The 57,053-nt window shown below is 41.3% G+C and overlaps 2 protein-coding genes across 3 annotated transcripts; both read right to left on the bottom strand.

Moving 5' to 3' along the window:
- Positions 1-2,515: 2,515 nt before the first annotated feature.
- XG (Xg glycoprotein (Xg blood group)) lies at positions 2,516-14,789 on the bottom strand. The gene is made up of 9 exons (XM_056329091.1): positions 14,726-14,789; positions 12,596-12,637; positions 12,192-12,248; positions 8,377-8,412; positions 6,541-6,606; positions 5,575-5,631; positions 4,879-4,917; positions 4,474-4,593; positions 2,516-3,276 (listed from the first exon to the last, which is right to left on the bottom strand). Exons 1-9 carry the CDS (start codon positions 14,787-14,789, stop codon positions 3,260-3,262), a joined length of 498 nt encoding a protein of 165 aa, XP_056185066.1. The 3' UTR covers positions 2,516-3,259.
- A 13,536-nt stretch (positions 14,790-28,325) lies between these two features.
- CD99 (CD99 molecule (Xg blood group)) lies at positions 28,326-56,418 on the bottom strand. 2 transcript variants are annotated; one of them, XM_056328965.1, is made up of 11 exons: positions 56,221-56,418; positions 39,186-39,221; positions 38,738-38,824; positions 38,258-38,290; positions 36,722-36,763; positions 36,534-36,575; positions 34,988-35,059; positions 33,623-33,664; positions 32,996-33,106; positions 32,132-32,188; positions 28,326-30,201 (listed from the first exon to the last, which is right to left on the bottom strand). In XM_056328965.1, the coding sequence occupies exons 1-11, from the start codon at positions 56,279-56,281 to the stop codon at positions 30,176-30,178; spliced, it is 609 nt and encodes a 202-aa protein (XP_056184940.1). In that variant the 5' UTR covers positions 56,282-56,418; the 3' UTR covers positions 28,326-30,175. The 2 variants fall into 2 exon arrangements, with proteins under 2 accessions (XP_056184940.1, XP_056184941.1); XM_056328966.1 differs by having other exon boundaries at positions 32,132-32,185.
- Positions 56,419-57,053: the final 635 nt, after the last annotated feature.

Below are 57,053 nucleotides of genomic sequence, written 5' to 3'. Positions count from 1 at the left end.
TTGGGATTGACCGTGGGTTAGGGGGGTCCACCCCTTACCTCCTCCGGAGCCCTCGTAACCGCTGCAGACACACGCAGTCTGATACTTGTGATCCAGATAAATCAATGTTTTCAGAGAGCCTATGCTACTTGGAGGGCTAAATGTGTTTCCACAGCCGCATGTGTCGGTGCACAGGCGCTCACCAGCGTGGTTTTGCCACTACCTTGGAAGCGACTGTACACGGCATTCAGCCGCGCAGTGTCTCTGTGGGGCACGCCTGGGCTGACCTCGCTCGGCCGAGGCATTTTTGCATCAGGCTGCCCTGTGAACCTCAGGAATTACTTAGCAGAGGACAACAATTTAAGGCAGTGTGCCACCAAACAGAATGCACATACCACTCAACCATTTCAGCCTTTATTTCCAACAACTTGCAAGTGATCGGTGTTGCCACTCCAAGCTGCAGCATTTGTCCTCTCACACACTGGGAAAAGCCTAGAGCTCTGCTGGAGAAGAGGATGCCTTTGCTCTGGCAGTGGCGAGGTATTTAAGGAGGGAAGGACATAAACGCACAGGAAATCAAACTTTACTTGTCCCGCAGAAACAAAATTCTCAGGACATGTGTTAGTCATCTGCTTATATAGACAGATCAACTGAACAATATGCTTATGAGTAGGAAGATCCCTGTTGCAGATAATTTCACACTAGCAGATCTATTTCAGTTGGGGGACTCTATAATCAACAAAAGCATTTGGTTGGTAATAAAAGTGACATCTACATTTAATAATTTTCTGTTTTACTTGTGTGCCAGCAACTTTTTTAGGGTATAGAATAGATTTCAAATGTCAGAGCCAATAATACAAGCTAGATTTCTGATGGTCTAACATCCAGTTTATTTTCCTTCATTCCTGTCCAGATTTAAATACCTTAGAGCTTCCCTACATAATCCCTCAGTTATCTGAAATAATAATAAAAAATATTCTTAGAGTAATTAAAAAAATATTATTGTCATTATCCTAGTTAAAAGGGAAATTAATACTGAAAAGTGTGCCTGCACTCATATGTTGATGTAATTAGACCAAAGATCTTCAGAAGGTTAAACACTTGGGTGGGTAGGGTTTAGTAGTTCAGGTTAATGGATTTTGTTCAAATTCACCATAAAAACATCTGCTTTTTGGCTAGTAATTTTAACACAAGAAATATTTTTGAAAATACCATGAACAAATATAAATAAATTGTAGTAATATTTCAAAAGCAAAAATGTTAATAATGCACATAGATCCTTCTCTGGACAATGCTCCTGAAAAAAAATAATTCTTAAGCTGTTTTCTTTTTTTCCCCTGAAGTCTTTAATTTGAAGCATTTCTTTCTCTTCCCTAGTGGGACATAGATGAATTTGTATATAAAAGTTGTCAGTCAGCATATGTCCCAGAAAGTAACAAACAAAACAAACAAAACTCAGATCACCTTAGATAAAACACAGCATGAGTTTATTGAAACTTGTCAAGAGAAAGAAACAAAATACATATTTTCATTGTAAAACAAAAAAATGAAGTGGTAACTACAAAACACTTAACATTTCATTAGTCGAAACTTTATGTCTACCTGGCAAAATATATCTCAATCTGTTTTAACTGTTAACATGGCAAATTAGTATTTTCTAAGAAGTATCAAATGTCCTTGAAAACTATTTTAAAAATATGTTCTCATTCATAAGTTGCAAGTGATAACCACAAAGGTGCTTGTTCATTTGTGTGTTATCAAGATGTTAAGATATTTCCATATTTAAATTGTTGTACGTTGTCATTGCTTATTTTCAGGATCAAAATAAAGATTGTGGTAATCTCCTCAGCAACCATTGTATATCCATTTAAAGCATAATTTAGATAGAATAGTGTTTTATTTTATGAAAAGAGTACTTGTTCAGATTCCGTCTTTCTCTCAACAATTTAATAAACACAAAGTCATGTTTGCCTCCATCTACATGGAATTTCAGTAAGGAAAAGCATGCTTCACATATAAGATGAAGATAAAACACAGATTTCCTCTATGCTTTAAAGAGTTAGCTAAAATGTCTGTGTTGCAGGATTATGTCAGTAAACTACTAGTTCTGCCAGCTTTTGGCTGCATTTCATTAGTTTGCTAATATTTTGGTTCAGTTAGCTATATGAAGACACAGACTGGAGAAGTGTTAGGTTTTGTTGATAGATCTGTCTACATAAGGACATTTGTTTGTATGGCAAGGTTGATCAGGAACAAGGGAAAAAAGTGAAACAGCCTTGCTAGCAAAACTATCAACCATACCTCCATATATGTATGAAGTTTAAAAGTTGGTGTCACATAGATTTTATAGAACAAAGTGTCATGGACTCATTCTAAAACATTCAGAAAACTTTGTACCTATTTCCCCTTTACAGAAATTATGAATGATACATTTCTTAAAAAAAAAAAAAAAAAAAAAAGCCTGCCAGATTATTGCCTTTAAAGGCTTCTAAAGCAGGGCCTAAGTTCAAGAAGACGAGCAAAATTTATGTGAAATTCCAGTTCCTGAGAAAAGCCAAACACATTTCAGTAATAAATAAATAAATAAATAAACCAGCATGTGTTCCTCTAATTTTTATTTTTTTTTAAACAGTGGTTTGTCAATGTACGTATTCTTTTCATGCTATATTTTCAAATTAAGAATTGATTTTCCATCTATAGCTCCTTTCACTTTGCTAGAATTCAGACATAAATACAAAGCAAAGGCATTAAAACTTTTAATCCTTTATACAACTTCAAATTTTCCTTAACCATTATAAACAATACAGAAATATACTTAAGAAACCCAATACGTATGAATGGAAACAGCGATTTCTTTACTCCTATTTTATCAGAAGTATTAAGTATTTTGGCTAATTTTGAAAGCAGGAAAAAAATTGTGCAGTGACACAAATGCTCACAAACCAAAATTTTTCAAATTTTAGCTTATATTAAACTTGATTTTTTTGTTGCTTAAAATAACTTCTGAATCAAAATGTGTTTCTAGCCTTTATGAATGCAGGTTGGATAGTTCAATAAAATCCCTTGACCTTTTAAGCACATCTTCAATGACATAAAGCTCAAGGTGCAAGGGTGACATCAGGTAAAAGAGAGCAGAATTTCAGTGTCTCAACATAACGTTCTTTAGAGGGAGATTTTCTTTTGTCAGAATGATAAAATAGAACAAAATTGTTGGGTCTGTGGGCTGAATGTCACCAACAAAAGGAGTCTGTCATCAGAAGGCCACTCTTCTTTCAGTGGTTTATACTGTATCCCCACCTGAAAAATGAAGATCGAACATTCAGTATTTTCACCACAGATGCCCTTTGCCAGCTTTCCTGGTTTTTTTTTGCTCCAGTCCTTTTGAGGCAGCAGATGGGAACCTCTCACCCCCAGAGACATACAGACAGAATTCCCTGTTTGTCTCACTCTCCATTTCCAAAGGGCTATAGGATCCCTGACCTGATGCTTTGGCTACACTCCAGCCATAGAAACAGAGAAAAGTAAGTGATTGTCAGGACCCTGAGGGCACACACAGCCTTGGCAGCCCTGACCAGCCTCCCCTAGAGCATCCTGGGCTGTGCTCTGGCTGCATCTCTCCAGTGTCGCTCTGCCCAAGCCTTCCCCCGGCGTCCGGGCAGCAACAGCTGCCCTGGAGCCCACCATGGCACCCCCAGACTGAGGCTCTCTGCAGTGCCAGGGGATCCCAGATGTCTCAGAAATGCCTGTGAAGATTCTCCACACTCCTGTGTTTCGCTCGTGTCTTAGTCGTTATTCCCATTATGGAACAAATAATGCAAATTAAAGTTTTAAATTGACCTCTATGGCAGCAAAGAGCCAGGGCCAGGCTGTTCCCAAAGAGCCGAGAGCCAAGGGCAGCCGCATGGGAGCCTGAGCTGTTGCCTCCCCAGTGGTGGGAAGGTGATGGCAAATGGGCCCCATGGATGGGCCAGCCATCACCAAATGAAGGCAAGCCAACTAGCCCAGCCCACGGGTAAGCCAGGAAACAGCCATCCCTCCAGGCTCACAGCCGGGGCAGGCGTGTGGGGATGCATGTGGGAATGTGGCGCAGGCTGGGGCAGGAGGCCCACCTAGGCCAGAACTGAAATGGCGGCCCTGGCCAGAGGGTACTTGGGGTGCCCCAGGCGAGGCTGACCTGGGCCATGCAGGCTGGTTTCCAGGCACAGAGCCACAACAATCAGTCACCTCTGTGGTGGCAGAGTCCTCATGTTGTGTAATTTCCTTCGTAAAGTGACATACATCCATCTTCTGGGCATGTTATGTCTTCCTATACTTGTCCTTGATGAAGAATATTAATTACCACTACCTCTTACAGACCAGTGAGGTTGTTCAGGATGAGATTTTCAAATGCCCTCATCCCTGACCTATTTCTTCCCTGACTGAAATTGTTTGTAAAATTCCCATCTACTTCAGCACTAAATCAGCTTGGAAAGTGGGAAATTGATTTGGTCTTACCTTGTGGTTTGAAACAAAGTCTCTTGTTCTTGTAAGCAGAGTAGGCCGCTATCGATCCCACAACTAATATTACAAAGGCAGAAATTATAGGAGATGTAACTCCAGCTATTAATCCTGAATCTGTGAAAAAAGAGAGAGGTTTTCTTTAGGGACACCAAAAGGGTTTGACTTAAGCATATTCTCTAATAAGGGGTGCTTTTGCCAAACTGTGAGAATTGTTTGGTGAAACACTGGAAATTCATTAAGAAGAATTAAGCAGAAGACTAGAAATTATTACATTACAGCTAGTGTGAAAATGGTGTCTTAAAGCCTCATTTAGTATATGTACTACTTTTATAAGGCTAACATTTTCTTACTATTCTATGATGATCAGAAACTAATTACAAAATAGTTTGTTTACTATACCCGTGTTTCCGCCATGATTGAAATGATGCTCCTCTTCTCCTGGAATAGAGAGTGAACTTTAATCAAGAAGTGTTTTTCATCTTGTTTTGAGAACAAAGTCTTTTACTCAGCAAAGTGTGACAGAGGGTGAAAGGGGGTGGCTTGGCAGGACTGTGATGGAGGAGCTCCCCTCCCAGTCCCCACTGACAGCTGTGCTGGCCCAAGGAATAACCATCCATCCTCTCAACGACTTGTTTTTGGAGAAGAATATTATCTTCTAAAAAAAGGATAATGCTTAGCAGTCTACATCAAGCTGATATCACAGGGAATGGGAGGCCAGTATAATCTGGCTGTTCTCTATTGCCAGACAAACAGATGATTTATCAATAATTCAAGTCAAGATCATAGGCCCAGTACATCTACTTTCAGATCTCAGCAGAAGCCCCTTGCTTTGGGACTGTCCTAATGGAATTCAAAGCAATAAATCCTGCAGGGTTCGGGCATATGCCAGAATGCTACAAAGTGGTTGGGAATATGTTTCACATTTGAGCTTCAGGCTCAAAGCCATGGTTTGTGGAGAAGGATATGTAATCTAAATAAAAATAGCAGAGTCTTGTCCTATACCTTCAGTGACAAACATTACTGCTAAAGCAAAACCAGCCAGCTCCAAGTTACAAATATTAGGAAGAAGCTGCAAGGAGAACTGGCAAATACTACCTGTTATGTGTGGTGGTAAAGGCTTCCCATCGAGGAGATCTGAGTCGTCAAAACCTCCTGCAAGATAAATATTAGGATTTATGTGGCAAAATTATCTGAACAATGGTAACCCCTTCAGCTCCCTTGTCCAGTTTTTTGTAATGTTCTAGGGAAGGGTGAGAGACCTTTGAAATCCCAGCTTCGATGTGGTGGATGGGTCAGGTGTCTTGCACTGAGCAGTCACCTATTCAAATTCAGCTGGAAGCTGGAGTACTAAAACTGTTGGAGTCTACCTGTTCTGCATCTGTATTGGCACCTGTGGGATGTGTGGGCTTGGGCTTTCAGTAGCACAAATCCTTATATAATATGAACACCTCAAACCCCAGCAGTTCCTAGAGCAGGAAGCCAGTGGGTCCATTCCGGGAAAGACTCCAGAAGGACTTGCCCACAGCTTACCGCTACAATCACACCAGAAGTAAATATGGGATACGTGGTGGCAGCTGGGATAGATGTGCCATTTGCAATTTATTTCAGTGGGTGTCTGGGACCACATCCAAAAGCAGTACAGGCTTACATCTATGTCCCCTGTCCCACCTGTTATACACCCCAGGGCCATCTCAGATGCACATCTCAGTATGGATTTGAACACAGGCTTATCCATGCCCTGTGGTTAGATGTCACGTTTGAACCTTAGCATGATTCAGTGTATACATACCCAGAATGAAAAGGCAAACAAGAGGAGTGTTAGTCTCATGCCATTTAGAAGTCAACATCCCACACTGTGGGCAGACAGAAAATCTTTATGGTACCAACACTAAAACTCAGAAAATCTTTCCAGATGCTGGGTCAGGAACAGTGATTACAAAAGGGAGATGGTGGGAAGGGATGATAAAAACTATTAATAAAGAAATAAGAGAGTGAACTATTCAAAATATCTGCTCTGAACAGCTCATAGTGCTAGATATTCACAAGACAAAATATTCTTACCAGAATTACTATAGCTTCCCGGTCGTGGTGGAAGAGGTGGGTATAAAGGTTTCCTTGAGATATCACCTATTGATAATTAATATTGTTAGGTGGTTGAACAGGCAAAACTGAGAGCTGTACGTAAAGAGTATGATAACCTGAGATTTTATACCTATCTCTAATTTGTCCTCCGGTGAATTAAAAAAAGGATTGTGTGTGAGAGAAGAATTCACAAAAATGTTGAGAGGAAATATTCAATGTGTTTCTGGCAACTACTAACACTGTTTAATGCTGACAGCTGGGAAGCGCAGTGTGTTACTCTGGGTGTCAGTGGGGCAGTTATGCAGAGCCATCAGAGAAGCTGGTGTTCTGGGCTGGGCAGGTGGCAACAGGTTATTTCTGTGCCATCAGCAGGTATTAATAAGATCTGCAGATTAGTTTCGTCTGACAGAGGCTGAATTTATCTAATGCATGATGAATTTTCTGCTCTTGAACAGTGCAGAATGAACTCAGACTTCAGCTTTTTTGTTTAGGACTTTGTGCTGGTATTTGACCATAATTTTTGCCAAAGTATTAGAAATAGATGCATTGGATAGAGCCAGAGCTCTGATGACTAATAGCAGTTTCCAAACTACCCATACAGTGCTGGGAGTAGCAAGAGCTGACTCAGGTCAAAACCTGCCAAAGCTAACGTCCAGGGCTGTTGCTCTGTCTGTATGGAGTAGGCCCGCTCTTGCTGTCCTTTCTTCAACCAATTCAGTCGCAAATTTAACTCATTAAAAACTTGCAGGAATGGAACAATTAGTACAGGCAGGAAGAAATGGCAATATAAACATGGGAATTCTAAACAAAATTAGATAGTTTACAAAGTGTGAACTAACATGTCATTCAAACATAGGGGAACTGGAAATGTGGAAAGCCCTAGAAATAGGAAAGAATGATATAAAGGTGTGATTCTCTATGACTGAAACACAGGTAAACCACACCACTGAGACTGGAGTCACATTTCAGAGGTTCTATACAATGGGCTGAGAAGTATTTTTTCTTTTGTGTACCCTTGATTCAAGTGGATTTCTATGCTTTGATTCAATACTACTTGCATTTTAAATAATTTCAGTGTATAAGAACCATTCTAGAATACTTCACATCCTTGGTATGCCTCTAAACACACTAAACAATATGTGGTGCAAAAATTCCCAAAGTCAAGGATTTTATACATCTACACAGCTCAGCACAGTACTGTGCATACTTCCTAGGTCAAGTCTGGATATTATAGAAATACGTGGAAGTTACATCATGTTACAACAGCTTGGCTGCTTCAAGCTCAATCTGTATTACGTCCATCAGTGCTCATCCCTGAAACCTTCCTGCTTTCTTGATTTGTGATCAGTAGAGCTACAACAAGCTCACACCTCTCTCTACCCACTGCTACCTCTGATTCCTAATCTTAGGCAGACTTATTTTTGGTAGCTGAAGAAACTACTGCCATCACCTGTTGTTTTCAGCCTTCTGCCAGAGGCCACCACCCTGAACCATGGCAACTGAATGGGCAGTGCATCCTCTGCCCAGCCAAGCCTGTGGTAGCATGGCCTGGTAATGTAAACCACAGTTGACTTCAGCTTGCACAGGCAGGCCAGCCTGCAAGTCCTGTAGCTGGGAACCAGACACAGCCCGTCCTGCTGTCCCCACTCTGCACGATGGCCTCTGGCAAAAGGGCTGCATGTACAGGGCTTGTAATGACTCCCATTACCAAAGTTCCTCCTGCAGTCTTGAAATCTCTTTTCAAAGATTAGGTAGACTTCAGAAAAAGGCTACTGAAAAACCCCATTATATTTGAGAAAAGAAGAGAGTACTCACCCCCACCAAGAGCATCTCCTAAATGCAGATCATTGTCTGAAAATGCAAAGGAGGAAGATTAGAGAAGTGAGTTACACACAATTACTGAGGGATGATAGAAAATGTAAAACTGAATGTTTGACAAGCAACTTTTTCAGGTCAGTCCCACACATTCAAATAAGGTATTACACTTTTCTTGAAAACTCTTATAGAATGTAATATTTGCCCACAGAATAACTGACATATCATTATATGATATTTTCTACTCTGAATACAAAAGATTTTTTCCTGCTTTAAATAAGCCCAGAATAAATCTCACAGTGCAATCAAGATCAATACCTTTTCAATATAACTGTAAGTACATAAATAAAATTATCTATGTTAAAATATATCTATTTTTACAATATACTTATTTGTTAAAATTTATGCCTATGGTTAAAACTGGTATATGCATGTTTGGCATAAGTGTAATTTGTTGAACTATAAAAACTGAATACCTATTTCAAGAACAAATGCTGGGAAGTAAGAAACCTACTTGTGCAGAGAGACTGAATCAACTAATTTATGTAAGGGTCATCATGACATAAAAATTTTTGCTTCAAGCAATCATATGCGCCTGTCTGAGGTCGGGTGACAGTCTGCTTTGCTTTGGCTGAGCTATAAAGGTTTTAAAATATACTTTAATGTCTGCATGTGCATGTTACACAGTGAATCAACAAACTACAACCATTCCGCCAGCACTGTACATGTGTCTTGCTGTACCTGGTATGGAATTTTCCATTCAATAATTTGTCCATGAGCTGCAGACGCATAAACAAGAGGAACTCCATTTCTAGCATGCAGGTGTAGGTATGAGTATGTGAGTGGTATTTTAGGGTGTGTATGGAACGATGGTGAGTTCTGAAAGGTCGCTGAGTAATAGGCAGAAATACATTAGATGGATGTCTTAACTCCAAGAATCCCTTTCTTGCTCCTTATAAATGTGGAGTGCTAGAATGAATCAGAAGAAAAGGGACAGCAAATTCTACCTAAATTTTGATATCTATGCTTATTGCCACAGAAATTAGACAGATGCTCCATTACATATATGTTCTTTTCATTATAATTGTTTCAGAATTCCCAAACCCTAGGAAAATCCATCCAAATGCACCACCATACAGAACTCTGCCTTCTCATGTTCTTCATATCTAGAGGGACTGGGAAGCTGCTTTTGTACAAAATCTAGTCTTATTTGTATAACAACTCAGAAATCTTTTGATGTAACCAGGAAATATGGTATGAAAATAATCAAATTCATATTGCATGACTTGGCTTGTTCATGTCAGGTGTTGGTCCTGTTGGTGTCTGGCCAGCAGAAAGTTGCATTTCAAAAATACCTTTACCTGTCAAACACTAACACTGTAAGAAGGAATAAATTGCAAACCGGATTCAATTAATTATCAAGATGAAGAATCCAGGTAAAATGCAAGGTTCCACTCTGGAGGGCTCATGCAGAGATTTGTTGCAGAAATACTAAGGTTGGTATGAATGAAATACAAATGGAAATGCATGTGTCTGTAGGGACCAGAAAAAACAGCAGAGCAAAGGGTTAAAAGAACAGACAATAAAGCTCACCGTCCCCAGCAGTAAAGTTGAGGAATGCGTTCTTACCACCCGGCCTACACTCTGATAAGATGACAGCACAGATGACTTGTCAGCAGAGGAAAAGCAGAAGGGCGCTCTAAAGGAAAAGGTTGCAGCCTACCATCTATTCCACTACTTTTCCTGTTTGCCCACCCAGAAAATAGACTGTAGGCATAGTCTGTGTACCCCAAAAAAGCAAAAGCAGATAGTTTCTGGCAGCAACCTGACCAGAGAAGCTGAAGTAAGCAAGATTATGAGGCAAAGGACCTCTCCATAATAGCTGATGACTCCTAAAGGGCAGAAAAGGTCTGTACATAAACTAGCTTGTCATTTCTGATCAAGAAGAACCACAGAGACAGGATAAGGACTCGGTAGCTGGCATACCTTGTCCTGTGTTGCACATGATGCTCACCAGACCACCTAAGCACACACATCTTGGTGCTCCTGAGTATGTGCGTTTGAGCAGATGGCTGAATTACATCAATGGCAGGATGAATGTGAATGGGTAAAATCAACTTATTTAGAGATTTTGTAAATAAACATCACCTTCCATTAAATTTTGTGTTGAATTTTGTTAAACCAGATAGGAGGTGCCTACAGGAGAGCTTCAACTCCAGCAGAGGTGTGTGGGAAGGGATGCCCAGAGGACATGACCTGTGTAGTAGTTGACCTCAGCTGAACCAAAATCATCATCTCAGCCAACCTCATTTCTCAATGATGCTGGCTGCATAAGACATAGAGAAAACCCTGAGGTTAAGATGAAACATTAGGCACATGCTAGGACATACTCTTGTATCATCTTTCTGTACTTTCCAAATCTGGTAAATGATTTTGAATACTGCTTTTTTTAAATTAGTTTTAATTGCCTTTAAACTCCTGGGAATCCTCTGCAGTGCTGAAAGAAATTCCAAAATGGTTTGGAAAACATAGAGTTCTTAATTCTCAAAAATTAATGAAGTTGATTCAGGTAGGGCAGATAATCATCTGACAGTCATATATCTAACAGTTTTAGGAGTCTCTAAAAATCAAATTCCTTTCATCTGACTGAGGCAGCTTCGCTGTAGATATTGGCATCCCTAGGTTACCCTTAAAACATGACGCGAGAATAGAGTTTTTTAGGGCATAATTCAAGTAACCTACTTGAAATATCTATATTAGGATGAGAACAAATACACATTTAGAGTCATATGAACCATCTCCCTAGACATGCTGATTTATCTCCACTGACTTTAAAAGAATTCAGGACAGTTAGCTAAATGAGGGCAGTGGCTTAGCAGTACTTTACAACAGACACTTCTAATCTAGACCAAACACAGATTTGCTTTGCAAAATGAAGTGGGAAGGAAGAATGCAACCATTAACAGGATTTAGCAGATACCACATTCATGAAATGCTGCCCCTGTTTGTTCAAAGAGTGGGCCAGGGAATCATATGTAACTGCTTTCATGTACCTAAAGATTTATTGCGATGTTTATCCAGAAAAAGACTGAATGTTGTGTGTGCTAATGTTATCCAGCATTTCCTGATCCAAGCATTTTGTTGATGGCCAGAAATTTCTTTCAGTGTAGATTAGTTGAAAAATCTCTATGTTATTATAAAATGTTCCATCATAAATGCATGTGTGGTTTTGTTGTTGGTTGTATTTCGGGTTTTTTTCAGAAATGACCAGTGTTCGTTGGAAATCATCATTTGTCATCCTCAGGACTACAGCTAAAACCTTTTGGTTCTTTGCTGTTCAGAGCCTTTTTTTACTTTCTGACACAATCAGTACTAGATAGTATTAAATAAATATATGGGGAAAAGAAAGAATACCCAAATTCCTTGTGGTTCTTTTCCAAGTCTGTTATCAATCATCACGAATATTTATGTTAAAAGAAAAGATAATGGGGGAAAAAAAAGTAAAGAAACAGTTACCCATTTTTAGCAACAGTTACACATTGCTATACTCCCCAGGGAGTTCAGTACAGGCTAGAAAAGCGTGAAGATCTTCAGGAAATAAAATGCCATCACTGGCCAGTCATGCTCAAAAGCCTTACTGAAAGTGGTAAAGACATGTAACTGTTAATTGTCCAAAGAACACTTTACATACAGAAGACAACTAGTATTCACACAAATGATCTCATCTACGGTACATTAGCGAGTATGATCAAGAATCCCATGGGAGACAGTTTCTACATGTCTAAAGTCAGTTACGACCTGTTTTCATTACTCACTCAGTACAGGCCTTGTCGGTCTTCTGATCACTGTAGGCTTCCTGGTAATTATGTCATCTGTGGGAACCAACGGCACACCAATAAACAATAACAGCTTAAATGTTTTCAACTTAACAGAAGAAGATATCTGCAAATCTAAAGAGCTGCATTCAGTAAGTCTTTATGTATCAACAGCAGAAGCTAAAAATGAAGTGATATATTTTCAAAGCCTTTTTTTTTTGTTTGTTTGTTTTTAGAAAAGTTTTAAGTTTATGACAGAAACACTGAAATCTAGCATTTCCAAGTTCTGTATATCTTTAAATTAAGTGATAGCCACTTCCTATGCTAGTCCTCGAGGAAAAGGATTTAAGATGTATTATTGTGTCTAAATGCCATGGTAAACTAAGGATAGGAGATTTACTTACCTGGGTGATCAAGAGCATCAGCTAAATCAAAATCATGTTGACCTAGAAGGAAGGTGACAGAAGGAAAGATACTAAATCAGTGGGCAGGTTTCCATGACCTCTAGGTCTGAGGGCTCTGGACAAAGCCAGAACACCAGTAAGAGGCAAAAGTAAAATCCATCCAAACAGGAGCAGGCACAGAGCAAGCTGTCAGCTGTTATCCCTGTGTCATGCAGTCCTGAATGACCATGCAAGATAGGCTCACCTAATTCAAAGAAGCTATTCATTCAAGTAGCGCAAAGCAATACCTGTGCTCTCATGTTATCCATAGCCAGCCGCTATGCAAATATGCCTTTGAAGACCACAGGTTGCCTGTTATAGGACACAGGGCTATTGCTGGGAGACGGCTGAAGGTAGCCTTCAGCACAGTACTTGCAAAAGAGAATTGTTAGGTGAGAATTTTCAATATCTTTTTTTATTGTTCTACTAGCTCAGCTTCAGAGAGCAGTTTTACTGACAAATCTGCCTTGTGATCAGTTGTAACATGAAACAACCTTGGTTTTTTTAATTCTTCCTGTACATGTGCCAACGGTAAAATATATAAAGATGTGTTTACCTAATTTAGTTTCCGCTGTACCTTAAAAAATCTGAAAAGGGAGAAAAGAACCCTTTCTGTTCTGTGTTAGGTGACAATGATGTCATTAAATGCCACGGCAGGGCTATTAGTATCCCGACCTTTGAAGTCAGCAGGTAAATAAAACTGGAAAATTTTTAAAATGTATAAATTGAAGCATACAACTTTGAACTGAGCACACAGTTATTCATGTGAGTTTTACTTTCCACTTTCTACAGTCTGCCACTTCCTGTTTAATACACAGCCTTCGTGAAACAGCTCTTTGCAAAGTACGTATCCATTAGTTTTCATCCAGACTGAAACTTCACCGCACTTGTGTTTGCACACCAAATACAAGATCAGCCTGCAGAAGCCCACAAAAAGTCATGAAGTGCCATGGCTCCCCTAAGCAGAAATGTTTTACTATGCTCTGTCGAGTAACCCTCTTGATCTGCATCTGTTTATTATCCCATCTAAAATGTTTAATACCTAACTTTTTGATGAAGTGTTTTTCTTGGTATGTCTTGTACACCTCACAATAAGAAAGGTGTCATTGTTTAAGTGGGGAAACTGAGGAATAGACAGAGGCCATCTGAGGTTCTCCAGTGTGACAGTGCTTTGGGTTCAGCTCAGCCCTCTCATCTTGGCAGGTGCTGTCTGTCTTCATGGCATTCTCCACATTAATCACTGCTCCTGAATAATAGCTCTCGCCTGTTGAAGAGCTCCGGGAAAGATTAATTATCAGTGATGAAACACTGTGTGAACCTCAAATAACAATCAGTGCAGGAGCATTAAGTAGAAATGTTTTGATCCCTGTGAGGATTTTCACATAAGTCTGTGAACTTAGTTACAGCTGATGTCTGACAGAAAAGATAAACCAAGGCTGGAATGCAGAATAGTGAATGGCTTCTAAAGCAAAACTGTCCCTATATAAAATTATGACAAAGCTGTGTTTGGAAAGGCAAAGCAGATAACAGCATTAAGACTTCCCTGGTAATGTTATTAGAGTAGCATTTTATCTTATCATTGATCTATCACCTTTTGATCATATCAACTGATCTTGGAGTGTCATCTCGTCTGACCACCTCTCCTTCCCCTGCCCTGGCCGCTCAGCCAACCTTGCCAAGCCCAGTAACGTTTGGACTGGGTCCTTAGGTGGATAATATTCTAAGACCCTGACAGGTTCTCTCTTTTATATGAATTCATTAAATACATAAATTTAACTCATGGCTTCCTCAGCAGATATTCCTTGCCGGAGCTCTGAGGGCACCACCAGCCCTTGCTGAGCCTGAGCCCCAGCCTGTGGGGGCCCACAGCCGTGCTCCTGCCCAGACATGGGGCCATTTGATCCTGATGCAGACCCCTACCCGCAGGCTGACAGCCTGGCATTGCCTCCAATGGTCAAATTGTGTTTTTCTGAAGCATTTCTTTGGTGCCAGCAATATGAGCAACTTAAATTCGACTGTCCTTTGATTTTATTCTCTGGATAAATCTTCATTCTTGATCATAATCCTGAGTGCTGAGGGAGGCTGTCTGACCTGAACCCTGCTGCTGCAGGATACCGCCAGCAGGCCTCAAACCATTTCTTGTCGAGTGAGTCATCAGGAATAATTCTGTAACACCAAGAGCTGTTGGCCAAACCAGCCCCTTTGTTACAGGTCCCAACACGCAGGAACTAATGATACAAAATCAGCTGCCGAGGTCCTAATGCTGTAAAGAGAATGTGACAAAATTGTCTTGTGAAGGAAGACTCTGGAAAGGTTCCAGGTACAACGTTTCTTTGAAGTTAGGAAAAAGAGAAAAATAGAAGGAGGAATCTAATCAAAAGAGATTATGGAATTCAAGCAAGATGATGCAGATGTTTCCAATTGCATGAGACCCAAAGCAAAACAGCAGACTGAAACAGTTACTGACATCTGCCCTTCTGGACAATACCAACGTTTCCCTCTCCTGTGGTACACCTACTCGGTTATCCAAAAGGTGGGAAAAGACAAAAGGTGTTTGGAGACTGCATGGGAGAAATAGAAGACAACTACAGAAATTTTAAGGACAGAAAAAAGCAGCCTGAAAATCTCCTGCAGAAATTAGTTAAATTGATTTCTGTTTTAGTTATTTCTGATGATAAACCAAGTAGTGAAAAGAAACAGACACCAACACAGAATGACTGATTGGGAGCAAGACAGGAACTCTTTGGCTGTGTAAATATAAACCTTGACAGATGGGAAAATTGTATGTGAACATCTGTGCGGCGTGGTAAATGATATTCCAATAAACCAAAAGATTGCTTGGACTTCCATCCCTACTTCCTCCGATAATAACATCAAATGACCGCAAGGAGTAAGATTTTGTGGAGCAGAATTTTAAATGCTCATTACCATTTCTGAGACTGCACCTAGACATTTAAAGAATCTAATTTGGGAGGATAACAGATGGATAACTAGCTGAACAGCCCAGATTTCATCGGCAAAATGGCGGGTCTAAAACCAAAAACACGTTAGAGACTCAGAGAATATTTAGCTCAATAGGAACTGCAGTTACTTCAAAGAACTCTGAAGATAAATGACAATGGAAATAAATTAGTCAAGGTTCTTCACAGAACAAACAGACTGAAAGAAATTAATTTTCCACATACAAAAAAGGCCTTTTTTTTGGACAAGCTTCCGTAATAGAAACAGCTGGAAATATATTGATGAAAATGAGAAAGAAATTCTAGTAGGGAGAATACAGCTTTGTTCCTTTGGGGCTCTTTGTTTGGTTGGGATTTTTGTGTGTGTGTGTGTGTGGTTTTTTGTTTGTTTGGTTTTTGATTTTTTTAGCTTGGATAAAGTTATGAAGAGATTTAGCTATGCAGGAGGTATTACCTCAGAGTTATCTCTGTTATTACTGCTTTGGGCTAGTACACTATTTCTTGGCATCACTTCTAGCCTTTCATCTGGGAGTATCCCTGTTTTTGAAAAGACATAAAATTATTGTAATAGTGGTTTTTGTTGGGTAGTCCACAACAATTCATAACAGAATTTGAGAAAATGCTTATAAACTCCTGCCTTACACCACAGAACAGTCCTTATCTGCAAATGAGAAAATGCTACGCTAAGCAAGCAAGCCTTCCACACGGATATATGGTTTGCATCGCAAAAGGACCTGTTTTAATAATGTTTATATTAGCTGCTCAAACACAATGAACGAGAGTAACAGCAGGACTTTTGCTGGCACTGCCACACTTATTTGGGATGTAATTCCCTCATCCCCACCCAACACATGTAGCTGTGCCAGTAAAAATCTGAAGTGTAGACCTGGCCTACATAGCTAACGGTAGACTTCTCTGTAGCAGCGAGACAGGGGAGAATAAACTCTGTAAAGCCAAGCATCAAAACATGGCAGCTTAAATTTCAAAGTTACCAGATTTATTTTTACAAGCATGATTCTCCTGGGTAGGACATTTGCTTTCACTAAAGCCCATGCTTTCTTTGAGCCTTTTTAATATCAAGTGTGGAAGGCTGGTGATACAAAATCCTTGTTAGTCCACTTGCTCTACTGTGGAGACTGTTATGGTTGCTGTTTGCCACAGAGATACTAAGCCTTTTTTTAAGATTTTAAGAAACTTTACTAAGTTTTCTTGAATACAAGACACATCCCTCTGAAGCACCACTGAGCTGAGGTCATCTTACCCGATCAAGGCAGTTGCCTGCGAAGTCGTATCCTCAGGCACATGGACACTTAATGTTCACAAACTTTTGCCCATGTTAGTTTTCAGAAAATGTGACCCAGATAATGAGTCACTAAAATGCAGACAGCAGCATCTTTTCCCTATGGTTTAATTTGTGACCTAAACATTAAATGAATCCAGCACCCTTTAACTGTGTAGCTGATTGATCACAAGGGTCTGAGATCCCACAGATTTTAAGGAAGGTTTACAAGAATGAGGCTGGATCTGCAAGTGGATGTTACCTCATTGTCATTACAACTGTAGTCAGAAGTTTTCTGACAAAAGGCTTCCGTGGCATGACTTTGCAATTTTTGATCTCCATAAGTAGGCTCAGCCCTGCACTGGATACATATGAACACAGCTTGTGGCCATTAAGATGATGCACATGTAAAAAAGACAGCATGAATATGGCTAAATAGGAGCCAGGTTATGTGACAAATGAAAATAATTTCTCAGACACTTAACATGCATAGTCTAGTATTAAAAATGCAGCTAAGATCCATGAGAAAATGTGTTTATATGTGTATATACATGTGTTGTGGGCATAAATCTTAAATGTATGCATGCATGTATGTGTTAGATAAATCCTTTTGGCATTAATATGATTAATTTAAATGGGCTTTGAGTTACATTGCTAGTAGTCATGTGATTCGGATGAGATTACCTGTGTTACAAATAAATTAGAAGCAACTAACTTAGAAATGTGAGCTAAATAGAAAGGGAAAATAAGTTGATTTTTCATTATTTAAAAACAAGAACAAAAAATATTTCTTCATTGTAATTAAATAAAAATTGTTTTGTGAATACAATGAGCTTAAAACATCATGAAGCCAGCAGAGACTGAGGAAGAAGTGGGTGACTCACAAATTACAACAATATTTTTCTGAAAAGGAACAGTATGTTACTAAAATAGCTCATGAGACCCATTTTATGTTCTTTTTAGCTGAAATGGTAAGTTATTCTTTGCACATATCATTTCTGATTATTATACAATCATGAGATATTTCAGCTGTAATGAGAAAATGGGATGTATTCTCCCAGGTATGTGACTCAGAACATACCCTTTCACTGGTCCAACTTTATTCAGGAAGCAATTATGTTTGTTTAAAGGAAATTACTCATGTAGGAAAAGTTATGGGAGAACGTAAAGGTTTACACCACAGAGTGAAAACTTTGGACAAAATCTCAATGAGCAGATACTATTTCTTTGATGTAATACCCTTATGATCCATATTTCCTGATGAGGTTACCATAGCTTTTTTTTCCATCATGGCCCTTTCATTCCATAAACAATGATTGTTGTTACAAGCTCTTGATGCTGGGGTGGAAAAATTAGTATGCGTTAAAATCTGTAATTAAGATCTAAGTTTCAATCTATAGACCACAGCATGTGGACCTGATTATTGGCTTCATGTTTTTTCCTAGGCCACTTCTGTTTATAGTTTGAATTAAAGGGAAATGAAAAGGTCTCTCACTTATTCATACAAGAACATATTTAAATAATTACCAGCAAATAAGAGGCACTAATAAAGCAAGAGTGGCAGTACTGCTTTAGGTCTGTGCAGCATGGTCTCATCAAACATGAAAGAAATTCTTCGAGTTCTACAGTGTTTGCTTTGCTGTGGACAAACAACAGCTGTTCAAAGGTAGCTGCCATTATTTATGATGTGATATGCCCTGCATAAATAAAATAAAACATATATAATTTTCTATATTTTATTTCAGAGAGTGCAGAAGAAGCTGGTGTGTGCTGTAAAATTACAGGCAGAGCAAAAGAGTTGGGACCTCCCAGGAAGCAGCACCATACGTCTGCACATCTTCCTTCCATCACTACTACATTTTCAGCTTTGTGTCACAAGAAAGCAGAGCTTAGGTCATTGCATGGGCTGTTCCATCAAAGCTTCTCTCTGTCCCTGTGTGGTTCGTAAATCTGCCAGCCCTTTTCAACTCTTTGGTCTGAGAGTGTCAGGCTTCATGACAGTCACATTACATGAGAACTGTACAGATAGGCTCAAACAAGAGACCTATATGAGTGTTCCTACTGAAACCCTATAGTGTGGCACAAGCAACAGCTGTGTTGGGGTCTGAGTGACCACTCACTGCCTAAGTACCGGCTGGCTAATCCACACCTTCCCCAGCTGGCAGTTTAGAGACAACAGCAGGAACTGAAGATAATGCGGGGGAGGTCAGGGAGATGCCAGGCTTTGCTATTTCTGATGCTTGTGTCTTTTAATGTTCCTCCTCCAACCTTCATCCCAAGTTCAGTGGTAAAATAAGTGCAGAATACTTTTAGCTCTTCAATATCAGTAGCACAGATCTCAGTAGTACTATTCTGTAATTTAACATCAAGTTAAATTTGTTTCAGAAATTCTCTTATGTTCTATAAACTAATCCTGTGACCCCTGGACCCACAGTAGCCCACCGGCATAATTACTGTATTGCTTCCAAGAGGGTTAGTAATACTGCCAAGTTGAAGTGAATGATCAGGGCATTCCATACACATTCTTCGTGCGTTTAAGATGTAAGACAGCAAAGAAGGAAGGCTTGCATCTTCTCTCTTTCATGCAACTAAGAACATGTTTTCTACAGAAGAATAATGCTAGAAAGAGTTGCTGGATGTCAGTAAGCAGGTCTGTTCAGCAACAAAGTCTCCATGGAGTCTCAGGACTCATCTCATTTGGACTAAATGAGAAAAAGAATCAGGCTCTCTTCGCAGAGCTGAAGAAGCCTCTGGATGAGCCACTAGAATGCAGAGAGAAGCCTTTCTGAATGACACTGGGCAGAGGGTGGTGGAGCATCAGTTGGTATCTGAACTTCAAAAGCAGGGGGCTCAGAAGAGGATCTGGTGGCTTAGCCTTCAGAGGGAACAGAAATCAAGAGTCTCGGCATGCAGAATGCTCTGCAAATCTGGGTTGGATTTCTGAACAAAGAGCCAGCCTTCTTTTTGTTACCATTATGCTCAGGAAACAAAATGATCTGTACAATCTTTGTGAATAGAAATGTGTGGCTCATATCTCGATTTCTGCTCCTTGCAGATGGTAACCTGCAAGACAGAGTTGCCGTTTTGATACAATATAGATTGTGATCTGGGAGGCTTTGTTGCTGCTAACTTAGGGGTTTTCCCAATGTGGAGTGTATGCTCCTGGTTCCTCCATCACTAATGTTATAAGACCTGGGGTATAAGGAAGGACTTTGCTTTATTTTGTCTGCTAATCTTAGTGCCTACTCTGGGCTTTGTTTTAATTTAATCTGGAACATTGTTGCCCTTTGAAAATATATTGCTGTGATTTAGTATCTTAAATAAATTCCTCAGGAACTAAAAAATGCATTGATGACAGGCAAAGCTTGTAAGTGGGACTGTTATATTTCTGTAATCTGTTCAAGCCCTTTCTTTCAACTGGGATGGCCTATTTGTCTTCATGAGATGTACTACAGATCAGATTTTTGATAGTGTTTTCCCATAACATTCATAGATATCAGCCTCCCTGTGGAAACAAAGGCAGACTTTGATCAAAACAATCTGAACCCCTCTGCTCCTAACCACGAGGCAAAATGCCACAGATTTTTATTGATTTTTTAATAATGAGAGAATTATGACATTTATTTGTTTATTTATTACCCTCAGTAGGATGGAAAGGGATTGACAGTCACTGATACAAATGAGTGAAAAACACATACTACAAACAGGCAGTCTGGGCACCGCTACCAGATTTGCAATATGGCAGCAATGTCTCGAAAGTGAGCGGGAGAAGCTGAGGAACCTCACCGGCTGTTAGCTCTTCCCAAGCTCTGACATTGCAACAGTTCTGCTGTTGTTAGCATTTCAACCAGTTCAGCTATGTATTTATCAAACTGCAATCATTTTTTTGCACTGACATGACTATAGATGATAGCAGCTCTGGTATTGGGAATGAAATAGTTTGGGCACCCAGCAACAAGAGAATTCATGTTCTGATATATCCCTGCTGATACTGTGGGTGCTTCGGCACGTACACAGGGACCTCACAGAGTGACAGTGGGGACTGGAGCTTGACATAACAGTGTAAGAAAAACAGGACTGTGTTTTTCATCTCTCCCATTATGTCTTTTAACTCCAGTAACTACATTATTCATAAAACTTAGTAACACAGAGTCTCAAATCCAAAAGGTCTGTAATTTTCTCCCCATGAAGTGCCTAGCTAATTAACTGAGAATACAATTAATTTTGAGTCAACATTTTTGTAAGCCTTAGCTGGGCAATGGTACATGGTTTACTGGCTAGCGATAAATGCTGTTCCCTTGACCTGCGTAGCACACAATACCTGATGGAGTAAGCTTAATGCGTCTTAAACATGATCAACCTTTGCATGGTCTTTGTTACTACTAAACGTGATTTATCAGTTGACCCTAAAGACCATGGATATATAGACTAGATCTATATTGAGAAGCTGATGAGCATTTCTGAGCTGTCAGGGCAGAGTGAGAGTCTCAGCTGCTTTCCAGCTCCTTATAGGAGAAGAGCCCTCAGGTTGCACTGCTTCCCCGCTGCCAGGACACCCACAGCTATACGGCCCAAATGAGACCTACAATATGTCTCAGACAGGTGCATGATCTCAGTTACTGGGGGACTAGGACCTACATCGTGTCTTACCACACCCTGAGCGGGCAATGTAGACACAGCCAAGGCTGAATTACCACAGGTCAGCTGAGCTGCAGTAACTGACGTGGCTGTTAGCGTGAACTTCAGTGGAAGATGTTCCTGTGAAGTTTCTTTCATTTGAGTTGGGGTAAAAGCCACTCAGACAATTAGTTGTTGCAGCTCAACTTATATGGGAGACCTCATTTAACCTGCCTAAGCTTGGAAATAACAAAAGCCAAAGAGTATAGATAGAAGTATGGAAGACTGCAGTGAGCGTGTAAGTTTCTGAACTGTATCAGGTCCCGCTTTCCTCATGCAATGTGGTCCTTGGTTATACCATGTCTCTGTTGAGATGTACCCATCAAGGCAGTCCAGCCAACTAAACGAAGACAGCCAGACACAAATGAAATGGTAGATGGTAAGAGAAGTGATGTGATCTGGCCTGGCTGTGGTGGCACGGTCGTTTCTGGAAGTTATCACAAATGGTTACGGTTTAGATAAGAATTAAGAACGCATATAAAAATGTTAATTATGCCATAGACATTCCTATCTTAATGACTTAGACCACCCTTTCACCAGCATGGTCAAGCTTTTCTCATATCGTGCCTTGGTTAGGGCTCAGAAGTGGTTCTGTAAATGTCCCCTGAAATAAGGTAAATACTTTGATGATAAAATTCAGTGGCTGTTGCCATAGACTTAAAATAATTCATTTTGCTTTTGAAAATGGATTGAATAGTTGCCACAGCTGTAAGACTGTGCCCAAAGCCCACAGCAGCTTTCAGCAATGACTCCTTCCCCAAAGCAGGGCCTTGGACTGGCTCTGAATTACCACATGTATAAAGCAAGAATGGTTGAGCTGACTATCCTTGTAATTAAAGTGATAGAGTATATGGAAATTGGCCTGCCCATGCTCAGATTGTTTGAACAGAAATATTCAACATCAGAGAGTCTTCCAGAACAAGAAAGTCTGCATGCCAGTGATGAGAGACAATGTGAATCATCACTGTTCACAACATAACTACAGGGCAGGCCAGCACAGCCTTACCGCTCTGCTGTTTCTGTGCCACGTTACGTGCTGAAGACCTCTAAATAATTCCTCATTTGTTAAAACAGAACCGTGGCACTAGTTTAAGGCCTGTTTTGTTCACTGCCCATCACTGCAAGATCTCCTAGGGACTACATTTAAATCAAAGGTGGTGGGAGAATGAGCAGCAGCAGCTATTTTGGAACTAGTGGTTAATGATTGATTTCTTCCTGCAGTCAAACACTGCGCTACAAGTTTTTGAAGTAATGCTAATATACAAAAAAGAAAAGATTACTATTACACTACATGGCAGATGCACACAAAGATGATCCTATTTGGTTTGACATCAAAAAAAGTTTTACAGAATGTTTTGCTGAGGGAAAATTGTATTTGAATACAGAAAAATAAGTCAATGTGAAAGGACTAAGTTTTCCCAACCGCTATTCATTTGTCAAAAAATATTCTCAAATTGTATTCAATTCTTCATTAATCCTGTGTGAAAAAATAAAGTATGCTTGTGTGTGGACTTTATATATTCAGGAATATTTTGGATAAGGTTAATAAATAATTAATTTATAATTATTAAACCATGAGCACCAATATGAAAGTATAAGCATATTTAAACTGAATCAGAATTTGTTTTTACAATATAACTAATAAGTTTCAGAATATTAATAACCAAAAAAAGCTCTAAAACCATGAAGTTAGTATTTGGCTAAGGATCTCTTTGGAAACTTTAAGTTCCCATGGAAGCTTTCATTTAACAGCTTCCATTTAAAAAGTTTATACTTCAGTCCAAGCTTGTGAATAATTTTAGGGGAGCAACACTAAAGACAAAATTAGAAATTACAACAAACAAACTCTAACTATCATGTCTATCATAAGAGATCATCCAAAAGATATATATCTCTTTAGAAACTGCAAAAGTATTTCTCTAAACACTCTTGAATGCTTCTCATGAAACAGTAGCAACAAAAATAATGCCAGCAAGCATTTCTAAATAAACAAGCCCTAGAAATAAGCCAAGGCAAAGGTCACTTACCTCTTACATGGACTAGAAGAAAGCCGAAGCACAAAAGTAGGATGCTTCTGAATTTCCCCATGATCTTCCGTGCAGTGCCTTGATTGCTGTGGTTGTTTCTTAACAATTGACGATGGTAGATGTTTCAACTGCAGCGCCAAGGTTTGAGGGAGACGCTTGGAATCAGCAGCTCTGTCCAAAGAGTTCTCTCACCATCACACACAAGCACCGTGGAAGAGAGAAGAGTCTCTAGAAACCTCTTCTAGTACAAGACAAGTAACAAAAGCAAACAACCACTACAGCCAAGCTGTGAGCAGCACCATAGGTGCCACCCACCCTCTAAGAAATCTATTTATCGCCCAGGCAGGGAGTGTGGAGAGCTGGGGAGCCAGTGGGAGCACCCAATGAGGAGGGAGCCAGCAGGCTCTGAATCCACCTCCTTCCCGGAGGGAAAGCGAACCTGTTTGACATCCTCGCCTTCAAAGCAGGGTGTGGTGCTATGGGAGCTCAAGTAGCCTGTGAGGAGACCAGCCTTCTCTGATGCATACTTGAAAAAAAAATCTCTCAGGTAGACTCTGTCCTCAGAGTGCTGTTGCCCTGCTCAGTTTTTGGCTGAGCAATAACTGCTGTAAAGGCAACCCCGTCAGAGTCCTAACCGCTAACTGGAACTGCTGCGTTAGGGAAGCAGAGGCCAAGAATCAGAGACTTGGGAATTGTCTACAGAGAGATGACAAAAAAAAATAAATAATTGTAAACTCAAAATGTGATATTGGACTACTGAACTGAAGCATGCTCAGCTCCCCGGCGGATGCTTATCATCACAAGGTAAACGTTGTCATGATTTTTTTCATTGATCTAGATATATTTTAAAATATAAATATCCATGCATATCCTACATGGAGAGAGATCTCAGATAGTGACATGCATGAGAACACAAAGCTTTGGAAAATGAACAAAAATCATGTGTGCATCCATCCATGAACTTACTCTAAAATCACTGATGTGATTTAAATCCAGTTTTGTCATAGACTCTCTCCAGCAAACCTGTGTGCCAGCACACTTGTCTTTTGAACTGGACCGCCACCATCACACTGGCACCCGGCACTAGCAAGGAGAGTGGCGTGCGCCCTCCCTTTTGCTGGGGGGTAAGCTGCAGGGGGGTTGTCAGCGCTGGTTTGACTAGGGCAGCAAATATGCTCAAGACTCTGCTACCATGAATGGCCAGTCTGTAGGGTCCTGGTGTCGCTGGGTGAATCAGTTGGATGTGAGGCACAGGCTGGCCCCAATTGCATTTCTGTCGAGTTACCTAGAACATACAATACAGCGTGTGCACTGAATACGTGCTGTTATGCCAACTACAAAAAACTGACGCAACATAAACTGGACTGATAGAACCTGGTGATATTGGATCTTCAAGATACCTGATGTTCAAGTAGATTAGCTACACACACCCCATGCCAATGTGAACATGGTTTATAAAGGCCTGGCTTATGGTATCACATAGCTTAACTGTTTTTAAGGTAGTAATAGGAGTTCTAAAGCTTAATTCATGTATCATCACTCTCCTTGTCAGGGACAATTGCTCAGTCTCAGAAGAGTTAAGGACATTTAGGTTTAAGAGATGACTTTGTCAGCCACTTAGAAAAAAAAATTACACTACAATACAAGCAATTCTGTAAGTCCACTGTTTATTTTTTTCCAGCATAACAGAAGCAGGCACACACGTGCTAATCTTCATATCAGTGATGAATTTGCCTGAAGGGAACAGGAATGTTAACAAGGCTATGTACTGGTCCTAGGCAAGTCTGAACAAATGTTCAGTAGCTTTACTTCAAAACAGCTGTAAATGGAGTCTTCACAAAATGCATTATCTCACCTGTCTGCTGATACTAGGTCAGTTGGGATATTGAACATTCTCAGATTAAGTTTGGAGCTGATGCGCCCCTTGTTTAGTTCTTCAGAAGCCAGCTACTGCTCTCTGTAGCTAAATAAAAACTATGAAGAAGGCACAGGAAGGAGTGGACCTAGCCCTGAAGCAGGGATGTCTCGAATATTTATCCCACTTCTGTTCTTGGCATTGCAGGAACTTCTTAATCTCAGCTGTCTCTGTCAAAGACATGCAACTGCTTGCCCAACATATTAGGTAAACAACATTATATATTAAAAACAAATGTAAGGCCTTATGTCTGACCATAAATTGCAGTTTTATCACTTTGAGAAATCATTGAGCCATTTTTTTTCTATTTAAAGGGAAAACGAAGTTCTGCCTAATATGCACCTGACAATGTGGATGAATTGCCTATTTTTTTTGACTTGTTCTTTCAAGAAAAAAAATCTATTTAAGAAATAGCAAATGGGTGGAGAAACAGAGCCAGTGTGTCTGTCTGTTCTCTACACCATACACTTTTAGCCCATCAGGCCTCTTTTAGATGAGACAAGCTAAAAGAGGACAGTCACAACTCACCACGGTGGCAGCCCCATCCTTCCTGTGGGCAAAGGTTAGACATTGCTGTCTTTGGCAGGGATGACCTACTGTATGAGTCTATCCAAGATGAAAGAACCAAATTATACACTAGATCTACTGGGGAAAGCCATTAATACCCTACAGTATTTATCTTTTGTCATAAAAATGGAAGTATTTTAATTAAAATATTAAAACATCTACTAATATTAGACATTCATTTAAATATAAGCCAAAGACACAAGTGAATCAGTGATAAAATTTCTTGGAATAGAAGAATACAATTCTTACACGCTAGCTAAAACTTCAGTGGTTTTTCATAAGCAGATGGAGGAACATGCATGTATTTTATTCCGGTGGTTCCTAAAGTACTCCAAATGCAGGAGTTTTAAAAAACTGTATTTTTGCTTCATGCAAGTCCTTATCCTATTCCAAATAATCTCTTCACTTTCTTTCAAATGTGTCTTTTATATCTGTGTAACAGAAAACAGCAAAAAGAAATAATCTTTTCAGTTTATGAAAAGGTTAAGGTTTGTTTCATAATCTTGTCAAGTGAAAAACACACAGAGAATAGTACAGTTTAGATAGTGGCCTAAAATAATTAGCCAGAAAAACACCGAAATGCACCATTGGGAGTGTAATTCAGCCCAAGGTACACTGAAAGCTGAGTGCACTAAAAAGTTTTCCTTAGCATTCAAAATTTGGCACAGATATTGGAATGAGCATGAATAGGCGCTACAGTAAAAACCTGCCAAATTTTATGCTTAAGAATTGCCTGCTTTCATTTCCACAGCCCGATGAATTCATTTGGATAAGCCTGGATATTTGAAATGGACGTCAGGTTTGAAAACCATCAAAACATTTTTCACGCCATCCTTCTCACCTAAAACTGAAAGTTCTAAAAAGCTAAACTGCCACCTCAGCTCCCTTGTAGAAGAAGCTAAAGTGACATGATAACCGACCAGAAGATCCTGCTTTGCTTTTTTTCCTCCCGTTACTGAAAGTCACTTCTCCTCCTCAAAGGAGGTAGACTGGAAAAACAGCAGAACTGAAGAGGGTGCACCACAGGAACAGGACAAAACTCTGTTGCCATCCATTTAAACTTAGATTAATGGTGAGGGTACCTCACCAGGAATAAACTTGCAGTTTGGGCCTGGAAAGGACAGTATTTTTTCATCCCACTGCACAGTCTGATCAATACCTGTGTGGAAAGTAGAATGTCAATTCCCAGACTGGAATCTGAAAATCACTGGCAGCCCACATGGCCATGGTGGGCAGCAGCTGACCTGAGGGAGATGATCATGAAAACGCTTCAGCAGGGTGATGAGTAATTGTGAAGGGATAATGTTCCTTGACCCAATGAACGTAAGAAATACTGAACGAGGATGTTTAGTTACACAGTGCAGGAGCATTTTAACTAGGAACAAGATCAAAGTCTCAGTGGGTAGTGGGGCAAATAGCAACATAGCAATTAATACCCTGATATCTAAAACAAGCGAACTGCAACATTCTATCCACACATAAGTAACAGAAATCCATAAATTGGCAGCTTCTTACAAGAGACCAGCCTGAAATGTCAAGCCTTCTCTTTAACCTTTTCCTGCTAGGTGATAGCAGGCCAGTCTGTCTTTCTTCTCTCACAACTCCAGCCTAGAAAGCCATAGACAAAGCCAGTGGAGATGAGAGCTGTTGAAATTACCATTACAACACCCATTCCCTCCAAACATCATCTCAGGTTTGCCTGCTCTGTGGAGTACAGCTGTGCCCAAATTTCATGCAGCAATCTATGCCTGTTTAGACTGGAAAAAAAAAAAGAAAAAGATCAGCAAATCTGTTACTATTTAGTCACTTGGCAGCCCCTGCATTGTCATCTCATTTAGCTATGGTCCTCTCATATCAGATGAGACAAAGACACATGGCCCTGCAAAAGCGTGTAAAGCACATTAGGATAGCTGGATGAGGAACACTCAACACAAACACCATGAAGTTGCCCATAATAAGTCTTCTATCGCTGTGCAAATCAGCAGATTTTGTGTTACCAAATCTAGGTGTTCTTCAAAAGCCATGCCTGTACTTCACACAGATAGATGTCTTCTCTGCACTTCACACTGGCAAGTGCCCTGCGAAAGCAGCTCACAGCTTTGTTGCTACTGGCCAACTTTCTTACCGATGTTTTGATCATTTTAGAAGGAATAAACCTGAAGTGCTGATGGCGCAAGAAGACAAACTGTCTTTGAAGACTGCTCCTCCAGTAGAGCACCAAAATTTTTGTATATCTAGAGCTACTACAAAGGAAAATACTTAAACATTTCTTTTTCTTTTTTTTTAAGTTTATTTTTAGAAAAAAATCACAATGTTCATAGAGGTTTTAGTAAGTAAATCTTAGGCTTGCAAAAGCTGAAGAAGGATTCAAGAGTCTGGTTAGCTAAAAACTAGTTTGAACTTCCCCCGCCATTCTATCCCTAACAAACACTGGCTTATTTCTGTTTTCTCTACACTTGGCATTTATTATACCTGTTTATTCACACAGGTAAGCAGTACATTTCATTTTGTATTTACACAGATCAAATGTTTATATAAAAAAATCACTTTTCCACCCTCAAACACACTTAAAGGTTTTAGCACTTTTATACTAAAAGTAGTAGGGCAAAACGAGGTCTACAAATTAATTCCAATACAAAATACTAAAATCTGTGTAAAGCTTTGTTGCAAGCTAAGAAACATATACAAGAAATTCTTAAATGAATTATCCTTGGCATACATTCATATTTGAATGTACAGATATATTTACATGTTTAATATCCAAATTTATAATGATTTCTAAGATGTTCCATGAAATATCGTATTTCTGTAGAACCAGGTGGCTGAAGCACATTAGTAAGACACATACTGTAAAATGGCATGAAAATTGGAAACAATTAGAATGAAAGTCAACAGAACTGGTCAGACTATTCCTTCTAGACAGAACTAGTTATTATTCCAGACTTAGTCCCTTAACTGTTAGGAGTTGCAATTTTCCATGTTTCCACAGATACTTGAAACCCTCCTGTGGCTTTCAAGAGCAAAGCTCACAAGTGCTTTCAGCTGAGGATGCAATCATAGGTCCTTATCCCGATGGAAATTCTTCACAAGCCCAAAAGCATTCTTCATACATATGCTATTTATAACGTTCAATGAATGCTTGTGGAGTGAGGCTGGGTTGTTCCAGTCAGTCTTGCTATTCTGTACTTTAGAATTGTAGTACTGGTTCTGTCTTTTAAGTGTGTATGGTAAGCCTTCGAATTCAACAGTTTTCTGTTAAATTTTTGGTTATGGAAGCCTGAAGATGTTAATTTCCACACCCCAATACTTCATCTATTGTTTAGGCAGCTGCCAAACATCAATCTCACCAGATGTACAAAATCCAATTATGGTTCTGATTTGCAAATCAGGCTTTTCCACATCTGACCAGCTCCGTACTTGCTAAGCAGGAAGCACCAGAAAGGTTGAAGGTTCTGTGTACATTAGTTTGGGTGTTCTGAATCTGTACCAGACAGATGCAATGAAAAAAAATGCAAAAACAAGACTGAATTTTTGTCTCTTGGATGCTCAAGAACAAGTATCCCTTCCCTGGTGGCTGACCCAGGCAGCTACACAGATTGTATCAGCAGCACCCACACCCAGATCCATTACCCATACCAGTGAGCCATTTGCTTTCAGGTGCCCACAACACACACCAAGTTGTTTGGTTGGTACACTCACTGCATACAGGATATTAAAAAAAATGTTTGCACTGCCTGAAAGCAAAGGCATAACAAAATATTAATTGCTTATTGGTTTTGGAGAGGTAAGAAAAAGTTGAACATACTGAATGCGCTTGAGACACACCCATTTGTCACAGGAGTAAAGGAAAGAATGTAAAGGCACAACATACTTCTACACTCCTGTCATTAAGGCCATATATTGGTGTGCAACAATGCTTCACAGGGCTAACCATACAGAAGTACTTAGGTCTAAGTCACACTCCCAGAGGTGTTTAGCAAACAAGAAGTGTTTCCTCATGCAACTTTAGACTCTGTTGTTTACATTATGCTTTTTTGTTTCCTTTTTTTTTTTCTTTCAGGCAGAACGCAGACTCTGTATCCAGTTTCAGTGATCTGTTCTTCACCATGTTTTCTTTTAGTTCTCCAGAAGTGTGCGCTGCACTAAAAAGTGAAAAACAATTCAAGATTAGTACACTAAGTTAGTATCCATTGTAAGTTATGTATTGCCATGTAACAGTATATGCGGACAACAGACTTTTTCAGTAGGTATTTGAAACTGTGGGATAAATTCAGGTAAGCAGAGGGTTGATTCTACGAAGCCAGTACCTTGCATACCAAGGGATATTACATCTCAGATTTCTCACTCAAATAACCACGTCCTACTAGCTCCTTGTAGCTATCTACACCTGCAGTACAACCCAACAAGCAGTTTCAGACTTGCAGTTTGGCAGATGCAAAAATGAAATGGAGTACAGTCTGCATAAATAATAGAAAAACTGGGTTATTGAAAGAAAGTGCTAGCCTAGGTTATCTACATTTTCAGGAAGTCAAAGATAAGTCTACATAAAATTTTCAAAACGCTAACCTGTGCTGCCATGCCATCTGACCTGGCTTAATGCAAGCCTGCTTCTAACTAGGAGCCATGTTGGTACAACAGTGTATTACAAAAAGCAGAGCCAGTGTCTGCTGACTCCCAGAACTTAGGTAAGGAGTAGCACCACGCTGACCATGGTTGCCCAGCTTCTTGGCTCAAAACATGCTCATGCTTGCTGACAAAAATATAAGAGAGGTATGAGATTTGGGATGTAACATGACATCAATACATAGGCAGGAGTAATAATTTATGATAACAACCCAAGTTTGACTTTGTTGGATAAAACAAAGTATGCATCATCTGACGCATTTCACATCTGAGTTCTGGTGAGTTTTGGCCAAAATCTGAGCATATCCTGACTACAGCTCTTACGTTAACTGCCCTTGGTAGAGGTCTTTGAACAATACTGCTTGCTTCACTAATGCATAACTGAATTGAAGATACCTGACTATCTGCAGTCCTGACTTCAACAGCCAGTCACAAAAAAAATGTTTTTTCCTTGAGAGTTTTATATATTTGACTGCTTAAAGGGAAAATAATTATGAAGAGGATCATGAGACAGATGGAAGCTTTTAGCAAACTAATGAAATACCTGAGAGAAGTAAGGTATAAATTTTTGTTTCTAATTACAAAAAAACAGAACTAGTTCTTCAGGTTTTAGATTAAGCTCGCAGCAGAATACATTGTAAATTTATACGGCTTTGAGATTTTAACATTCAGCATTTCAAAGACACTCATTAAACTTCAGCATTAGGTTGTATTGCTTTTTCCTTTGTTGACCAGTCCAGAAGGCCAAGTTTTCACCTATGCTGTTTCCTCCAGATCTACCTATGGCTTTCCTGGGGTTAATCCATCAGCCAAGTATCCTAGATAACCATACCTGGAAGGGTGAGGTTCAGGTTTTATTGTTTTAAAAGAGTTCCTTCCACAGCTATCACCACTGTAGAAAGATTTATTATCTGATAATCCTTTCATACATTCTGGTCACAACAGAGAATATTTTAGTTCTAAGAACATGCTAGTAAGTTCAGTCCTCCTTATCTCCAGTGTAGTTTCATCTCTGCCCAAACACTATTAACATTTTAATAAACATCTGTGCAATTCTATATGGGTTTACAATCAATCAAAAAAACAGTATCAGATTCCAATCAGACACAACATACACTAATGAAACATCTGTCAGCTAATTGCATTATGCATCACACTAAGGGAGCAGGCTTCATCCCTTTACTTTCTCTAAGCTCCTGTATTTCAAGGACTCCTCAAGGCAATAAACCAATCTGTTCAAAGAATAAAAAGCTACAGAAGAGTGGCTGTATTATCAGAACTGTAATCTTTATTCAGTTTTAAGTGAGTTGTCACGTTAGTTACAAACAATTTTTTGGAAACAAATCAAAACAGTGCAAGTAATTTTCTCCACTATGTTACATGTCAATAAAGAGCATTTAATAGGATCCCCACCAAAAAGTTGATCTTTCATCTAGATTCTTCTCTTACCAGGTGGCTCAGATTGTGCTCCTCGATGGCTTTCCATATTCACATTCTCTTCATCTGCTGGGAAGCAAACAGACGTTTAGTATTCAAATTCTCTGCTCTTTGAAGCTGTTAATTAATAGAGGTAATCTGAGAGAAGAAACAGCGCTGAACAAACTGGGCTACTGATAGCAGTTGAGTTGCCCCTGTGTTGCCTGCATGTTAATTTTAACATGCATGCTAGATGTTACTCAGTTTCCAAACTACCCAAATTACAAAATAGCAGTGCCTGGCTGGATGAGTGCTCTTCACCAACCAAAGACTGGAAAGGACAACAACAAAGCTTCTACCAAAGTTCTCTCATCCAAGTTCTATCTTACATAGGTGGAAAGAAAGCAGATAGCAAGCAACAGACAACTGCAGAAGAAAGATTCATTTCGAGGTGAACATCTGGGTAGTTGTCAGAAAAATCATATGTAGGCAAGCATCTTGTGAAGACACAAAGGTATGATTTGCAAAATTAGAAATGACAAAGTATTTTTCAGCATGAAAATAGTCTCTAATCCCCAACCTGCACTCAATTTTCCTTAAAGAAATGTTCTCCTGCATTCTCTCCTACTTACTCTTTAGCAGGAAGTGCTTTTATTTTAAGAAATGCAAAGCCTTAATTCTTGTCTGCTTCTGAAAGTCTAAATTTTGGATGAGGCATTCTTCAGACACCCACTCTTAAGACAATCCTCTCCTAGTAAGAGAGGTTACTCCCTGTGAAGATAAATTCACTGTGCTATTAAAACCACCTTATGCCTAAGATCAATTTCTAGACCCCATATAAATACAAAAAACCATCTCTCTAGACAGTAGAAACCAAAACTAATGTAGAATTCTTACCGCTTTGTTTGAAACAGAGTTTCTTCTTCTGGTAAGCAATGAAACTAGACACTGCTCCAATCACAGTAGCAAGCACAGCACTCACAATTCCAGCTATTGCTCCCTGAGAACCTGGGGGAGAAAGTTAAAAAAGTTAGGAGGAAAAATAAAGGTTTGCATACATTTCTCAGAATTGAAAGCAATGTCGAAGTTGGATCGTCTCGAAGTAAACCCTGTAAACACTTCAAAAAAACAACCCTGAAATTATGACATGAAACTGTAGTAAATCAACTCCTCCTGTCTTTGTGAATAATGAAAAGCACATCCTCTAATTCTACTCTAAAATCATTGATTTCCTAGCAATGCATACAGTTGAGTAACTTAAGCATGCCTGTTTTAAGTTTAATGCAATCACGGCACCAGCATCTCTGAGTCCTTAACACTTGTGAATCACTTGCAACATAGATTTTAAAATTATGAAAGCAGAGCCTGAATGTAAGAATTCTAGATACCACAAAAGTTTTTAAATTGAAACCGACTACCAGCAGTGACCATTTTAGCAGAATATTAGCAATACAGAAAAACCCAGAAAACAAGCTTCAGACACGTAGACACCAGACAACATCACACACAAATTTATGCATTTACCCTCAGCTTCTTCACCACTCTTTGGACTTGGGCCTTTCCGTTCTGTAAAAATGAACAAAAGGTTTAGATTTAATATGTCTAAAGAACACTCATAATTAACAACCTTTTTGTCAATTAATCATGCAAAATTACAAGCCATCTATTATATCCATACAGTGCTAAGCTCTGGCACTCAAACTTTCTATTTTCAATGCACAGCTCATGGTGGTGAAGCCACACTTCAGCCTTGGGTGTTCAGCACTTCTACAAAATGAGCACAGTATACCTGTGAAATCCGGTTTAATCAACTTGCCCACCATTACAGAACACTCCGTGGAAAGGAACAGCATATAACTTCAGAGTAGCATTCAACTGTACTTCCATGGAACCAACTATCTTCTAAAATCCCTGCCTCATTTACTAAATACTTGTGCAATTATCTTGGCAAACCAGACAGAAGTTCCATAAATACTATCCTTATTTCTCACTATGCAACTCATACGACCGAAGCAGGAACCTGTGCAGATGAAAACACCACACAAGTCTCAACAGGTGCTTCTTGCGCCTGTCAATTTTCAATTTACCTGCCCCAAAGGAACCTTGGAAAGTGAAATCTTCCCAAAAAATCAACATCAGTAACCTCCATCTAGGACAACTCTGAAGAACTCAGTAACCAGCCGCATGCCTTAACACCACATCAAGATAATTAAGCTAACTCTGATCTGGAAACAGTGAAGTTGCAGTAATGCACACAGGGACACCTAGCCCCATCTTAATGATGGCCATTACTGCAGCTTTGTCTTTCAGACCATCTCTGTACTGAGTTGTGCCATAAAAATTAGATATGGCAGATTACTCAGTTTGGTAAACTACGAAATGGTTTTATGCTGCTCAGAGTAGACATACCCCACATCACTGGGAAGTCTTAAAGATCAATTAGTCCTGTGGGACAGAGGAAATATTTAAGAACACAAGGCGGACCCTCTTCTAGCACATCCCTAGGCTTCCTAACCAGAAGAACTAAAAGGAACTGAGAGTATGTCACAGAAGATCTGAAAATAACACCTGGATGCCTTTAAGAACTATATTCACAGTGAATTTTGAAATAAGTACCATATTCACAACTCAATTTTTAGCCCCATCTTTCTTAGCATAACAATAAAAATCACCAAAGGTTTTACCTCTAGACCAGTTTTTCTTAATTATCTTGTGGTTTTTGGCAGAGGCAGAACATACTGCTTTTGAACTGGAATGCATGCTCTTAAGTTTCAGACACCAGAATCAAAGGTATTACAAATTACACCATGCTAACCAGCTTGTGAGCAAGCTTTTATCAAAAGCTCAGGTAACCACAGGATCAATATGAAGCACAACCTGCTATCTTACCATTGCTGCCACTACCGTCGCCGCCTCCTTTTGGTAAACTTCCATCGTATAGATCTGAATCATCAAGGTTGCCTATTAAAATTAAAAATAATATAATCTTACATGTTTTAAGTTCAATGAAAAGACAACTCAAGGCACATAGTGACATGGAAGTTTTCTCTAGATCATTCAGCTGAATCTGTGGTGTTTTTAGGCTCAGCATCATCATCAGTCACATGTTCACGATTCAAAAGCCCTCCCAATCTCAAGTCCCTTCCGCTCGGCACTATACTAATAGCAGCACTGCTGCCTCTGGACTTCTTGAACAGCTGAGAAGTCAGTGTCCAAAAGCAGGCAGTACCGCACAAGTGTGCTTCCAAAGCAAGCAGGAAGCCCTGTAAGCTACCTAACTGGAACAGCCCAGGACTCGTCATCCTGTTAAAGCAGAGAAAGGGCATGGACAGGAAAGGACCCTTTCTTTTCAAGGCTGCAGCTGTGAATGTTTCTTCAGAGTTGGGTTTCTAAGTCACAACCAGTCTTTGGAACCTCTACGACACACTAGCTAGAGGGAAAAAAAGCGTTCAATATGCCACAGTCCAGTGGCTGCAATTTTTGCATGACAATGAGAAGATCAAAATGCAATTCCCTCCTCTGATTTATTGCAGGACATTGAACCAGTTCCTCTCCATTTCCACTGGACCCTACCTCATGGGACATGAGCACTCTCTCCTTCCCACTGCTGCCAAATTAACCTGTAGTTTATGCAAAGTGAATACATTTCAAGCAGCAAAACTAAAAGCAGTGCATCAGAGGATGTTTTACTTGGGTGGTAAAAACACTGTACCAAGGTGTGCAAGACTGAATTCAAATACCTGCTGCTAATCAGGCAGGAGAAGAAACAAGAACCAGGGCTTGCATTCCAGGTAAGGACTCTTTACCACCATGCTTATGGATAATGGCATTGTCACAGTTGCATCTATCTGAATCTGTTTATTCTGAGTTAGGCAAAGATAGAGAAGACCTCTAAAGCACAACAGGCAGGGAAGGACATGTATTTTAAGCCTACCTTCCAAACACAAAAGAATTGTATTTCTTAACTGGGCTTTTAAAAAAAACCCAAAACCCACTAAAAAAATTACCCTTTAACTTTGAGCTTTGCCTTTCATTGAAATGCTTTAAGAATACAGATCACAGGTAACTCCTGCTTACATTTTAGCACAACTAGCAGGGATTCAGTTTTTAAAGATGAAAGGACTCAATCCAATGCACAGATGCTCCACCACAGGCAGCCAAGAACAGCATTGCTCCAAGCACACACACTCTGTCCCATCCTTCCTGCTCCTCACACCATCCCGCTTTTAAGTGAAAGGCAGGTAACTCAACAGGTTTGTTATGGAATTTCAAGACTACTGCAAAGTTTATTTGCAAGACAATTTTTCCTCAATCCTCAGTGTTTATTCAGTGCAACATCTGACTGACATAGCAGCCAATTAACAAGGAGTAATTATTAGAAGTTTGAGACAGTAAACCCATGTAATTATTCAGGAGTTTGTGCTAAAAGCCTTACCAGTGTCTTTAGGATGTACAGGTGGACCTTGCTTGGGGTTATCTACACACAAAAGAGAGATTTTTGGGGAAAAAAAGCAAAAGGTTAAAATATCAAAATCAGACTACAGTACGGTAACTTTGAAAGGGACTAGGAAAGATTAACAAATACTTCTCTATGTTCAGAAATTCCTGTTAGGTCAGTCTTACCAGTGTCTCTAGGATTTGCAGGTGGACCTGGCTTGGGGTCATCTGTAGACAAACATAGTATAAAGTAAGCAAAGTTACTAGTGTGAAGAGACCAAAAGCAGAGCATATAGTGACCTTGAAAGACTATCTGACCTAAAAAATGTTATCAAATCTTCCCCGTGCCATTTTCCTTTCCTTTCATTAGCTAATGTTTTATTTGTTTGGTTATTTTAGGTTAAACACTGAACTTTAATGCAGTTAACACTGCTTCTGCTACATTAGCCTGTACGTCACACCCTTGCTATAACTGAACACAAACAGAAGAACTCACTAAGTGTTATGCAGCATTTTAGCTTGCACATCTGATTTCAAATGCAGAACTTCTTCAAATTTTTCTATCAGGTATAGGCTACTTGACTGTTTCCTCTCTTAAAACTACCAGATTTTAACCAATAATAAAGGTTGGTACCTCACTTTAAAAAAGACAAGATACACACAACAGAACCAGAAATATGGTCCCCACGACATTTCATTTAGCCCGCCACAAAATAGGAGAATAAGAGATCTTAGTAATTATCTCTGCACCATATGGTCACAGTCTTTGTTGCCCACATCAAATTAACACACCAGCAGTGGTTTTGTAAAACTGTGTTTTCACCACAGCTGAACACATCTAGTGTCCCATTTCTTCTGTATGCTACTTCTCCTCGGTGTTGTGTGGTCTTGCCGCCTCCCAGCTCTAGCACAAATCAAAGCAGGTCTCTTAGGTCCTCTGCATATTCAAAGAAAGAGGCGTGCACCTCCAAACCACAGTTCTAAGACCCCAATTTAGACTTCCCATCTTATAAAGGATCCTCTCTCTCTGCTTACCTGAACCATCCAATTCATTCAGCCAACTGTTTCTCAGTTAGCCAACTGTTTTCAAAAGTGCCAGCAGTTCGAAACAGACTGCTTTCTGAGAGACAAAACTTCAAAGGGCTAAATCAAACAGGGCAGCCGACAGTGCTGCTGTCCTACTGTATGCCCTGTGTTAGGAAAGCTGTATATACTGCAACAGCGATGGTACGAAAATCTACTGTGCATTATCTGCCTAACTGGATGCACTTTTTACTGGCTGAGTGAAAACAATACTGCAATTTCTGCTCCTGCCCACACTGCAGAGCTGAAGCACATTAGAAAAAGTACCTTCCCTCATATAATTTCAAATACATTAATGTTCCCTTGTGCTACTGAAGTTACTTCCTGGAAAGGAAGAGATTACTTAAGATTTAAAAACTAATTCCATAAGTAATATTTAATGGAATTAGTGCCATCTAGTGAAGACACAGCAATGAAACAAGTAGGACTTGGCAAAGAAATGAGTGAAATACATACAGTTTTTGTCACCCAGACCTTTAAAAACGAAGGTAAATAAAGATAACTACACTGCAATTATTTTTATCTGCAGTCTGTTACCTTAATCAACTCAGTGTCTTTATTAAATGTGGGTAATAAAGGATGGATAGACATTGCATGAAATACCATTGAACAGTATATCCAGGAAAACAGGATACTTACCAGGCTGAAGACCATCTTCCAAGTTTAAATCATCTACAAAGAAAGAAGGGAAGTTTTAAGTGTAATGCAAAAACTGAACTAATTTTAGACTATTTTTACACAAAATGCACCTCATGATGTTTTCACCAAGAATATAATGGCACGGTCATTCAGCTGTGGCCCACAGAAGACCACCAGTTACCAGGCGTTATCTGCCAAACTACATGCTGCTTTTGGTGGTCATGGTACTTTACCAAGGGCCAGCTCAAGGTGAGCAAGCTCAAAACATGCAGATTGAAAGCCAACAGAAGGGATTCTTGCAGGGTCTTTAAACTTGTGAAATCACAAAGTAAATTTGTGAAAGCATTAGCAGAAGACTCAAAAATGCAGAAATCCTTTTGCCATTAAGAAACTGTTTTCTTTTATAGAAATAAAAAAATCAGACTCTCAAGTGACTGTGTACTACACAGTAAAAGGCATTACAAGCCAATTAGATCTCACTGAAATCTGATGATGGTGGCGGCTTTTTTGATGGAAGAGGCTTCTTTGATGGAAGAGGCTTCAATGGAGGAGGTTTCTTCGTAGTTTCTGTCAGGGATAGTTAGAAAAAAAAGAAGTCTAAATACTATTTAATACACTGTTCCAAGGATACCTGAAGGACAAATGTAAGCCTATGCCTATACAATGAAAAGCACAAGGATCAAGTCTATACAGCAAGACATTTTCCCCTTAAGAGGTATCCCTGAGTGTTCCCAGAGACAAATTTCAGTTCTATGCAGTCATCACATTTTGACATACCCATAGCTGAATAGTTCCACTGAGGTTTAAACAAACCTGTGGGGAAGATGTCATGCTTGGTCATGCAGTGGGACTCAGGAACAAACAAGCCAAAAGAACAGCCACTATTTTCCCACCTACCTCCCAAAATTTGTAAGAGTGTAATAATTACCAATTGCATCTTCTAAGCTGAAGTCATCAAAATTGCCTGTAGAAGATGAAAGCAACAGTAAGAACACTGGTTTTCCTTACTCAAAACCAACACTTATTACAGTCATAACCATGTCTTTGATCTACCTTGAGGTATGCTTCCTGCAACAGGCTAGAAGAATATTTTGAGTCAGATACTCCTCTCTTTCTGCAGACCACTATCCACACATCTCTTAGAAAAACAAAGGAACAGCACTGAAAGTGTCCCTGTCACAGAGGATCCAGAGGACCAGAACGTATATTCCTACAGTCAATATAATGCACTTAATCCTTTATTCTTGCCACTGCTATTGCATGCTTTCTTAGTTACAACCAAAGCATATTCTTTCCTAGCCTTCTTTCTACTGCACGGCAAAATAAGCAGGGGCACAGCTCCAATTCACAAGAATTTACACAATCCAAGTGTGAAGATGAGCCTTGAAGCACAAAGGCCAGTATGAAAGTTATATGATTGGGTAATGGATTTAATACCTTGGCATCAAAAATTAATTTTCATGGGTTTATAAGACTTATCTTTTCCTCTAACAAAGGTTAACAGTATGAAGGTGGTTAAGTTATTACGGATGATCTTCAGCAGTCTCTTCAATTTCCTAAAAGACAGCTAAATGCAGCTGTCAGCTATGTGGTCTTCACTCTAGGTAGATTAAGCTTCATTTTCAGCTCTTAGGAAAAGAACATTCTCTCTTGCTGTATTAAGTCAGTTGCTAGAGCTACTGTTGCTTACCCAGTCAACTGCAAATTCAGTAACTTAATATATACATGATACAAACTGGTTTCACAGCACATAGTAGTGTGATCTCAGCAGCACAGGCTTGTAAGACAAATGGACAGCTAAAACAACTGCTTGATAGTTCATCATTCCTACTTTCACTGCAGAATGGGAAAAGGCACAAAAGTAGATAACAACTATTTAAGAAAAAGACATCCAAATATGCTGCCCTAGCCCCAAAGAAGCTGGAAGACCTTTTCTAACTACTATCAAACCAGCCAGAGTAAAACTTAATTCCAGCCAAAGATACCTTAATTCAGAAGAAACACAGATAAAACATAGATGTGTCTGACTTCTCCTCTAAGAATGTAGCTACCTATAGAGAAGGAATAGAACTTGATACTGCAAAGTCTGAAGAGAGGAATAAAAAACCCATCAAAAATCAAACCACAAGCACAACGTTCTTTCTGCTTACATGACAGGCTAAGTTAAGACAAGGACAAGTCACAAGTCTAGTCCCAGGAATGACAGATGCTCATATACCTGGTAACATCTTTCATGTCAACTGAGGTCAAAATTGAAATCTCTTCCTTCTCAGATAACTGAACTAATAATGCCTTTTTTTTTTTTTTTTCAGAGAAGAAATGAGACTAAGATATATTTTTAATCTGAAGCCTACACCATCTTGCAATATAACCTCAGAAACCTCAGTAAAATGAGCCATTGCTAAGACCCATATCTCAGTTACCTCTGAAGTCACCCCTTTGCTTAGACTTACCCAAGAAAACTCCACATTAACAGGCAAAAAAAGGTCAAAACACTCAAGAGAAATTTAAACAGGTATTTGCATAGTTGTTCCTCAAACTCAAATTCTGGTTTGTTTGTTTTCTCAAATACATTAATCTCTCAGCCTACAGTCCTCCAGGGAGGAATGACTAAGACAACGCCTGATCAGATATTTACTAGTCTAAGAAGTCAGGCAGAAGGATCTGTTGAAGATGCATGCTCCTCAACACACTCTATCAGAGTAGCAGAGGATGGACCACCACCATATGTTAACACTGTATGTCTCAAGGTTAAAGATACATCACCAAGTCAAGGCATGTTACACTGGTGAATGTACTTCAAGAGCAGTATTTCTTTTTTAGGAGTGGGAGGGGCACCTATACTCAACATCATGCTTTGGGTGTAGCTGAAGTTTTACCTGGAGCAGAAAAGAGGCTATTTGAAGAGTCTCCTACTGACATCATGAAACAGTCTGAGAACTCTGAATAGTTCCAGTTGCAGTGGTTTCCCTCAAAAGGAGGAAACCAGTGTAAAAGAGAGTGCATTCAGTGACATTGCTATTTTAAGGTATTGTCTTCACATATAATCTTCACAGAGAAATAATTTAGGATGAGATTGTTGATGCCAATCTCACATAAGGCATGCTTTGAGATACCACTAAGAAAATCTGAGAGTTAATAAAAAAATAATTCTATATCGACTGGAATTATTCAATATTCTGCAACCGCAATTCTGTTTTCCAAGCATGCAGCAAGGTGACAGGCTCTTCAAACACATTATTAAGAAAGAAGGAGAAAATGTCAAAACCTAGCTTATCAAACTCATTACAATAATCTGCACTATGAAGTGCTGGCAGTCTGCTTTCCTAGAAAAGCCTGGTTGTTTCTCCACTGTCCATGACAAACCTTCCTATGTCTTTAAATCATTTGCTTTTACAACTGTACTCATTCAGGTTTTTGTATGGGTGGGTCCAACTAAACTAGAAGTTCTATTACTTAGTCTGAAAGGAGAGAGGCTCAGTACCAGGGATTCAGCTGGTTCCAGGGGAGAAACAATTAGAAAACAGAGATAAAGCCACAGGACTAGAATAAACGTAGCTGCAGGATCCAAGAAGAAAAAGTCAGCAAGAATATGCTACACTCCCTACAGGCTTAAGGAGCACCAAGAGTAACCAAGCTTATGAGCATTTTCTTAGTCTAAGCAAATAAAGCAGATACTATACTGAGTATAAAGCACAATACAGCAGATGTTTCTAGCTCCTAGGGGCAAGAGCAGATTCAAGAACATTTCAGAAGTGTCTACACTATTTTCTTTCTGTGTTCATAGCTCAAATACCAGGATCTCAAGAGAGACATTTCTTCAACAAGCTGTCCCCAGTAACCTGCATAGTTTGTGTCAGATGGCGGAAAAACAGCAGGTAAAACAGGCAAGCAAACATATGCTTCTGAAAAGCTGATGAGCTAAAGAGTATTCAAGACAGTGAAGTAACTAATACCGTAGCAGTAAGTACCTGAGGGTGGTGATGGGTCTTTGCAAAGTAACTACCCAAACAGGAGTCCTTTGCAAAGACCCATCACCGCTCTCAGATACTTACTGCTACGGTATTAGTCATATTTACATTCCACTGCAGAAGCTGACACAAGCTTTGGAAAGTTCCTCCATCAGTCACAAGTATGGCAACACACCAAGAAAGGAAACTTGTGATGAATCACCACAAACATAACTTTCTGACTTGAGCAACTAACTGCTCGAATGTTGTTTTTCTAAATGCGGGTGCTCTCCTCCTTCCCTCCCTCCCTCCCCAGTGCCCTGTGTACCACAGGGTGCCACAGAGCCTGCATGCTTCAGCTGGTCTTCCAGTTGTAGGCCTATGGACCAGGTGACAGTAGTCAGCTGTGATCTCACCACTGGGTGGTGTTACCTGCCACTCTGTCAGCGGCCAAATAACTTACAATCATAGAATCAGAATATCTCAAGTTGGAATGGACCCAATAAGGAAAGATCATAGAGTCCAACTTGTTGCTCCTTGCAGAACTACCTAAAACTAAGCCATGTGACTAGAAGTGTCATCCAGATGCTCCTTGAACTCTGACAGGCTTGGCATTGTGACCACTTCCCTGGGGAGCCTGTTCCAGTGACTGACCCCCATCTCAGTGAAGAGTCTTTTCCTAGCGTCCAATCTGAACTTCTCCTGATGCAGATTTATTCCATTTCCTCATGTCCTATTGCTGATCACCAGAGAGAGGAGATCAGCACCTTCCCCTCCACTGCCTCCTTTGAGGAAGTTGTAGACTGTGATGAGGTCACCCCTCAGCCTTCTCTTCTCCAAGCTGAACAAACCAAGTGAGCTCAGTTGCTCCTCACAAACCTTGCCCTTGAGGCCTTTCACCATCTTGGTTGCCCTCCTCTGGGCACCCTCTCATAGTTTCATAGCATCATTTAGGTTGGAAAAGACCCTTAAGATCATCGAGTCCAACCATTTGATTCCTTTATACTGAGGTGCCCAAAACTGCACGCAGTACTTGAGGTGGGGCCACATCAGTGCAGTGCAGCGTGGGACAATCACCTCCCTTGACCAGCTTGCTATGCTGTGCTTGATGCACCCCAGCACACGGTTGGCCTTTTTAGCTGCCAGGGCACACTGTTGACTCATGTTCAACTTGCCATCAACCCAAACCCCCAGATCTCTTTCCACAGTGCTACTCTCCAGCCTCTTGTCCCCTAGTTTGTACGTACAACCAGGATTATACCATCCCAGGTGCAGATTCCAGCGCTTGCTCTTGTTAAATTTCATATGCTTGGTGATTGCCCAACTTGGGTCTGCCCTGCTGTCTAGCTGCTCACTTTCATGAAATCTGCAAAAATCTTGAGCTCAAAGAGGCATCTCATCTCTGTAGAGTCTACAGGAGGTTTGGCAGCCCTCCTGGGGGATGAGGATGCTGGTAGCTACAAGGGCATAAACTCTTGGGCAATCAGGCAACAAGCAGCTTCTCCAACTTCCAGCAGGGAAACTGGATTTTATACTCCTGCATCTTGTGTTCCTTCCCCTTGGGGGACTGAAAACACAAGCAGTAGAAATATTCAACACCTAACCATATCAGGTGCTACAGAAAATACAGGAAAGCAAATACATTGAACCTTGTTCATGAAACACTTCCAGTACAGAGCAAAGCCATCACATCCCTTACCACTGGTTTTTAAGCTTACCAGCACTTGGTTTCAATCCAGGTTTTGCCCCACCAGCATTAGTTATCAACAATAAAAGACTTCTACTGCTCTGCTCACATTCTGACAGTTATTTTCCAACATGTCCTACGCAGGCAAAACCAAGAGGAGCAATTTAATCACAAAAAACCTGGGAGAAAGGTGACTTGGTTCTCCATACCTTGCTGTAAAGGACTGCCTTTCTAAGATTTTAAGTTCACTGCGAATGGAAGAACATACTTAAAACTGTACTCCATCTCTCAGCCAGGGCAGAGGTTTGCAGGCAAGATTCCTCTGCGTCAGGCAACACAGATGGGATATTTACTCCCACTGCCAAACAGCAGTTTATAATTAGCCCTGCCTGGAGTCTTATGAAATTGAATTCCACACAGTTGGTTTCAAACCCTGTTCCTCCTGCACATACCCACCTATTGATGCTGCTTTTCAAGTTTAGTCTCTCTACAGAGCAAGAGAAAACAAAAAGCTTTGCATAGAAAGTTCTAAGAACAAAGCCCCTTCCTACTTAAAAATAAATATGGCCCAAACACAAATAACAACTGTAAATCAGCCAAAAAACAAAGGTAATTTTTTACATCTGGGGAATGTGTGCTTTCTGCACATCTGGAGCTTTCGCTAACATATCTGATGGGAATAAAGTCAGCGAAGCCTCTGCTGCAAACAATAAAAAGATTTATTTCCTTTTCCAAAAGATGCACCAGGCTACCCTAATAACTATCATATTTAATTTTTGTAGAGTGATACAAAAGCGACTTCCCTGAAAAGCTACTTTATTTGCACCAATTTTGAAAATACAGTAAAGAAAAAGTTAGGTGATTACATGGCCTAATCTTTTCCTGATCTGTCTGCTAGGAAATAGTTTTTAGACTAATCTGTGATTTATTTTAATATCTGAATTACTAACTATTCTTTCCATCTAAAAATGGCAATTTAATATTTTTAAAAAGCCTACACATTTTGACTCAAACCTGTTTACTTCAGTAACTGTAGTCATATGAGGGTTTTTTAACAGAACATGGTAAAATAAGCTATTTATTGGGGAGGAAAAAAACATTTTGAAGCATTTGGGGGAATTTTGCTTGTTTGAAAGTCTCCTGTGCACGCACTGCACAACTTCCGTTGCCCCTCTGAGCAACAGAAAGTAGGAAAATATGATGGGGCTATAAACATGAGCTATAAGCAGTTTTCCAGGGAGGATTTGATACAGCAGAGAACAGAATGAATACTTCTGAATCAGCAGAAAGCATACAGAACAACAGAGTCAACTATGAAGCTAGAGTATTAACGAGATTACAACAGTCCTGCCAATGGCTGAGCTGCTTATCCAGAAACAAGAAGGGATAAAAGAGAAGTATGCCACAGTTAAAAAAGGTCTAGGAACTCTTGAGTTCCTTCAATCGAGTAGTGACGATAAAAGCAAATATTTGGGATCTTAATCACAACCTGCCCAGTGATGAGTTGTCTACCACAGTCTGGTTGTTTTCTTACAGTATGTAATTCTGCACATCCATAACCAATGTGACCACCTTCCCTCCAAGCCAACAGTCTGGACGCTTGGTGATTATCTTCTGGTTACAACCCTCAGTAGCAAGCCAACATCAAATGGCAGAGCCACAGGTCCCAGATCTCTTCCTTAAACTTAAAAGAGCTTCCAAAGCACAGTCACTAACAGCACCTTGGAAAGGGCTAAAATATTTTCCATGTTGTGGAGAAAATTGTCTGTTGCAGAGAGTACCTCCCCCACATATCAAACATACTCAAAACCTGGCTGGCCATGGTCTGGGGCAACTGCAGTGACTGACTCTGCAAGCAGTCAAACCTATACTTTGAAAACTGCGGAGCAATATACACACTGATAGCACTAAGACGGACACTAATGGAGATGGTGGGGCTCGGAAGGGGCACACATTCAAGGCCTTTTGAAAACTCAAGTGTTCTCATCTTCACAAGCAGATTCATGACCATTAAGCCTCACTAGGTAACAACCCAAACTGCAGCCAGCACCGATAATTAACAGTTAAATACACTGGAAAGACTATGATGGCAGTTAATCAAAAGATTAGTCTTGAATTTAAGAAAACTATTTTATCCAAGCAGGTTGCAAACTCTTCAGTATTGTGTAATTGGATAAAATCATTGGTTCTCCTGGAAGTAACTACAACTGACACATAACCTAACGCTATTTTGTTGCTAGGAGTTTATCTATACTTCTACTCAGATAATAACATTCTCCTCTCTTTGCACTGAAAACCTCTATATGCATCTGTACAGTTCGGTACCCTGCCCAGCCTCGCGTGGAGAAAGGGAGACGTGTTGTCAGGGCAACTGTGTGATATCTTGAGCCATGACTTTGAGTTGCGTGCTTTTTCTGCTCATCCCAATTCAGTAAAACACTATCACTGTGTAATATGTGTAAGGTGATAGATTGAAGGCTTCCCTCCCCACCGAACCATCAGCAAACACCAGCGTTATGTTTTCTCTGCATCCTTATTTGTGCACACTTTGCACCTCTGGTAGCTTCTTGGATTGGGGCAGGGAGGGATGGAAAAAAAAGAGCATCCTGGGGCGGGGGGCTCAGAGGAGAAGGGAAATGGGGAAATGCAGCAGTAAGGCTCAGCTGCAGAAAGGGTAGGGAGGTCTGCACTAGAGAAATAATTTAAATTATAACTTTATATTTAAATTGTAACTTAGAATGAACAAGTAAATGGAACTTGGCCTTCCATTTAGGAATTCCTTCTTCAAAATAGAGTGGAAATATATATTTGCAATGAGCACAGAACTAGGTTAAGAATATGCTTATTTTTACAGTAGTACACCAAAATGATGGCTTGTAGTAAGCAGGACTGTTTTCTGTCTGCTGATACTTGTAAACTGACAATATATTTCACAGCCTGTTTCTTTTAGCTTCCTCACCAGAAGTCTTACTGGTTCCATACAGTTTGTATGCTAATAGCAAACTCTAAACAAAATCTGTAATCTAGTCAGAAACTTTATCTGTACAGTAAAATTGACTTTGTTATTCTAGAGTCTTTCCTCATGGCTTCTTCAGCTATGGCTAAAAACATTTCTCAATATTTTCTGTCTGCACACTCAAATATAGCTACTACAGCTTTGGCTAAAATAGAGGTAGAAGACTTTGGATTTTACAATGAGGGTTTCTGGTGGGGAAGGCTAGGGTAGAGGAAACCAGACCCAGTACAGTGGTTTGCAATGATTCAACTCATATTTTAAACCATTGCTTGGAGATTGAATCAGTTCTGGCACTAGTCAACTGATTTTATAACAAAACCTATTTTTCTGATCAAACTTCAAACACTGATATGTTTCAATAGCACCGGTGACACTTTTCTTCCTACAAGTATTTATGTTTAAGGGATTACTTGAGAAAGACTCGGACTAAGTGACAATTCAGTGACCCAGGATTTCACTGCACTGCACCAGTATAGGTTTGGAAACATGCAAACTGGCTTCAGCCAAAGGACATGTGATGTGATACCAGCCTTCTTCCCTGGGCAATGTGGAACACTGCAGGAGAAAGCTCATTACTTCTGCTTCAACCAACTTTGTACTGGACATGCAAAACTACTATCTAAAAAAATATTTCTGAAGGACAGCCATGTCCTGCAGAGATACTGCAGCCACCCAGGTCAATGTGACTAGTTTTAGTTGCCCAAACCAGACAGATAAACTAAATAATCAGTTGGATTCTACCTAAGTGGCAGCCACAGATATATGGCAAGCCAGAAATGTGTAATAAGTTTGGTCAGGAAAGAGTGTATTTTTTCTCAATTTAAGAAAGGGTTTAGTTTGGTTTTTTTTTAATTTGGGTTTGGGGTTTTTGTTTGTTTTTCTTTTCTTTCCATCCTTCTTTATCTTTACTTGAGGAACAAGGTAAATCTTCCATTTTGTACCAAGGCTATATTCTTTGTGGTTCCAACGTGTTCATGTGCTTAGCAAAACATCTGGAATGTGTCCACAGTGAAACCATAAGCATTTCTAGTTCAAGTGCATCTTGTGAAAGTACTTCTATTCTGCTATATTTAGATGGAACCTTTTATCAAGAATTCTCCATGTCCATCATAAGAAATAATTTCACCATTTTCACTCTGATTCTGTATCACCTTCTAACATAAACAGGATTTTAAGTTCCAGTGTTAATACTTGCAGGCAGTCATTACACATGCCAGATGTTACTCTGCACTATAAATTTACTCATTTTTCAGAACAGCACAGGAAATCAATAGGAATGGAGGGGAAAACTGTCCTCAGGACAAGTAAGAAGCACAAGCTGAAGGAAGCCATGCCTGGGGACAGGACTGGCAGCGGAGACAGTAACAACGATGCAACGGCAACAACCAAGAGAAAGGAGTAGAAGAAGCAGTGACCAAGGAAGAGGAAGAAGGAGACACAGTCGGAGAGCTCTGGCTGCAGAGAAGCTGTCAGCTTGCTACAGCCACAAGCTTCAGAATCACTGCTCTTCTCTGAAGTTTGGGGGGGAAAAAGGTCCACATCTCTGCTTAGTTAGCACAGTACCTTTACAGGAGGCTGTGGAATTATTAGGAAAATTAAGGTTTGCGTCTGAAAATTAAGGGTTATATGAAAAACGTAGCACTGTTCACCTCTAAAGGAAAAGTATAAAATCAAAGAGCTCTGAGGATGGGACACGGCTGCAGCAGACATGCGAGGAACCTGTTGACACAGCAGGAAGCAGGGAAATCTTTCCCAGACCAGAATTTGCAAGCATACAGAGAAAACAAGAGTTACTTTTTTTTTTTTTTTTTTTAATGAAAAAGCAAACTAAAACTAGCTTTTACGACACGAAGCAACCTTCCAATCACTAGCTTTTGCAGTATTGGTCCCAAGTCAGCAGAAAAGCTAACTCAGAGCTGTTGCTGCTACTATGTTCTTTTGCAAGGTGGCACAGAGACCTCCTGCGGCAGCTGAGAAGATGCAGACAGTCAGGCAAAGGGCCAGATACACAAGCTGGAACACTGTTTCTCTGTACTGGGAATAACTCGCAGGGTCTAGGCAGCAAGGGCTGATAACATGGTGGGACCCCTGTTGACCAAGGAATGACCTACTACGTACCATGCTGGAGGGAGCATGCTGTAGGATTAACAGCAAGGCCAGGGATAATACCAAGATTCTGTCAGCATGGTAAATCTTGGGGGAAAATGCCTGGAATGAATGGGAATTCTTCATGCCCCTCTCACAGATGCTGGGAGTTATGGATGCTCCTGAACAGAAAAAGAGACGGTATGACCAAGTCAAACAGAAGGCCCTTCAGAGATGCAGCACTGCCAGCTGGGGAGTTGTGAGCACAAGGCAGAGTCAGAGCTTGGTTCAGCCATCACCTTCTCCTGCCCCCAGCCTCCGGACTGAATACTGTTCTGCCAATCCACCTGCATCATTGCACTGGGAGGTACCTGCTGCTGGCCTGGCAGCAGGTGCAAGTAACCATATTTATTGGGCTGTCTGGGAAGGTGGCCAGGCACTGCTTGGCCTCATCTACATGGTGCCATAATAGATCCTGATGCTCAGTGCATCTTATTGCCCTTGTGTACCAGTGATGAATGAGCAGTTACAGAGTAAGCAGGGAAGACACACATCTACCTCTAGTAGAATGGAGCCTCAGTTTGAATAGACAGGATCGGTAGCCTGTGCCTGTTGCCACTGCCCCTGCCGTTCTTGGGTTTGACTCTCTTGACCACGGTAGATGGGACAGATGAGACAGGAAGGCATTGGGCTTTTGGTGTAGGTGGTGTGCTTTGTACAGGAGGGAACCAGCTACAGGACTTGTACTGACCGCAGTAACGTTGCATGCACTCAGACCCAGTGGCTCTTCCCTTAGCAACGCACATAATTTTCTGAAAGAGATACTGAACTAATTAAGGGGCCACGGGTAAGATTTAGAAAGTGATTAGCAATGGAGCCCCTGGAAAAATAAGGGAAAAGGGGCTCTCAAACACATTTACATTACAACAGTCCTGTTTGGCATGTCCAGAAGCATACTGGAGAATGGCAGTTAACAACAGACATCAAGAGCTTTGAATGATGTAGCTGCTGCATTAGCAGCTGTAGTTCAAGCATGCTGCAGCTCTTGCATGAGCCAGAGACCAAAAAATGTACCTGGTATGTTACAACTGATGCTGCAAATGCTTTCTTTTCCATCCCTCTGACTGAAGAAGCAAGAACCCGATTGTCTGCACCTGGAATGGTGTGCAGTACCTCTGGAACTGGCTGTTGCAAGGGGTGGAAACACAGCCCCACTATCTGCCATGGCATCATCCACAAAACTTTAAAGCAACGCATCTCTTGAGAATTTTTCCACTGCATTGATGATGTGTTCATTAGAGGAAAAAAAGTCTTGAAGCAATACTAAGTAACAGGCCGCAGGTAAACCCTATGTTTCCCAACTTGAACTGATTAGTCTGTGGCCAGCTAATCAAAAATATGAAAACACTGAACTCCTCTGGCTATAAAATGCCCTGCATATGATGAGTTATATGCTGAAAATAACCAATGGAGTTTGTTTAGTGATGGATTCCATAAAATCACAGCAGGAAATGGGGCTCCAAGCAGCTTGGAGCCCCTCCACAGGGGAGGCTGCCACCTACAAATGGACAAGAAGCTGCCGTCAGTTTGCAGAGGTAATGGCCTTTCGAGTCGCCTTGGAACATGCTCAGGAGCATCGGTGGCCCTGAGTATACATGTACACAGACTCCTGAGTAATCACTAATGCGGTGCAGAAATGGCTCAGAGATTGGATGTGATAATCAGCAGTTAGGAAAAACACTTTCAGCAGCAGAAGAATGGAAAGTAATAAAACAGCAACTTGGAGAAACATCTACTTGAACACACAGTGTAAATGCACATATTTGAAATTCAAAGGCAATTTGAGAAACATAGTAACAAGGCTGACCAGTTAGCTCAACTTGCCAGCACAGATACAGGGTGTGAGCACAAAGGAAAGCTATTTTTAGCCAGCTAGGTCCATGAAACTGCTGCTTGTGTACTGGGGCAGAGAACACAACTTAGACTTGTCTCAGCAAAGCCATAGTGCAAGCAACTAGACCACATGAGATCTGCAGAATAATACATCACACATGGAAAGTACGAATGATGAACCAGTACGTGCGATGGAAAAACAGAAGTTTGAAGAAGCTTGGCAAGCAGATAGGTTGCCTTCTCTTCAGCAACAGCAGCAGGTGCTGTGTCCTCACAGTGGCAAAGCTAGAAATGGGTTGTTAAGTAGTTTTTTCTACTTGGAAGGGAAATGTAGGGAGCACCCTAGACAGAATAAACAAATGTATATTTTGCCATGACAGAACACAGCCTTGGCTGGGCTCAGATGGCAGTAGTCATTTTAAAACCACAGCTGTCCAAGAATGAGCAGAGCAAGTGTATCATATTCCCTCAAATCCCCAGGAATCTGGAAAGGTAGAATGGTACAATGGCTTACTTGAAACTGCACTCCAGGAAAAGGGAGTTTCATCTCTATGAAGCTAGCTGGGTCAGAAGGGGAGCTAGTTAACATAAAAGTAGAAACCCATCACACCAGCCCTGCAGAAAACCATCTACCCCAAGTCCAGCTGGGTAACAAAGTACCAGCCAGTTCTGGGGATCCCAGAATTGAGACACAAGTTCGTGACTATCCTCCTGCTGCAACTGAAATCCCTAAGGAAGGAGTCCTTATCACTTGAGGACCAGGAATTACCTACTAGGTGGTCTCTGGAAAAATTATAATGAAATTAAATATGTACTGTTACATATGATAAATCATCTTATTTTCCTTCATAAACTATGCCATGTATTTTGGACACACAAGACCTATGTCTTTGCAGACACGATGGAGTCAAAACAGTTCCTAGGTACACATTGCTCAAGAATGTAGAGGGCATGAACTGGGCAGGGTTTCAGCAGTAGAGGGCTGCAGGGTGCCCTGTCTGGGAAGAGGCCATGATGTGCCCAGCGCCACTTACAGTCATGCCACGCTGGCACTGACACCAATGGTGTGCACAAATCTTCAAGTGGTCAGAGAAGCACAGAGTATTCCTCCTTGAACACAGGTAAGAAAGGGCATCAGCCAACAGGGACAGGAGACACATGCAGACATGGTCTGAGACTCACAGAGGGAGAGGCTGCAGAGGGGACACGTGGCTGGAGATGTGCTCTGGGCAGAGAAGGTTCTATGCCAACAGAGTATGGACCTGAGGGACTGTTGCTGTGGGCCACTCACACCACAGCAGTGACAGCCCTGAGGGACCACCAACAACCTTCACTGTGGCAGAGATACTGAGAAGCAAAGAGGAGCAGGGGAAAATCAGCAGGAAGCAAGGAGAAGCAGCAGAAAGAACTCATTGGACATATGACCTTCCTCCTCTGCTCATCACTTCACTGAAGCAGCAGAGGATGGGCTGAGCGTAACATGCAGTGAAAACCAGGGGGGCAAAGATGGGGTGTAGGGGTGTTTGGCTTAAGCTGAAAGTAGGGAAGAGGGTTAATTGATTGTTTTCTTCCTCTCAATTCCTAAATTCATTATTATTAGTTTGTGTTAACTGGCAGTAAGTTAAGTGAAAGGTCCTTTGAGCTGAGGCCATTTTGCTTATAACGTTCTCTCAAAGCAGTTTTACTAGACTTGGAAGAGTAGGTTCCTGTGCCAGAGCAGGGAAAAGCACTTTGGCTAAAAGAAAACGGCTTGCCTCTGGCAAGATCATCTTAACTGATGAAGATTACTATTATTACTGCATTTCACTAACAAAGCTGTCATCTGATGAAATATAAGTTGATTGCAGTGAGAAGTTCAAGACAGCAAGAGTTAAAGCAGAGTCCTTTCTCAAGCACAGGCAACCCCATCTCATGCACCAGGGTAACATCAGGAAGGTATTGAAACTGGTCTTGGCTGGATGGCAGTAGGATGAGTCACACTTAGCTCTCGCCAAGTTAAATCCCTGTAGCTACGGAAAGCTCAAGGATTGTTACAGTGATGTCATTTTGATGTAGAAATGCAGTGGCCATTTTATATAAATAATACCACATTAAAAAACCTCTTGGCCATTTCAAATTAGAGGAAATGGGAAGATGGAGAAACACGTGCTGCACTTCTCAAGTTCATGCTACTATGTATGCATACTAGCACTGCTACTAAAATTGTTCAACTGAAAAAAAAAGTTGTGTGGTTTGTTGTTTTTTTGTTTGTGGTTTTTTTTTTTTTGAATCAGATTTAAAAGGCAAACAACTCCAGAGCCCACACAGCAGAAATCAGTCTCCAGGAGTCCCTGCACCACCTCCCTGCCCTAGCTGAAAGCTCCATCTACTAGATTACAGACAGGCCCATTTCACCATCTTTCATCCAACTAGTCATTCTTCTCAACAATGACTTGCCTCGACAAGAAGCCAGGGGCACAAATGTTTCCCTCCCTTTACTCATAGCACTATAATTGCAGCGGTCTTACAAAGAAGGATCTCCACTTGTAATTCACCTTAGGGTATTGATCTTACAACACAGATACCTCAGCTTCCAGCAGCTATTTTGCTCGCCTCCCAGTGTGCACTACAACTATTTCTTGTGGCAACTGTGTTTCAATCAACAAGCTGTACTCAATTCCTGCAAAGGATATTTAAATCACATATTCCCGAGTCCAAACTTGAGATCCTCCATAAGCATAAAGTTTTTATGCCTTGATCTTTCTGCAGTAGATAAAGGAGACTTTTAAGCCTTGTTCGTGCATGCAGCAGTTTTCTGTTGCTCATCACATACAGATTTTTCTGTTTAATCCTTCTGCTGTGCTCTTCACATTCATTCTACAGAAGATCTGCTGCCTAATACTTTTTTTTTTTTTTGGTTGTATTTTGAAAACCAGATGCCTAAAATTAGATGCTGGGCTAACCTGGTGGTTTTACAGTTGTAAGATGGCTGATCTAGTCTCACAACTCATAGCCAGTCAAAGCAGGACACCTCCTGCCCTCTCCTCCTCTGCCCCCACCTCACTTCCACTCTCCAACGCTGAGCCCTGCCACTCCCTTGTGCTGGCTCTGACACTCATCAAACACTCGGCAGAGCAAACTCAATGCACCAGATTAGTCATATGCTGACTTATCAAGCTGAATCATCTCAGTATAGGCCCTGATGGGCACCAGACCAAACACAGGAGGAGAGAAACAGAAAGATCCCACTCCTCAGCAGGGGCAAGCTGTCAGACTGCCTATAGAAACTGACGATATAAAAACTCGCATTCTACCTTCCTCTGGATCCAGCCCCAATGATACCTAAATTCCAGCTTTGCCTGACTTGTACAGCTCATACTGGCAAATGAGACAACACTTAAAATACCAGTTTTGAGGTTAAAACTGCAAAACTCGTTTTCTAAGCAAGCTCTTTAAATAACAAAGTTCACCCTTGCTTAATAATACATGCAAATCCTCATGATATGTTGAATGCTGTTTTAGCACTAACAGCTTTCACACGCCTAAAATGATCCCGTAAGAAGTTCTCAGTCCAGAGGCACAGACTCATCCACTTGAACCATGGAAGCAAGAAGTGCCAGTGAAACCTGCCATCTCCAAATAGTCGCACAACAGCTGAACTGCTTATAAGGCAACATTCTTAACTTTCTATAGCAGTTCTGCACATTCAGACTACAGAGAGCCTACTAACAGTGAAATTAAAATTTTCAAAAGTACATAATTCAGGTCTTGCCTTTATTTTCACTGCATCACCACAAGTCTGAAATTCCCCCAGAGGGCCCCACCCTCCCCAGGCTGACATTCTCAACAGTGCTCAAATTCTTACCCATTTTGTTTCAAGAAAAAGTGGCCAAACAAATTATAACCTATCTTCTTGGTTGTTATTATTGGCATTAACTATTACCCAGCTAAATTAACCAGCTTTTTAAGAACTATCTGTTACAATTGCTCATTTCCCTCGGAAATCAAAACAAAACCCCTGAAGGCAGTTTTTGAGCACCTTCCCTCCTGCAAAGCAGAAACCAGACAGCCTCTCTTCACCTCCAAACTGCTGGAAGAAAGTTTAGAAAGACTCTTTTAGTTACTGCAAATACTTCCACGCCTTAAGAGCACCACACCAAAGACCCAGCTGCCTGTGACCACGAGGACTGCTTGCAGAGGTAGAGGAACAAGTTTTCCACCTAAGCAGTAAGACAATACCTACGTTAGCAGTCTGAATCATCTGTCAGTTTTAAAGGCAGTTATTGTAAAATTGTACTATTTCCCCAAGAGCTCAGGTTTGCTACCCTAGCAGCTAAGACCAAAGCAGAACTGAATTCAAACAGGCTTAATGCTAAACTGCTTATCTGGCATCCTGCATGCAGCATCTACAGCGTCTAGTCAAAGTTATGAATGGCTGTTTTTCCTCCTCTCTTACAGTGAGGAGATACCTAGGCTTTGAAGTGTTGCTTTTACAACACACCTGAAAGAAAACACCTAGGCACAGCACCGAGTATGTTAATTAATGTAGTTTAAAAAAAAGTTTCTTAGAAATAAGTCACGTAAATGGGAGATGCCAGTTCACACAGCATATTCCAGTTTATCAGTCTTTCTCCTGAAAAGAACTCGGTACTGGGAACTTCGCTGTTCTCCCCCGCTCAGTGTCTCCTTACAGCAAGCCCCGCGGGCTGTGGCACACACGCCGCTCTGACCGGGGTTCCAGAAAATCGCCCCTGACACACACCGAAGCCATGATAAGCTTCTCAGAAAATACACCGGTGTGTTTCGCCCGGCGGCTTTGCAGTAATTAAAAAAAAACAACTGTTAAAGGCTGTTGCGTGCCGGCAGACTCTGGTAACTGTCCCATGCCCTGGGACTGCCCTGACTCCGCTCTCCTTCCTAAAATGGAAGCCGCGCTCCGGCTGAGCTCCCCGCCGCCCCTTCCAAGCCCCCTCCCCGGACCCCCCCGCACCCAAGGGCCCTGCTGGGGCGAGCACCACGTATTCACCGAAGAGATTAAAAACAAGACAGGGTTTCCGCTGCGGGAGGCAGGCAGAAAGCTCAGGAATACTTTTCCGGTTAGTTTAAAGGAAAAAAAAAACACACCACCACCCCACAAACCCAGCCAGAAACGGGACGGAGGCGGGGAGCGTCCGCCGCTACCCTGGCCCGGACAGAGGCGGCCGGGGACTCGCCGGCTCCCCCCAGGGCTCCTCTGGTCCCCGGGAGGCTCCCCGGCCCTCCCCGCCTCCGTGACGAGCCCGTGGACCCAGGCCCGGCAGGGCAGCCGGGGCCCCGCGGCAGGACCGCTCCCCGCTCCCGCCGCCCGCCTCACCTCTGACGGGGACCAGGAGAGCGAGAAGCACCGCCAAGGGAAGGAGCCTCCACCGCCGCATGGCTGCCCGCCCCGCAAGCGCCGCTCGCTGCCTGACAGCCGCTCCCGGCACCCGCCGCAGCCGCTCCCGCCTGGCCGAGGGCAGCACCGCCCCAACCCCGGGGCTGGATGCGCCGCGCCCGGGCCACCGCCCCACCTCGGGGGAGGAGGGAGAGAGAGGGCGGCCCGCCGAGCTGGGGCGGAGCCGGCCCGTCCTGCCCGCCGCGGTGGCGGGGCAGCTGCCCGCCTGGCCGCGCCGTGGCGGTGCGGGGCGCGGAGCCCGCGGGGAGCGGCCTCTCCCCGGGCTGGCGGGGCGGCGCGGCCCCCGGGGCTGCCGTCGGGGCGGGCGGTGGGGCAGCCGTTACTTGCGGGTGGCGGCCGTTACCCGCCATGGCCGCGCCGCGCCCGCGGGCAGGGCTGGGCAGTGGCGGGGCTCCGTTCCCTGCGGGCGGGAGGCGGCGGGCCGAGGCCGGGAGCCGGGTTTCCCGTGCGGGCCGGCCCGAGTCCGCCCGGCTCCGGCGGGCTGGAGAAGGAGCGAGGCCTCGGGGCGGGCGAAGGGGTGCGGGTCGGCCCCGGCCGCTGCGGCGCGGCCTGCCTGCGAGCGGAGGACGGCACCGGGCCAGGGAGCCCGGGAAGGGGGCCCCGTTGGCAGGACGAAGTGAACTGCGGGGCTTAGACACCGGCCACAGGTTCTCATGTTAGAGACACGTGCTCTTGTGCCGCTGCCCTCTCTTCTCCCAGGTGCTCTCTTGTCCCGCTTTCCCTCAGGAAAAGCTACCCGACACTAAACACAC

Source organism: Falco biarmicus, chromosome 2, assembly GCF_023638135.1.
Source record: "Falco biarmicus isolate bFalBia1 chromosome 2, bFalBia1.pri, whole genome shotgun sequence".
NCBI lineage: Eukaryota > Metazoa > Chordata > Aves > Falconiformes > Falconidae > Falco > Falco biarmicus.
The sequence above is the reverse complement of the archived record's forward strand: the minus strand, read 5'-3'. Positions and strand labels throughout refer to the sequence as shown.

Excerpts from the sequence above, each read along its gene's own strand:
- CD99 (XM_056328965.1), bottom strand. The coding sequence starts at position 56,281 with ATGCGGCGGTGGAGGCTCCTTCCCTTGGCGGTGCTTCTCGCTCTCCTG. Across the intron at positions 39,222-56,220 it reads TCTCCTGGTCCCCGTCAGAG|GCAATTTTGATGACTTCAGC; the intron begins GTGAGGCGGGCG and ends CATCTTCTACAG. Across the intron at positions 36,576-36,721 it reads TGCAAATCCTAGAGACACTG|ATAACCCCAAGCAAGGTCCA; the intron begins GTAAGACTGACC and ends TTTTGTGTGTAG.
- XG (XM_056329091.1), bottom strand. The coding sequence starts at position 14,789 with ATGACTCACTCGACAAGAAATGGTTTGAGGCCTGCTGGCGGTATCCTG. Across the intron at positions 12,638-14,725 it reads CCTGCAGCAGCAGGGTTCAG|GTCAACATGATTTTGATTTA; the intron begins GTCAGACAGCCT and ends CCTTCCTTCTAG. Across the intron at positions 8,413-12,191 it reads ACCGACAAGGCCTGTACTGA|ACAATGATCTGCATTTAGGA; the intron begins GTGAGTAATGAA and ends TTGCATTTTCAG.